We start from the raw sequence: 72,089 nt of genomic DNA, 5'->3' as shown, positions 1-72,089 counted from the left end.
CCTCTCCTTTGGACTCACCACGGACACTAGGACATTACGGTACCACACCTGCCCTGACCTGGATCTGTACCCTCCCTGTAACCTGGACTTGCTCTTCCCCATTTATTGGAAACCTGGACTATTGAACATTATAATAAACCTGTTAAAACTTCTCTGGCTTGGTGTACTTGTCTGCATTTGGGTTCTATCCAGTTAAATCATAACAGTATGATCTGACCAACATGAACCCAGCAGACAGTAGCTCGGATACCACCCCAGAGTGCACTCAAATTTGGACTGCCATAGCCAATCAGGGCATTCTACTTGGCCAACATGATACCCTGTTTAAGACGATTGCTGAGGACAGTCAGGTGCTGCTTAATCAGGTTCAATTACTCACCAATCAAGTGTCTGTCCTTACTACCCCTTCAGCCCAGATCAGAGAGCCTTTTGTTCCCTGCTCCAGAGCGCTATGACGGGAACATGGGAACCTGTGGCGATTTTTTGACTCAATGCTCGTTAGTGTTTGAACAACAGCCCCTCACCTACGCCTCAGAAAGAGCCCGTATTGCCTACCTTATCAACTCTACTAGCGGTTCCGCTCGTGCCTGGGGATCCGCGGTCTGGGAGAGTCAGTCGGACATTGCAACGCTTACGTGGCCTTCACCACGGAGATGAGAATTTTTGACCACCCCGTCACGAGGCAAGGAGGCTGCGAAAGCGGTTGTTTTCTCTTCGGCAGGGGGCTCGTAGTGTGGCGGAGATGGCAGTGGAGTTTCGGACTTTAGCAGCAGTGAGTGGTTGGAATGACGAGGCATTACAAGGAGTGTTCATCAATGCTTTGTCTGAGACTTTAAAAGATGAATTGGTGTCATATGATGAATCGCCTACGCTGGATAATCTTATTTCACTCACTATCAGGTTGGATAATCGGATTCGGGGGCGCCGCCGGGAGAGGAGTGTTAGTTCCAAGCAACCTGTCTGTCATCAACAAACTCCTCCCTGCATCGTCCCTACGGAGAGCCGTGTCTTCCCAGTCGATACGAGGAGCACTGAACCCGAAGCCATGGAGGTGGGTGGTGCACGGTTGTCCTCAGAGGAGCGTGCACGTCGTATTCAGGCTCGGGGTCTGCCTGTATTGTGGAGAAGCTGGTCATTTCGTTCCTTCCTGCCCAGTTCGTCCGGGAAAAGGGCCGGCTCATCATTTATGGGAGAAGTTTTGGTGAGCCGAGCAGCGGATTCTTCCTCTTCTCCCGCATTCTGCTCCAGGCATCCCTCCAGTGGCAGTCCCAGAATTTCTCTGTTAGTGCGCTGATTGACTCTGGTGCCGACGAAAGCTTTTTGGATAGAGAGTGGGCTCAACAAATGGATTTGGAGACTGTTCCTATGGACTGTCCGCTGCAGGCTAAGGGTCTAAATGGACAATTGTTGACCCGCATTACCCATCAGACTGTTCCTGTTTGTCTTAGAGTGTCGGGAAATCATCAGGAGAACATTCAATTCCATATTATCGACTGCCCACAGACTCCCCTGGTCCTTGGTATCCCCCTGGCTCATAAAAACACAATCCACACATTGATTGGGTGACAGGTAGCATTGTTTCATGGAGCACATTTTGTCATGTGAATTGTTTGTGTTCTGCTCAGACTCCTGCCAGTACTGTGCCTCAACCTCCACTGGAGTCCATGGATCTTTCTGCTGTTCTGACGTGTATCATGACCTGGCATCCGTTTTCTGCAAACACAGAGCTACTTCTCTTCCTCCTCACCGGCCTTACGACTCGCCATTGACCTCCAGCCAGGAGCCCCGCTCCCCAGCAGTCGCCTGTACAATCTCTCCCGGCCGGAGACGGAGGCTATGGAGAACTACATTCGGACTCCTTGGCGGCAGGTATTATGCGTCCTTCCTCGTCACCTGTAGGAGCGGGATTCTTTTTTTGTTGCTAAGAAGGATAAGACCCTCAGACCCTGTATTGATTACCGTGGACTTAACAACATCACCATTAAGAACAAGTATTCTCTGCCTTTGATTAATTCTGCTTTTCCCCTCCTTCATGGTGCTACCATCTTTACGAAACTGGATCTCGAAATCGTATCACCTGGTGCGCATTCGTAAGGGTGATGAATGGAAGACTGCCTTCAACACACCCTTGGGACATTTGAGTATCGGGTTATGCCTTTTGGGTTGTCTAATGCCCCTGCTGTTTTTCAGGCACTAGTCAATGATGTCCTTCGGGACATGTTGAATCGGTTTGTTTTTGTCTATCTGGATGATATCTTGATTTTCTCAGAGTCCTCCCAGGAACATGAACTGCATGTCGCCAGGTGTTGCAAAGGTTGTTGGAGAACAAACTGTTTGTGAAGATGGAAAATGTGAATTTCATGTGTCTGAGACCTCTTTTTTGGGTTACATCATAGCTCCGGGGGCTGCGGATGGACCCAGCTAAGATCTCTGCTGTCACGGACTGGCCAGCTCCCTCTACCCGCAAACAACTTCAACGATTCCTGGGGTTTGCGAACTTCTATAGGAGGTTCATCAAGGACTACAGCCGCATTGCGGCGCCACTCACCGCTCTCACCTCCATCTCACGACCGTTCGCTTGGAATGAAGGGGCCGAATCAGCGTTCGAAGAACTGAAACATCGCTTCGCCTCGGCTCCCATTCTGATGCAGCCGGACCCCGACCGCCAGTTTGTCGTGGAGGTGGATGCATCCGACACTGGGGTAGGTGCAGTGTTGTCACAACGTTCTCCTGAAGATAACAAACTGCATCCCTGTGCTTTTCTCTCAAGGAAACTTTCTCAGGCAGAGAGGAATTATGATGTTGAAATCGTGAACTGCTCGCCGTTAAGCTGGCTCTCGAGGAGTGGCGACATTGGTTGGAGGGGGCGGAACAATCCTCCATCGTTTGGACGGATCATAAGAATCTGGCTTACCTCCAGTCGCGAAGCAGCTCAACCCCCGTCCAAGCCAGGTGGGCACTATTTTTTTGGGAGATTCAATTTTTTCTCTGTCTTACCGTCCTGGGTCACGCAACGCTCAAGCCTGACGCCCTGTCTCGTGTTCATTCGGCTGTTGATACTGGTAGTAACCCTGAACCCATTTTGCCTCCTACCTGCAGTATTGCAGTCATCACATGTGACATCGAAGGGATTGTTAGACAGGCTCAACATCATCAAGCTGACCCTGGGAGGGGTCCTCCTAACCGGATGTTTGTCCCTGAGTCTGCTCGCTCCCAGGTACTTCAGTGGGCTCACTCGTCTCCCCTTACCTGTCACCCTGGAGTTTCGCGGACCCTTGACTTTGTGCGGCGGGTTCTGGTGGGCCACGATGGAGGCGGACACTCGAGCCTTCATTGCTGCTTGTACGGTATGTGCATGAAGTAAAAACTCCACCCAGGCCAGCGCTGGTCATCTACGACCTCTACCTATACCCAGCCGGCCCTGGTCGCATATCGCTATGGATTTTGTCACTGGACTTCCCCCCTCATCTGGTAAGACTGTCATTCTTACGGTGATTGATCGTTTTTCTAAGTTCGCTCATTTTTGGCCCTACCTAAACTGCCCACTGCCAGAGAGACGGCTGATATTTTGGTTGAACATGTGTTCCGCTCTCATGGTCTACCCACGGATATTGTCTCTGACAGGGGTCCCCAGTTTGTCTCCCAGGTGTGGAAAGCTTTCTGTAAAGCTTTGGGCATTACATCCAGCCTGTCCTCTGGATATCACCCCCAGACCAACGGGCAAGCCGAGAGCGAACCAGGAGATGGAGACCGCACTTCGCTGTGTCACTGGGTCTAACCCTGGGTCATGGAGCTCCATGCTCCCCTGGGTGGAATATGCTCATAACACCTTGACTAACGCTTCCTCTGGTTTGTCTCCTTTTCTGTGTGCTCTGGGTTATCAACCTCCCTGTTCCCTTCCCAAGAGAGGGAACTTGCGGTACCCTCGGTGCAGTCCCACATGCGCCGCTGCTGCAAGGTCTGGAGGAAGGCCAGGGTAGCTCTGTCCCGAGCTTCGGCGTACATGCAGAGGCAAGCCAACCGTCACCGGTCCCAGGCTCCCGGTTACTCTCCTGGTCAAGAGGTATGGCTGAAGTCACGGGACCTTCCATTGAAGGTGGAGTCGAAGAAGATGGCGCCTCGTTTTATAGGACCGTTCAAGATACTGTCTATTGTTAACCCCTGCGCGGTTAAGCTACAGCTTCCTGCCTCCCTACGGGTTCATTCCACCTTTCATGTTTCCCAGATTAAGCCTGTGTCGGTTAGCCCTTTGTGCCCGCCCTCTCGTCCCCCCTTCTCCGCCCAAGATCGTGGGTGGGGGTCCGGTCTACACTGTCCGGCGACTTCTGGATGTTCGCCGCCGGGTCGTGGTTTCCAGTACCTGGTGGATTGGGAGGGTTATGGTCCTGAGGGAACGTTCCTGGGTGCCCAGGAGCTTCATTGTGGATCCTGCTCTGTTCGTGAGTTTCATAGGTTACATCCTGATAAACCCTGTCGGCCGCCAGGTGGCGTCCGTAGAGGGGGTACTGTTAGGCCTACTGCTGCTAGGTAGCTCTCTCTCTGCTCTCCCCCTCCCCCTCTGTCTGTCCTTGATTGCAGGAGTGAAGTCTGGTGTGCGGGAGTCAGGGTTCCAGCTGCAGCTCATTCACCATAATCACCTCAGCCTTTAAGACCCGGTCAAACTTTCCACTCATCGTCAGATCATAGTCAAGACAACCATGTTAGTCTCGCTGCCGACTCAACCTGTCTGTTTTCGCTCTTGTGTTTTTTGGACTGTTTATTTACTTTTTCTCCTGTGCCACAGATATTTGGAACCCTGACTCCTGCCTCCGCTTCACTCCTGCCACCACCATCCTGCTCTCCACTATCGGGCCTCTCCTTTGGACTCCACCACGGACACTAGGACATTACGGTACCACACCTGCCCTGACCTGGATCTGTACCCTCCCTGTAACCTGGACTTGCTCTTCCCCATTTATTGGAAACCTGGACTATTGAACATTATAATAAACCTGTTAAAACTTCTCTGGCTTGGTGTACTTGTCTGCATTTGGGTTCTATCCAGTTAAATCATAACAGAGTTAGCTTAAAAAGACAACAATGAATGTTCCTCAGTTGCCTAGTTACATTTTTTTTTATTTAAATCGGCATGAAACTCTATGTCAAGATTTGAAAATGGCGGTTCTAGCAATGATCAACAACAAACTTGAAAGAGTTTTGAAGAAATGTTTAAAGAATAATTGACAAATATTGTACAATCCAGGTGTACAAAGCTCCTTAGAGACTTACCAAGAAAGACTCACAGCTGTAATCGCTTCCAAAGGTGATTCTAAAATGTATTGACTCAGGGGGTTGAATACTAATCAAGATATATTAGTGTGTTATTTTCCATAAATGTTTTACAAATGTTAGAATTTTTCTTTCACTTTGACATTACAAAGTACTTTGTGTAGATTGTTGACATAAAATGACAATTAAATCCATTTTAATCGCACTTAGTAACACAACATAATGTGGAAAAAGTCAAGGGGTGTGAATACTTTCTGAAGGTGTACTTTCTGTATACCAGAGAATAAACTGATCGCCTGAAAAGTAAACAACACATGAAAAACAGTCTCACTATATCTCTTCGTAGTGCTAGGCTGTCATCATGTATTCTCAGGGCAGTACATGTAGAACACCCACAGATTCAAAACAACTACGAGTTAAGGCCACCTGTAGCTATGGTTACCACATTACCACACTATATAGATCATGTACGGATAACGAGGATGCGGTCCAGGAAGTAAACAAGGAAAAATACGTTTAACTGTGTTGTAAACACCGCAAACATTAACGACCACTCACACAGGAAGCTCAGAGTGATTGGATTGGCTCAGGACATCCAGGGGGTCGCCACGGCAGCCAGCAGGCTGTAGATTTATAGGAAGTAACGTCCTGGTTGTTTACATCATTCACATTAGTCAACAGCTCGATCAAATATCAGTCAAAAATGAAATGTTGAAAGAGCTAGACACGGACACTGAGAAATTAACAGATGGGTTGATTTTGACTATGTCTCCTTCAGCTCTTTCACTTCTGCTGATCATGCAGAATGGTACCCAGCCTTTCCTAATGGTACCCAGCCTGAGTCAGCCAAACTAGCATCAGCTTTAATCATGTACAGCACCTGATAGACTACCACACCATCACTGCTTAAATCATGAAATAGAGCACACTTTTAATAATGCCAGCACTCTATTAATGGAGCCACAAAAAACACGGGACACCTTGGGATAGGAATCTCCATGATTGGCTGTATAGAGCAGCCATCTTTCAAATTCAGTTCACCAGTCCAATAGACTGAGAGGATAGAGAGCTAATGAAGCCATTGGTCCCAGACCCATCATTTACAGCCACAGCCATCAGCATGGCCCATATGGCAGGTAGCCTAGCACTTCAGAGCATTGTCGAATCCCTGAGCTGACTAGGTGAAAGATCTGTCTATGTGCCCCCTTGAGCAAGGCACTTATTACACTAATTGCTCCTCTAAGTCGCTCTGGATAAGAGCGTCCGCTAATTGACTAAAATGTCAACTGTGATAACCAATCTGAAGTGTTTTAGGGTGTGTGTCAGAATCCTGATTAGCCACCCTGGGTTGAGATTACAGTTGCATAAATTCACAGCAGCGAGAGGAAGAGAGAGAGAGGGACCCAGACTATCTATAATGAATTGAGAGAGAGAGAGAGACACGGACCGTGTCAATAATGAATTGAATGGTGGTAGAAAATAAACTAAGATAGAGACCGTGGGCACCCCCGGGGGATCCTGAAGGCTATAGGCACTTAACTGGTCTCACCAGCCTACTGTACTACAGACCTTTCAAATACTTTCAAATACTTTAAGAATTTGCTTTACTTCATGTTTTGCCTAGAGTGCCAGATGGGTGGGGTTTGCAGTTTTACAACTATTCCATTGGTTCCATTGCTAGCTCAATCAAGCCCAGCTAATGTACTTTAAAATATTTAAAATAGCATTTCAATCCAGTTCCACACCTCATTCTGTAAATACCTCATTCTGTATCTACCTCATTCTGTATCTACCTCATGATGTATCTACCTCATTCTGTATCTGCCTCATTCTGCCTCATTTTGTATCTACCTCATTTTAAATCTGCCTCATTCTCTATCTGCCTCATTCTGTATCTGCCTCATTCTGCCTCATTCTGTATCTACCTCATTTTATATCTGCCTCATTCTGTATCTACCTCATTCTGTATCTACCTCATTCTGTATCTACCTTATTCTGTATCAGCCTCATTCTGTATCTGCCTCATTCTGCCTCATTCTGTATCTGCCTCATTCTGCCTCATTCTGTATCTGCCTCATTCTGTATCTGCCTCATTCTGTATATACCTCATTCTGTATCTACCTCATTCTGTATCTACCTAATTCTGTATCTACCTCATTCTGTATCTGCCTCATTCTGCCTCATTTTGTATCTACCTCATTGTGTATCTACCTCATTATGTATCTACCTCATTCTGTATCTGCCTCATTCTGTATCTACCTTATTCTGTATCTACCTCATTCTGTATCTGCCTCATTCTGCCTCATTCTGTATCTACCTCATTTTAAATCTGCCTCATTCTCTATCTGCCTCATTCTGTATCTACCTCATTCTGTATCTACCTCATTCTGTATCTACCCCATTCTGTATCTACCTAATTCTGTATCTACCTCATTCTGTATCTGCCTCATTCTGCCTCATTTTGTATCTACCTCATTTTAAATCTGCCTCATTCTCTATCTGCCTCATTCTGTATCTGCCTCATTCTGCCTCATTCTGTATCTACCTCATTTTATATCTGCCTCATTCTGTATCTACCTCATTCTGTATCTACCTCTTTCTGTATCTACCTCATTCTGTATCTACCTTATTCTGTATCTACCTCATTCTGTATCTACCTCATTCTGTATCTACCTTATTCTGTATCAGCCTCATTCTGTATCTGCCTCATTCTGCCTCATTCTGTATCTGCCTCATTCTGCCTCATTCTGTATCTGCCTCATTCTGTATCTGCCTCATTCTGTATATACCTCATTCTGTATCTACCTCATTCTGTATCTACCTAATTCTGTATCTACCTCATTCTGTATCTGCCTCATTCTGCCTCATTTTGTATCTACCTCATTTTAAATCTGCCGCATTCTCTATCTGCCTCATTCTGTATCTGCCTCATTCTGCCTCATTCTGTATCTAACTCATTTTATATCTGCCTCATTCTGTATCTACCTCATTCTGTATCTACCTCATTCTGTATCTACCTTATTCTGTATCTACCTCATTCTGTATCTACAGTGGGAAAAAAAGTATTTAGTCAGCCACCAATTGTGCAAGTTCTCCATCTTAAAAAGATGAGAGAGGCCTGTAATTTTCATCATAGGTACACGTCTGTGACACTCTGGCTCCATGGACTTTGATTATTGAGCCAGGGTTGTTCATTTTCTTTTGGGTGTATTTCTATGTTGGTTTCTAGGTGTTCATTTCTATGTTGTGGTGGTTATTATTCATGTGACTCCCAATCGGAGTAGCAGTGACAGCTGTCGGCTCGTTATCTCTGATTGGAAACCATATTTAAACTGTTGTGGTTTCACTGTGTGTTTGTGGGTTTTGTTCCATGTACAGAATTTTGTCACTGTGGACTTCACTATCGTCATTCGTTTATTTGTTTTCGTGGTTGCTTTGATTAAATAAAGTCATCATGTTCACTCAACGCCTGAGTTTGGTCCGCTTCCTCAGACATCGTGACAGAAAAACCCACCATAGAAGGACCAAGCAGCGTGTCCAGAGCAAGACAGCTGGACATGGGAGGAAGCGCCTGGTAAGGAGATCGAGAGGCTGGCGATGGCCCAGGTGGGCAAATCGTGGTCCTGGGAGGACATGCTCGGGGGCAAGGGACCTTGGGGAAGATCAAGGCCCTGGCGAGAGGAGCAACGGCGTCAGCAGGGCCATCATCGTTGGAAGGACGAGAGGCAACCCCAAAAAGTTTTTGGGGGGCACATGGCTTAGGGCGGCTGGGCAGCAGGAGGCTGCTACAGGAAGACGTGGAGAGAAGGCTATCGGATTACGGGGAGCCATTGGCGAGTAGAGGAAGGGAAGTTGTTGCTGCACGGCGTGAGAGACTGATGTGTGTTACCAGTCGTCCGCCCGTTCCTGATCCCCAGTTAAAGCCAGTGGTGTGTTTCCCAGTACGACCGGCCTGTTCCTACTCACGCATCAAGCCCACGGTGTGCGTCGCCAGCCCAGCCCGGCCTGTTCCTGCTCCACGCACAGAACCTACGGTGTGCGTCGCCAGCCCAGCCCGGCCTGTTCCTGCTCCACGCACCAAGGATCCGGTGTGCGTCGACAGCCCTGCCCGGCCTGTTCCTGCTCCACGCACCAAGGATACGGTGTGCGTCGACAGCCCTGCCCGGCCTGTTCCTGCTCCACGCACCAAGCCCACGGTGTGCGTCGCCAGCCCAGCCCGGCCTGTTCCTGCTCCACGCACAGAACCTACGGTGTGCGTCGCCAGCCCAGCCCGGCCTGTTCCTGCTCCACGCACCGATACGGTGTGCGTCGACAGCCCTGCCCGGCCTGTTCCTGCTCCACGCACCAACTGACGGTCGCGTCGCCAGCCGGTCCCGGCCTGTTCCTGCCACCGCACCAAGTCTCGGTGCGCGTCGCCAGCCCGGTCCGGCCTGTTCCTTCTCCCGCACTAGCCCTGAGATCGTGTCCTCAGCCCGTACCTCCAGTTCCGGCACTACGCGCCAGGCCTAGTGCGCCTCACGGCCGAGTCTCCTCTGCGGCGCCTGACTGCCCGTCTGCCACGGCGCCTGGAACTGCCCGTCTGCCCAACGGCGCCTGAACTGCCCGTCTGCCCAACGGCACCTGGACTGCCCCGTCTGCCCAACGGCGCCTGAACTGCCCGTCTGCCCAACGGCGCTCGAACTGCCCCGTCTGCCCAACGGGCGCTAAAGCCGCCCGTCTGTACTGAACCTGCAAAGCCACCCCGTCTGCCATGAGCCTTCGAGCCGTCCGCCAGACCGGAGCCGCTAGAGCCTTCCGCCGACAGGAGCCGCTAGAGCCTTCCGCCAGACAGGATCAGCCAGAGCCTTCCAGCCAGACAGGATCAGCCAGAGCCTTCCGCCAGACAGGATCAGCCAGAGCCTTCCGCCAGACAGGATCAGCCAGAGCCTTCCGCCAGACAGGATCAGCCAGAGCCTTCCCGCCAGACAGGATCAGCCAGATCCGTCAGCCAGCCATGAGCAGCCAGATCCGTCAGCCAAAGCCATGAGCAGCCAGGTCCGTCAGCCAGCCGGCGAGCAGCCAGATCCGTCAGCCAGCCGCGAGCAGCCAGATCCGTCAGCCAGCCATGAGCCGTCCAGCCAGGATCCGCCAGAGCCGTCCGGCCAGGAGTCCGCCAGAGCCGTCCAGCAAGGGATCCGCCAGAGCCGTCCAGCCAGGATCCGCCAGAGCCAGCCAGCCAGGAGATCCGCCATTCCAGTCGGTGCTGCCCCTTGTCGGTGCTACCCCTTAGTCGGTGCTGCCCCTTAGCCGGTGCTTCCCCTGTCGGTGCTGCCCCTGAGTCCGGTGATGCCTCTTAGTCCAGTGCTGCCCCTTAATCCTGTGGGGTTTAGTTGGGGGGTGGTCATTTGGAGGAGGCTACGTGAAGCGGGTAGTGACTATGGTGGGGTGGGACCACGACCAGTGCCAGAGCCGCCACCATGGACAGACGCCCACCCAGACCCTCCCCTAGACTGTATGCTGGTGCGCCGAGTTCGCACCTTTAGGGGTACTATGACACTCTGGCTCCATGGACTTTGATTATTGAGCCGGGGTTGTTCATTTTCTTTTGGGTGTATTTCTATGTTGGTTTCTAGGTGTTCATTTCTATGTTGTGGTGGTTATTATTCATGTGACTCCCAATCGGAGGTAGCAGTGACAGCTGTCGGCTCGTTATCTCTGATTGGGAGCCATATTTAAACTGTTGTGGTTTCACTGTGTGTTTGTGGGTTTTTGTTCCATGTACAGTATTTTGTCACTGTGGACTTCACTATCGTCATTCGTTTATTTGTTTTCGTGGTTGCTTTGATTAAATAAAGTCATCATGTTCACTCAACGCGCTGCGTATTGGTCCGCTTCCTCAGACGATCGTGACAACGTCAACTATGACAGACAAATTGAGAAATAAAATCCAGAAAATCACATTGTAGGATTTTTAATTAATTTATCTGCAAATTATGGTGGAAAATAAGTATTTGGTCAACTACAAACAAGCAAGATTTCTGGCTCTCACAGACCTGTAACTTCTTCTTTAAGAGGCTCCTCTGTCCTCCACTCGTTACCTGTATTAATGGCACCTGTTTGAACTTGTTATCAGTATGAAAGACACCTGTCCACAACCTCAAACAGTCACACTCCAAACTCCACTATGGCCAAGACCAAAGAGCTATCAAAGGACACCAGAAACAAAATTGTAGACCTGCACCAGGCTGGGAAGACCCTGAATCTGCAATAGGTAAGCAGCTTGGTTTGAAAAAATCAACTGTGGGAGCAATTATTAGGAATTGGAAGACATACAAGACCACTGATAATCTCCCTCGATCTGGGGCTCCACGCAAAGATCTCACCTTGTGGGGTCAAAATGATCACAAGAACGGTGAGCAAAAATCCCAGAATCACACGGGGGACCTAGTGAATGACCTGCAGAGAGCTGGGACCAAAAGTAACAAAGCCTACCATCAGTAACACACTACCCGCCAGGGACTCAAATCCTGCAGGTGCCAGACGTGTCCCGCTTAAGCCAGTACATGTCCAGGCCCCGTCTGAAGTTTGCTAGAGTGCATTTGGATGATCCAGAAGAGGATTGGGGAGAATGTCATATGGTCAGATGAAACCAAAATATAACTTTTGGTAAAAAACTCAACTCGTCGTGTTTGGAGGACAAAAGAATGCTGAGTTGCATCCAAAGAACACCATACCTACTGTGAAGCATGGGGGTGGAAACAACATGCTTTGGGGCTGTTTTTCTGCAAAGGGACCAGGACTGACTGATCCGTGTAAAGGAAAGAATGAATGGGGCCATGTATCATGAGATTTTGAGTGAAAACCTCCTTCCATCAGCAAGGGCATTGAAGATGAAACGTGGGTCTTTCAGCATGACAATGATCCCAAACACACCGCCCGGGCAACAGGAGTGGCTTCGTAAGAAGCATTTCAAGGTCCTAGAGTGGCCTAGCCAGTCTCCAGATCTCAACCCCATAGAAAATCTTTGGAGGGAGTTGAAAGTCCGTGTTGCTCAGCGACAGCCCCAAAACATCACTGCTCTAGAGGAGATCTGCATGGAGGAATGGGCCAAAATACCAGCAACAGTGTGTGAAAACCTTGTGAAGACTTACAGAAAACGTTTGACCTGTGTCATTGCCAACTACCTCATTCTGTATCTACCTCATTCTGTATCTACCTCATTCTGTATCTACCTCATTCTGTATCAACCTCATTCTGTATCTGCCTCATTCTGTCTCATTATGTATCTGCCTCATTCAAAACTGTTCGCTGCTCTGGCACCCCAATGGTGGAACAAGCTCCCTCATGACGCCAGGACAGCGGAGTCACTCACCACCTTCCGGAGACATTTGAAACCCCACCTCTTTAAGGAATACCTGGGATAGGATAAAGTAATCCTTCCAAAAAAAAAAAAAAAATTGTAAAGTGGTTATCCCACTGGCTATAGGGTGAATGCACCAATTTGTAAGTCGCTCTGGATAAGAGCGTCTGCTAAATGACGTAAATGTAAATGTAAATGTACCTCATTATGTATATACATCACACTTTATCTGCCTCATTCTACTTAATTCTGTATCTACCTCATTCTACCACATTCTGTATCTGCCTCATTCTATCTAATTCTGTATCTATCTCATTCTGTATCTACCTCATTATGTATCTACCTCATTATGTATCTGCCTCATTCTACCTCCTTCTGTATCTGCCTCATTCTACCTCCTTCTGTATCTGCCTCATTCTACCTCATTCTGTATCTACCTCGTTCTGTATCTGCCTCATTCTACCTCATTCTGTATCTGCCTCATTCTGTATCTACCTCATTCTGTATCTCCCTCATTCTACCTCATTCTGTATCTGCCTCATTCTGTATCTACCTCATTATGTATCTACCTCATTCTGTATCTACCTCATTATGTATCTACCTCATTATGTATCTACTTCATTCTGTATCTACTTCATTCTGTAAATACCTCGTTCTGTATCTTCCTCATTCTACCTCATTCTGTATCTACCTCATTCTGTATCTACCTCATTGTGTATCTGCCTTATTCTACCTCGTTCTGTATCTTCCTCATTCTGCCTCATTCTGTATCTACCTCATTCTGTATCTGCCTCATTCTACCTCATTCTGTATCTGCCTCATTCTGTATCTACCTCATTATGTATCTACCTCATTCTGTATCTACCTCATTATGTATCTACCTCATTATGTATCTACCTCATTATGTATCTACTTCATTATGTATCTACTTCATTCTATATCTGCCTAATTCTGTATCTGCCTCATTCTGTATCTGCCTCATTCTGTATCTGCCTCATTGTTTATCTGCCTCATTGTGTATCTGCCTCATTGTGTATCTACCTCATTCTACCTAATCCTGTATCTATCTCATTCTACCTCAGTCTGTATCTATCTCATTCTACCTCAGTCTGTATCTATCTCATTCTACCTCAGTCTGTATCTACCTCATTCTACCTCAGTCTGTATCTACCTCATTCTACCTAATTCTGTATCTATCTCATTCTACCTCAGTCTGTATCTACCTCATTCTACCTCAGTCTGTATCTACCTCATTCTACCTCAGTCTGTATCTACCTCATTCTACCTCAGTCTGTATCTACCTCATTCTACCTCAGTCTGTATCTACCTCATTCTACCTCAGTCTGTATCTACCTCATTCTACCTCAGTCTGTATCTACCTCATTCTACCTCAGTCTGTTTCAATCTCATTCTACCTCAGTCTGTATCTATCTCATTCTACCTCAGTCTGTATCTATCTCAGTCTGTGTCTGCATGCAGAAATGCAACAACTTCACAAAGAGGCAGAACGGATTAGGATTACCTTGTCTGGAGCTGTTGGTGGGAAATGGTAAGGGTTAGGGGTCAGGGTTAGTGTAAATGTACCTTGGTTGGAGGGTTAGTGATAGGGCTAGGGGAAGGGTTAGTGTGACTGTACCTTGATTGGAGCTGTTGGAAAGGAAGCGGTCAGACTTCTTGAGGGTTCTGAAGTGGACCTTCTTGCTGGCCTGACTCTCTCCATACAGACCAATGGACTGGACCTGGATAATGTAGTCTGTCTCCTCGTCCAGATCCACAGAACACAGGCCCTGCTGGTGGTGTTCACCTCCCTGATGAAGGCGCTGGGTGTGGCCCTGCTGTCTCTGAAAGTATAGGACAGAGATATAGGGTATTCATGTAAATCAAATCCAATTTTAATTGTCACATGATTCGTAAACAACAGTGAAATGCTGACTGACGGGTCATTTTACAACAATGCAGAGTTAAAGATAAAGGAAGAAAATTAACAATAAAAATAGAAATAGTGACACGAGGAATAAATACACTGTGAATAACGAATAACAATAACAAGTAAAAAATAACATGGCTATATACAGGAAGTACCAGGTAATAACATGGCTATATACAGGAAGTACCAGGTAATAACATGGTTATAATCAGGTACCAGGTAATAACATGGTTATATACAGGAAGTACCAGGTAATAACATGGCTATATACAGGAAGTACCAGGTTAACATGGTTATAAACAGGAAGTACCAGGTATATAACATGGTTATATACAGGAAGTACCAGGTAATAACATGGCTATATACAGGAAGTACCAGGTAATAACATGGTTATAAACAGGAAGTACCAGGTAATAACATGGTTATATACAGGAAGTACCAGGTAATAACATGGCTATATACAGGAAGTACCAGGTAATAACATGGTTATAAACAGGAAGTACCAGGTAATAACATGGTTATATACAGGAATACCAGGTAATAACATGGCTATATACAGGAGTACCAGTACTGAGACGTGTGCAGGGTCGCGGTAATTGAGGTAGCTATGTACATATAGGTAGGGGTAAAGTGACTAGGCAACAGGATAGATATTAGACAGTAGCAGCAGTATACTGTAGGTAGGGGTAAAGTGACTAGACAACAGGATAGATAATAGACAGTAGCAGCAGTATACTGTAGGTAGGGGTAAAGTGACTAGGCAACAGGATAGATAATAGACAGTAGCAGCGGTATACTGTAGGTAGGGGGTAAAGTGACTAGCAACAGGATAGATAATAGACAGTAGCAGCAGTATACTGTAGGTAGGGGGTAAAGTGACTAGACAACAGGATAGATAATAGACAGTAGCAGCAGTATACTGTAGGTAGGATAAGTGACTGAGACAACATGATAGATAATAGACAGTAGCAGCAGTATACTGTAGGTAGGGGTAAAGTGACTAGGCAACAGGATAGATAATAGACAGTAGCAGCAGTATACTGTAGGTAGGGGTAAAGTGACTAGTCAACAGGATAGATAATAGACAGTAGCAGCAGTATACCGTAGGTAGGGGTAAAGTGACTAGACAACAGGATAGATAATAGACTGTGCTGTAGCGTGATGTCAAAAGTCCGTCTGTGTTTTTTATTTTTTATTATTTAACCAGCTGTTACAACAAATTCTTATTTACAATCGGCCTACCCCGGCCACGACGCTGGGCCAATTGTGCGCCGCCCTATGGGACTCCCAATCACGGCCGGTTGTGATACAGCCTGGAATCGAACCAGGGAGTCTGTAGTGACGCCTCAAGCACTGAGATGCAGTGCCTTAGACCGCTGCGCCACTCGGTCTGTAGTGACGCCTCAAGCACTGAGATGCAGTGCCTTAGACCGCTGCGCCACTCGGGAGTGTGTGTGTGTGTGAGAGTGTCGTCTGTATTCATGTGTGCGCACGTTATGTGTGTGTGGGCGTATGTAGTGTAGATGTGTGTGTTGGGGTGTCAGTGTAAGTATGTGCCAGCGTGTGTGCATAGAGTCAGTGCAAGAGAGTGAGTTCAAAAAAGGGTAAATGCAGGTAGTCTGGGTGGCCATTTGATTAGCTATTTAGCAGTCTTGTTTAGCTGTTCAGGGTCCTGCTGGTTGGTACACTGGTACCGTTTGCCGTGTGGTAGCAGAGACAACTGTCTATGGCTTGGGTGGCTGGAGTCTTTGACAATTATTTAGCCCTTCCTCTGACACCGCCTGGTATAGTGGTCCTGGATGGCAGGGAGCTTGGCCTTCCTCTGACACTGCCTGGTATAGAGGTCCTGGATGGCAGGGAGCTCGGCCTTCCTCTGACACTGCCTGGTATAGAGGTCCTGGATGGCAGGGAGCTCGGCCTTCCTCTGACACCGCCTGGTATAGAGGTCCTGGATGGCAGGGAGCTCAGCCCCAGTGATGTACTGGGCCGTACTCACCACCCTCTGTAGCACCTTGCGGTCAGATGCCTTGCAGTTGCCGTAACAAGGCGGTGATGCAGCCAGTCAAGATACACTCAGTCAAGCTGTAGAACTTTTTGAGGATCTGAGGGCCCATGTCAAATATTTTCAGCCTCCTGAGGGGGAAGAGGTGCTGTCTTGCCCTCTTCACAACTATGTGGGTGCGTGTGGACCTTGTTAATTCCTTAGTGATGTAGACACAGAGGAACTTGAAGATCTCGACCCGCTCCACTACAGCCCCATCTATGTGGATGGGGGCGTGCTTGCCCCTCCGTTTCCTGTAGTTCAAGATCAGCTCGTTTGTCTTTTTGACGTTGAGGGAGAGGCTGATGTTCTGGCACCACACTGCCAGGTCTCTGACTTCCTCCCTAGAGGCTGACTCATTGTCATCGGTGATCAGTCCTACCACCGTTGTGTATTCAGCAAACTTGATGATGGTGTTGGAGTCGTGCACGGCACCCAGTCTTACAGCCCTGTGGGGCCCTCGAGTTGATGGTCAGCGTGGCAGATGTGTTGTTGCCTACCCTCACCGCCTGGGGGCGGCCCGTCAGGAAGTCCTGGATCCAGTTGCAAAGGGAGGTGTTTAGTCCCAGGGTCCTGAGCTTGGTGATGAGCTTGGAGGGGACTATACTGTTGAATGCTGAGCTGTAGTCAATGAACAGCATTCTTACATAGGTATTCCTTTTGTCCAGGGCAGTGTTAAGTGCGATAGAGATAGTATCATCTGTGGAACTGTTGGGGAGGTATGCAGGGTGGAGTGGGTCCAGGGTGTCTGGGATGATGCTGTTGATGTGAGCCGTGACCAGCCTTTCAAAGGATTTTATGGCTATAGATGTGAGCGCTACGGGGCGATAGTCATTTAAACAAGTTACCTTGGATTTCTTGGGCATGGGGGCTATGGTGGTCTGCTTGAAACAAGTTGGTATTACAGACCGTGTCAGGAATAGTTTGAAAATGGATGTGAAGACACTTGCCAGCTGGTCAGTGCATGCTCTGAGTACGCATCCTGGTTTCCATTTTGCCTGCGACCTTGCGAATGTTAACCTGTTTCAAAGCTCTTACCTCACAATGGCTACGGAGAGCGAGATCACACAACTGGTGCTCTCATGCATGGTTCCAGTGTTGCTTGCCTCGAGCGAGCATAGAAGGCATTTAGCCCGTCTGGTAGGCGCGCGTCGCTGGGCAGCTCGCAGCTGTGTTTCCCTTTGTAATCCGTGATAGTTTGTAAGCCCTGCTACATCCATCGAAAGGCGTCAGAGCCGGCTTAGTATGATTCGATCTTAGTCCTATATTGGCCTTTGCCTGTTTGATGTCTCGTCGGGGTCCTAGCGGGATTTCTTATAAGCGTCGGATTAGCGTCCTGCTCCTTGAAAGCAGCAGCTCTGGCCTTTAGCTCGTGCGGATGCTGCCTGTAATCCATGGCTTCTGGTTGGGTACGTACAGTCACTCTGGGAAGACGTCGTCAATGTACTTATTAATTAAATAGATCACTGATGTGGGAAACTCCTCAATGCTATCGGTGGAATCCCAGAACATATTCCAATCTGTGCTAGCAAAACAGTCCTGTAGTTTGAATCCGCTTCATCGAACCACTTCCGTATTGAGCATGTCACTGGTACTTCCTGTTTGAGTTTCTGCTTCTAAGCAGGAAGCAGGAGGATAGAGTTATGGTCTGATTTGCCAAAGGGAGGGCGAGGGAGAGCTTTGTATGCATTTCTGTGTGTGGAATAAAGGTGATCTAGAGATTTGTCACCTCTAGTGGCACAGGTGACGTGCTGTTAAAAAATGAGGTGAAATAGATTTCAGTTTCCCTGCATTAAAATCACCGGCCACGACCGCCTCAATGTGCATTTTTCTTGTTTCCTTGTGGCCCAATACAGCTCGTTGAGTGCGGTCTTGTGCCAGCATCGGGTTGTTGTGGTAAATAGACAGCTACGAAAAATATAGATGAAAACTGATATTAAGGGGTATTGTATGTAGGCCAGTGACAAAACATCTACATTTAATCCATTTCAAATTCAGGCTGTAACACAGCAAAATGTAGAAAAATCAAGAGGTGTGAATACTTTCTAAAGCACTGTATATGGCTGGATGGAGGGTTGATCCCACAGCACACAGGCCATACTGGTGGTGTTCATCTCCCTGATGAAGGGTTCGGTTTGGCCCTGCTGCTTCTGAGCTATAGAACAGAGTTATAGGATATTTATTATTATATATTATAAAAACAAAGGGCCCTAACCCTACCTCTGAGGTAGGACAGAGCTCAAATCAAATCAACGTTTATCTGTCGCGGACACAGTTTATCAGATGTTATAGCGGGTGCAGCGAAATGCTTGTGTTAGTAGCTCCTAACAGTGTGTCACATATACGCCGGGAGTCAGGAAGCAGGTGCAGAAGGTGAGTTTAATAATGAAGAATGCAGATAAACAAAACATGAGAAGCGTACAGAACGTGAATGAAAACAAACCAATACTGCCTGAAGACTGAGGCTACTGAGGGCTAAATAAAGGGAAGGTCATCAAGGTGATGGTGAAGTCCAGGTGTGGGCAATGATGGAGAGCAGGTGTGTGTAATGATGGAGAGCAGGTGTGTGTAATGATGGTTACCAGGTGTGGGTAATGATGGGGAACAGGTGTGTGTAATGATGGGGACCAGGTGTGGGCAATGATGGAGAGCAGGTGTGTGTAATGATGGTTACCAGGTGTGTGTAATGATGGTTACCAGGTGTGGGTAATGATAGAGAGCAGGTGTGGGTAATGATGGAGAACAGGTGTGTGTAATGATGGAGAGCAGGTGTGTGTAATGATGGAGAGCAGGTGTGTGTAATGATGGAGAACAGGTGTGTGTAATGATGGAGAACAGGTGTGTGTAATGATGGAGAACAGGTGTGTGTAATGATGGAGAGCAGGTGTGTGTAATGATGGAGAACAGGTGTGTGTAATGATGGAGAGCAGGTGTGTGTAATGATGGAGAGCAGGTGTGGGTAATGATGGAGAGCAGGTGTGTGTAATGATGGAGAGCAGGTGTGGGTAATGATGGTTACCAGGTGTGTGTAATGATGGGGAGCAGGTGTGTGTGTAATGATGGAGAACAGGTGTGGGTAATGATGGTTACCAGGTGTGTGTAATGATGGGGAGCAGGTGTGTGTAATGATGGAGAGCAGGTGTGGGTAATGATGGGGAGCAGGTGTGTGTAATGATGGGGAGCAGGTGTGTGTGTAATGATGGAGAACAGGTGTGTGTAATGATGGAGAGCAGGTGTGGGTAATGATGGAGAACAGGTGTGTGTAATGATGGGGAGCAGGTGTGTGTGTAATGATGGAGAGCAGGTGTGGGTAATGATGGTTACCAGGTGTGTGTAATGATGGTTACCAGGTGTGTGTAATGATGGAGAGCAGGTGTGTGTAATGATGGGGAGCAGGTGTGTGTAATGATGGAGAACAGGTGTGTGTAATGATGGGGAGCAGGTGTGTGTGTAATGATGGAGAGCAGGTGTGTGTAATGATGGAGAGCAGGTGTGGGTAATGATGGGGAGCAGGTGTGGGTAATGATGGAGAACAGGTGTGGGTAATGATGGAGAGCAGGTGTGTGTAATGATGGAGAGCAGGTGTGGGTAATGATGGAGAACAGGTGTGGGTAATGATGGGGATTAGGTGTGGGTAATGATGGAGAACAGGTGTGTGTAATGATGGGGAGCAGGTGTGTGTGTAATGATGGAGAACAGGTGTGTGTAATGATGGAGAGCAGGTGTGTGTAATGATGGAGAACAGGTGTGTGTAATGATGGAGAACAGGTGTGTGTAATGATGGAGAGCAGGTGTGGGTAATGATGGAGAACAGGTGTGGGTAATGATGGAGAGCAGGTGTGTGTAATGATGGAGAACAGGTGTGGGTAATGATGGAGAGCAGGTGTGTGTAATGATGGAGAGCAGGTGTGGGTAATGATGGAGAACAGGTGTGGGTAATGATGGGGAGCAGGTGTGGGTGTAATGATGGGGAGCAGGTGTGTGTGTAATGATGGAGAGCAGGTGTGGGTAATGATGGAGAGCAGGTGTGTGTAATGATGGAGAGCAGGTGTGGGTAATGATGGGGAGCAGGTGTGGGTAATGATGGAGAACAGGTGTGTGTAATGATGGGGAGCAGGTGTGGGTAATGATGGAGAGTAGGTGTGGGTAATGATGGAGAACAGGTGTGTGTAATGATGGGGAGCAGGTGTGTGTGTAATGATGGGGAGCAGGTGTGTGTGTAATGATGGAGAGCAGGTGTGTGTAATGATGGAGAGCAGGTGTGGGTAATGATGGAGAACAGGTGTGGGTAATGATGGAGAACAGGTGTGGGTAATGATGGGGAGCAGGTGTGGGTAATGATGGAGAGCAGGTGTGGGTAATGAAGATTGCCAGTGGTTAGTAGAACGGCGACGTCTAGTGCTGGAGCTGGGGACTAGGCGTGACACAGTGCAGTAAAAATGGAAACAAGAAATCAGGTATAAATGAGTATAAAATATATACAAAATATATATTGGGTATAAATGAGTATAAAATATATAAATATATATATCGGGTATAAATGGGTTTAAAATATATCAGTATAAAATATATCAAAATATATATCATGTATAAACTGGTATAAAATATATGAGTATTAAATATACATAAAAATTATATTGGTTATAAAATATATGAGTATAAAATATAAAAAAAATATATATATATTGGGTATAACAAAGATATAGGGTATACATGGATTTATTGGGAATAAAGTTTTGAGTTGAAGAGTTGAGTTGAGTGAAAATGATGCCTCAGACTTTTCTCAGAAACAGCTTGAAATTGGATGGTGTGACCTTGAAAATGTAAATTATACTCCCAGAATCCAAAATGCATGCCCTGTCCAACTCCCTGCTCTCTTTCTGCCCTCCCTGCTCCCTACTCGGCTTTGGACCAGATGTCTTGCGTTCACTGGTTTTATTGCCGAGCCTAACAGAGGACAGAGCAATCTGGCCACCCCTCAGAGCCTGGATCCTCTCTAGGTTTTCTTCCTAGGTTCCTGGCTTTCTAGGGAGTTTTTCCCTAGCCACCGTGCTTCTACATCTGCATTGCTTGCTGTTTGGGGTTTTAGGCTGCGTTTCTGTATAAGCACTTTGTGACATCTGTTGATGTAAAAAGGCCTTTATAAATACGTTTGATTTGAATTCTATTTGATAAAGGAACTCTACATTTACGTTTACATTTAGCAGACGCTCTTATCCAGAGCGACTTACAGGAGCAATTAGGGTTAAGTGCCTTGCTCAAGGGCACATCTCTACAGCTATTTTAAACAATGAATAATGCACACACACCAACCAATTACCAGAGCTGTTCCTGGGATGAGTTCTATAATGAAAAGCCTTAGCTGTTTAGTTGTCACACAGAGCTCACTTGCTTCATAATTCATTGGAATTTTTATAAAACCTAAACAGGCAGGAGGCTGTATACAGTGGGGAAAAAAAGTATTTAGTCAGCCACCAATTGTGCAAGTTCTCCCACTTAAAAAGATGAGAGAGGCCTGTAACTTTCATCATAGGTACACGTCAACTATGACAGACAAAATGAGGAAAAAATATCCAGAAAATCACATTGTAGGATTTTTAATGAATTTATTTGCAAATTATGGTGGAAAATAAGTATTTGGTCAATAACAAAAGTTTCTCAATACTTTGTTATATACCCTTTGTTGGCAATGACACAGGTCAAACGTTTTCTGTAAGTCTTCACAAGGTTTTCACACACTGTTGCTGTTATTTTGGCCCATTTGTCCATGCAGATCTCCTCTAGAGCAGTGATGTTTTGGGGCTGTCGCTGGGCAACACAGACTTTCAACTCCCTCCAAAGATTTTCTATGGGGTTGAGATCTGGAGACTGGCTAGGCCACTCCAGGACCTTGAAATGCTTCTTACGAAGCCACTCCTTCGTTGCCCGGGCGGTGTGTTTGGGATCATTGTCATGCTGAAAGACCCAGCCACGTTTCATCTTCAATGCCCTTGCTGATGGAAGGAGGTTTTCACTCAAAATCTCACGATACATGGCCCCATTCATTATTTCCTTTACAGGGATCAGTCGTCCTGGTCCCTTTGCAGAAAAACAGCCCCAAAGCATGATGTTTCCACCCCCATGCTTCACAGTAGGTATGGTGTTCTTTGGATGCAACTCAGCATTCTTTGTCCTCCAAACACGACGAGTTGAGTTTTTACCAAAAAGTTATATTTTGGTTTCATCTGACCATATGTGTCACAGTTCCCTCAGCCAGAACCCAAAAGCAGACCAGGACAAGGAGAGTTGAACGAAGGTGAGGGTTTATTGGATACGACAAAAAGGTGCAGTATAATCCAGGGACAGAGCGGGCGGCGTGGTTGAGTAGTTGGGGGTGCAGTCTGGGTCCAGTGATGGCTCGGCAGCCGCCGACCATCAGGCAGAGGTGGAGTGAAGGTTCCGGACGTGTGACTGCAGGTGGAACAAAAACGGAGGTAAGAACACAAAACTCAACAAAGTACAAAATAACAAAACTCACGCAAGATACTCTTAAACTGATACACAGTACACCTACTGTTCATGGCTAACGATCCGGCAGGAACTGGATGTTGGGCCAGAGCCCAAGAAAGGTGCTGATTAGGCCCAGGTGTGCAGATTGCTAACAGGAATCAGGTGCGGAAACCAGAGCGCTCCCGGAGCGTTCCCGAACCCTCGGGAAACTGGAGACTACGACCAGACCCCGACTCAGACAGCCGGGATCGTTACAGTACCCCCCTCCGACGAAACGCCACCGGGCGGACTCCCGGAGCGCCAGGATGGAGGCGGTAAAGTCCCTGATGAGATCCGCATCTAGGACCTGTCGCCGCGAATCCAACTCCTCTCCCTCCGGACCATACCCCTCCCAGTCCACGAGATACTGGAAACCCCGGCCCCGCCGTCTGGCATCCATAATGCGACGCACCGTGTAGGCAGGACCACCTCCGATCATCCGAGGAGGAGGAGGAGGAGGCGGAGGAGGCAACAGAGGACTGAGGAAGACAGGCTTGAGGCAGGAGACATGAAAAGTGGGATGGACTCTGAGCGTCCTCGGTAGTTTGAGTCGCACGGCCACTGGATTGATCACCTTCTCCACCACAAACGGACCAATAAACTTCGGTAACAACTTCCTAGACTCAGTCCGTAACGGAAGATCCCGTGTGGCCAACCAAACCCTATCTCCGATGGTATAGGTGGGAGCGGGGATCCGGCGACGATCGCCTGGAGCTGATACCGGTCCGAACCTCTAAGGAGTGCCTTTCTGGCCCGATGCCAGGTCCGGTGGCAACGCCGAATATGGGCCTGAACAGAAGGCACTGAGAGCTCCTTCTCCTGAGAAGGGAACAGGGGAGGTTGGTAGCCATACAGGCACTGGAAGGGGAGACATCCCAGTGGCCGATGTAGGGGAGAGTATTGTGGGCATACTCAACCCAAGGCAACTGAGAGGCCCAGGAGGTGGGGTTGGAAGAGACCAGACAGCGTAGCGTGGATTCCATCTTCTGGTTGGCTCTCTCCGCCTGACCATTGGATTGGGGGTGAAAACCAGATGTGAGACTGACTGTAGCTCCAATGGCCAAACAGAAGGACTTCCAGACAGCAGAGGTAAACTGAGGGCCACGGTCGGAAAACGATATCACTGGGCAACCCGTGGACCCTGAAAACCTCCCTAACCAGGATCTCGGACGTCTCCGAGGCAGAGGGAAGCTTGGCAATAGGCACAAAGTGGGCGAACTTGCTGAATCTGTCCACGATAGTCAGAACGACCGTGTTCCCCTCAGAAGCGGGCAACCCCGTGACGAAGTCCAGGGCCAGATGCGACCATGGACGCGGGGAATAGGAAGGGGATGAAGTAGTCCAGAGCTGGGCCGATTGGTACTCTTATTCTGCGCACACACTGGACAGGCAGCAACAAAACCCCGAGTATCCTCGGCCATGGCAGGCCACCAAAAACGTCTGCGAAGAAACGCCATCGTCCGAGCCACGCCGGGGTGACAAGCCATCTTGCTGGCGTGGGACCATTTGAGGACAGCAGGACGAACCGACTCAGGCACAAACAACCGACCGGGTGGACCGTTACCGGGACCGGGCTGAGTCCGAAGGGCCGCCAGCACCTCCTCCTCAATCTTCCACATCACTGCTCCCACGACGCAGTGCCGGGGAGAATAGTCTCGGTCTTGGACCCACTCTCCTCCGTCTTGGAGAACATCCGGGACAAGGCGTCCGCCTTGCCGTTCTTAGATCCAGGTCGGAACGTCAGGGCAAACTTGAATCGTCCGAAAAACAACGCCCACCTGGCCTGGCCGGGGAGTTGAGACGTTTAGCCGATTGCACGTAAGCAAGATTCTTGTGGTCAGTCCAGACAATAACGGTTGCTCCGCCCCCTCCAACCAGTGGCGCCACTCCTCCAAGGCAAGTTTCACCGCGAGAAGCTCCCGGTTACCCACATCGTAATTCCTCTCCGCAGGCGAAAGGCGCGAGTAGTAGGCGCAGGGATGGAGTTTACTGTCCGTGGAGCATCGCTGCGACAGGATGGCGCCAACTCCCACATCAGACGCGTCCACTTCAACGACGAACTGACGGGCCGTGTCCGGTTGAGAGAGAATCGGTGCGTTGGTGAATCGCCTCTTCAAATCCAGAAACGCTCGATCCGCCTCCGGATTCCACTTGAAGGTCCTGATGCTGGAAGTCAAGGCAGTTAATGGAGCGGCCACACGGCTGTAATCCCGGATGAATCTGCGGTAGAAATTCGCAAACCCCAAAAATCTCTGGAGCTGCAATCTCGTACCGGGCTGGGCCCATTCCAGAACCGCTCTAACCTTCTCCTGGTCCATCCTAATCTCACCCCTGGAGATGATGTACCCGAGAAAGGATGTCGTGTGGCGTAAACTTCGCACTTCTCGGCCTTCACGAACAGGCGATTCTCCAATAATCGCTGCAGAACCTGCCGGACATGCTGGACGTGGTCGGAAGGTTCCTTCGAGAAGATCAGAATGTCATCCAGGTAAACAAACACGAAGAGACCGATCATATCTCTCAGGACGTCGTTCACCATACTCTGGAATACCGCTGGAGCATTGGTCAGTCCAAACGGCATCACCTGATACTCGAAGTGCCCCATCGGTGTATTGAAACCCGTCAACCACTCGTCCCCCTCTCTGATCCGGACCAGGTGATACGCATTGCGTAGGTCTAACTTGGTGAACACCGTAGCACCCTGTAAGGAGTCGAAGGCAGAACTCATCAAGGGCAGGGGATACTTGTTCTTGACCGTGATGTCATTCCAACCCCCGATAATCAATACACGGTCGAAGAGAGCCATCCTTCTTTCCCACAAAGAAGAATCCTGCCCCAGGGGTGATGACGAGGAACGAACGAGACCAGCAGCTAGGGACTCCCTTGATGTAGGTCTCCAACGCCTCACGTTCAGGTCGGGAGATACTGTATAACCTTCCCTTGGGGTAGACAGCTCCAGGAACCAGGTTGATGGCACAATCATATGGTCGGTGGGGAGGAAGTGACAGAGCCCTCTGCTTACTGAAAACTTCCCCAAATCGTGATATGTCTCGGGAACCAGGGACAAATCTGGGGGTTTAGCCTCAATCACCTGACTGGGAACCGAATGGGGGCAGGCAGTCTTGAGACAGTTAGCATGACAATCAAGGCTCCAACTCGTTACCTTGCCCGTCGCCCAATCGAACGTGGGATTGTGTTCCTTCAGCCAGGGGTATCCAAGGACCAGAGGAACATGGGAAGACGGCAGAATGAAAAATGAAATCATCTCCGAATGATTCCCCGACAACCGCATCTTAACCGGTTCAGTCCTCATTCGTGATACGTGCCAGACTACTGCCGTTCAGAGTGGTCGCTTCAATGGCTTCCGGCAATTGCTCCTTGGAAAGCCCCAGCTGTTCCACCAACTCGGCATCAAGAAAGCTTCCATCGGCACCTGAATCGATAAAAGCGTTAAGCGCTAAGCTCTGATTCCTGTTCACAAGGGTAGCCGGAAGCGGGGTCTGACAGAGGTACTGAGAGGTTGGAAACTGGCTCGCTAAAAGTCCTCCCAACTTTAGCGAGCCGGGCAGTTGACGACCGCCGGGAACAAGTGGAGATGTAATGTCCCGAGCGACCACAGTAGAGGCAGCAGTTGGTCTTACGTCTAGGTTGACGCTCCTCCTTGGTTAACCCGTGCCGCCCCACTTGCATGGGTTCAGAATCGGGAGAGAGGTCCTCTCTACTAATCCTTAGTGGTGGAGAATGATCGACGTGTTCTGGTCCACCACCCGATCCGACTGGGAACTGAGAAGCTGATCGATTGGACGGACCCCCATTGCTTCTCCCTCCTTCGCTCTCGGACTCGATTATCCACCCGAATAGACAAGGCTACCAAGCTGTCCAGGTCACTAGGCTCCGGATAGGAGATCAACTCATCCTTGAGCTGCTCCGACAGGCCCTGGTAAAAGGCCGCTTGCAAAGACTCCTCGTTCCACCCACTCTCCACAGCCAACGTCTTGAACTCGATCACGAAGTCGGCCACGCTGCGAGTTCCTTGGTGAAGAGAAAACAGACGCCTAGCTGCGTCCCTCCCTCGGACGGAATGGTCGAAGAGCTTCCTCATCTCGGCCGTGAACCCCTGGTATGAAGCCATGCAGGGATCCTGTCGTTCCCAAACGGCTGAAGCCCACTCCAGCGCTCGACCACGCAGCAACTCAATCAAAAAGGCTATCCTAGCCTTGTCAGTGGCATAAGAGTAGGGCTGTAGATCGAACACTAATCCACACTGCATAAGGAAGGAACGGCATCTTCCCAGCTCCCCCTCATATTTATCCGGTGTCGGCACCTTGGGCTCACGGAGGGACACAACTTCAGAAGCGGCAGGCGAGATGGGTGAAACCGGTAGTGAGTCCTCCACCGGACACTGGCGTTGGTTCTGGACCTCCGTCAGGCCGGTAGAAAGGTTCCGAACTGACAACGCGATCTCCTGTAGTACCATGCTATGATGGCCCAACATCTTCTCCTGCTGGGTAATGGCATGGCGAACAGAGTCCAGGTCCGCTGGGTTCATAATTGGCCGGATCGTTCTGTCACAGTTCCCTCAGCCAGAACCCAAAAGCAGACCAGGACAAGGAGAGTTGAACGAAGGTGAGGGTTTATTGGATACGACAAAAAGGTGCAGTATAATCCAGGGACAGAGCGGGCGGCGTGGTTGAGTAGTTGGGGGTGCAGTCTGGGTCCAGTGATGGCTCGGCAGCCGCCGACCATCAGGCAGAGGTGGAGTGAAGGTTCCGGACGTGTGACTGCAGGTGGAACAAAAACGGAGGTAAGAACACAAAACTCAACAAAGTACAAAATAACAAAACTCACGCAAGATACTCTTAAACTGATACACAGTACACCTACTGTTCATGGCTAACGATCCGGCAGGAACTGGATGTTGGGCCAGAGCCTAAGAAAGGTGCTGATTAGGCCCAGGTGTGCAGATTGCTAACAGGAATCAGGTGCGGAAACCAGAGCGCTCCCCGGAGCGTTCCCGAACCCTCGGGAAACTGGAGACTACGACCAGACCCCGACTCAGACAGCCGGGATCGTTACAATATGACATTCTCCCAATCCTCTTCTGGATAATCCAAATGCACTCTAGCAAACTTCAGACGGGCCTGGACATGTACTGGCTTAAGCAGGGGGACACGTCTGGCACTGCAGGATTTGAGTCCCTGGTGGCGTAGTGTGTTACTGATGGTAGGCTTTGTTACTTTGGTCCCAGCTCTCTGCAGGTCATTCACTAGGTCCCCCCGTGTGGTTCTGGGATTTTTGCTCAGCGTTCTTGTGATCATTTTGACCCCACAGGGTGAGATCTTGCGTGGAGCCCCAGATCAAGGGAGATTATCAGTGGTCTTGTATGTCTTCCATTTCCTAATAATTGCTCCCACAGTTGATTTCTTCAAACCAAGCTGCTTACCTATTGCAGATTCAGTCTTCCCAGCCTGGTGCAGGTCTACAATTTTATTTCTGGTGTCCTTTGACAGCTCTTTGGTCTTGGCCATAGTGGAGTTTGGAGTGTGACTGTGATTGAGGTTGTGGACAGGTGTCTTTTATACTGATAACAAGTTCAAACAGGTGCCATTAATACAGGTAACGAGTGGAGGACAGAGGAGCCTCTTAAAGAATAAGTTACAGGTCTGTGAGAGCCAGAAATCTTGCTTGTTTGTAGGTGACCAAATACTTATTTTCCACCATAATTTGCAAATAAATTCATTACAAATCCTACAATGTGATTTTCTGGATTTTTTTCCCTCATTTTGTCTGTCATAGTTGACATGTACCTATGATGAAAATTACAGGCCTCTCTCATCTTTTTAAGTGGGAGAACTTGCACAATTGGTGGCTGACTAAATACTTATTTTCCCCACTGTATATCCCTTTTTTCAAAATCAGCATGCCTAGGTAGTTTCACTATTCTAACAGAGATGGGAAGTGGCTCTATGACAAAAGCGATTAAAACAGGCGATACAGGACAACCTTGTCTGGTTCCACGCTTTAACGAAAATGACTGTGATTTAATGCCGTTCGTATTAGACTGAAGGTGAGGTGTATAAGGGCCGGTTTTCCGGACACTAATAAATCCTGGACTAAAAAGTGCTGCAATGGAGAATCTCTTAGATCTCTTAGCGTTTTAGTCCAGGACTAGGATTCATCTGTATCTGGGAAACCAGCCCTAAAGGACTCTACACACTATACGCAAACAGAGCGACTGCGCATCGCATATGGTCCGTTCCTAAAAATTCAGCCACACAAAAGTACACAGAACTACGCAAACGGACATCCGTCGCTCCGTTTGCTTAGATTATGTATAGCCCTTAAGAATTTTACTCATGGCATATAGTCGTAACCATCCTCAGCGGGGGAAACAACTAGATGCATTCAGTTTTGAGGGAAATGGAAGAGAACATGTGACTTCCACATTTGGATGTTTACCAGTATTTCTGTGTTAACAAGGCAACACTCTATCTTAACTCCTCCTCCACATTTACTGGACTGGTTGAACAGTGCAGAAGAGAACCTACCCCAACAAATGATTTTTTTCTCGTCAGGAACTGAAAGAAGGAAACGCATCTCAGGCATTTATTTTACGTTAGGTTAGGTTGGAACCAAAAATACATTTATCCAATGTTGCAAACTCACATGCTACATCATTCATTGGAAGTACATCAAGTTAAACAAGTATGAGGGTGTTATTTTCCTAATATGCACAGAGTGTGGATAGAGATCAGTATTCATAGGTAGTTCCACTAATCTAAGCATTCTAAGCATTCTCAAAGCTAATCAACCAGAAAATTGCTCTCTGGCAGCTGAGGATATTAACCCTGGAACCGTATATTTCTTCACAAATCAAACATGGTGAGCTTTATTTTAGATTCTTAGTTTGGGGGGCCTTGGGGGGAGTCAAACTTTCCTTCATGGTAATTTATATTAGCATGTGAACCAAGCCTTTCGGTAATGCTGAGAAAACCAAACAGTGGAAAATTAAAGGCCAGGCTTACAGACATCTTTATTCACCACATCAGACATTTGGAGCCAAGTGTTGGAGCCAAGTGCCTAAACAGGCTATACAATATGTCCAGAACTGTGCTGCACATGTCCTCACCCACACCTCTCCCCCGCGTGCACATCACTCCAGGACTGTTCAACCTCCAATGGCTCCCCATATGCTCACGCATCAGGTACAAAATCCTGGTTCACACCTACCAAGCTATCCACAACTCTGGACCCCAAGTACCTGTCTGACCTCATTCTACCCTCCCCTCCCGCCCCACACGCACACTTCACTCATCCAGGCCCATCTCCCTTCAGCAGCCCCGCAGCTGACTAAAAACTATGGGCGACAGGGCTTTCAGTTGTGCGTCTCCGTGGCTGTGGAACGCACTCCCAGACACTGTTAGGGCTGCAGAGTCTCTGTCCTCCTTTTAAGGCACAGCTGAAGACCTTGCTGTTCAGAAAACCTTTCATGGACCTCTGCAAATTCTGTTCTCATGTCCTCCAGATCTGACGACACCTGTATATAGCTTTGATTGTTGTCTGTGTTCTACAGTGCATTCAGAAGGTATTCAGACCCCTTGACTTCCTCCAAAATTTGTTACGTTACAGCCTCATTCTAAAATGGATTAAATTGTTCCCCCCTCATCAATCTACACACAATAACCCATAATTACAAAGCAAACACAGGGTTTTAGAAATGTTTGCTAATTTATAAAAATTAAAAAAATATCACATTTACAGAAGTATTCAGACCTTTTACTCATTACTTTGTTGAAACACCTTTGGCAGCGATTACAGCCTCGATCATTCTTGGGTATGACGCTACAAGCTTGGCACACCTGTATTTGGGGAGTTTCTCCCAATCTTCTCTGCAGATCATCACAAACTCTGTCAGGTTGGATGGGGAGCGTCGCTGCACAGCTATTTTCAGGTCTCTCCAGAGATGTTTGATCGGGTTCATGTCCGGGCTCTGGCTGGGCCACTCAAGGACATTCAGAGACTTGTCCCGAAGCCACTCCTGTGTTGTCTTGGCTGTGTGCTTAGGATCATTGTCCTGTTGGAAGGTGAACCTTCGCCCCAGTCTGAGGTCCTGAGCGCTCTGGAGCAGGTTTTCATCAAGGATCTTGCTGTACTTCGCTCCGTTCATCTTTCCCTCGATCCTGACTAGTCTCCCAGTCCCCGTCGCTGAAAAACATCCCCACAGCATGATGCTGCAACCACCATGCTTCACCGTAGGGATGGTGCCAGGTTTCCTCCAGATGTGACACTTGGCATTCAGGCCAAAGAGTTCAATCGTGGTTTCATCACACCAGAGAATCTTGTTTCTCATGGTCTGAGAGTCCTTTAGGTGCCTTTTGGCAAACTCCAAGTGGGCTGTCATGTGCCTTTTACTGAGGAGTGGCTTCCGTCTGGCCACTCTACCATAAAGGCCTTATTGGTGGAGTGCTGCAGAGATGGTTGTCCTTCTGGAAGGTTCTACCATTTCCACAGAAGAACTCTGGAGCTCTGTCAGAGTGACCATTGGGTTTTTGGTCACCTCCCTGGCCGGGCAGCCAGCTCTAGGAAGAGTGTTGGTGGTTCCAAACTTCTTCCATTTAAGAAGGATGGAGGCCACTGTGTTCTTGGGGACCTTCAATGCTGTAGAAATTGTTTGGTACCCTTCCCCAGATCCATCCCTCGACACAATCCTGTCTTGGAGCTCTATGTACAATTATTTCGACCTTATGGCTTGTTTTTTGCTCTGACATGCACTGTCAACTGTGGGACCTTATATAGACAGGTGTGTGCCTTTCCAAATCATGTCCAATCAATTGAATTTACCACAGGTGGACTCCAATCAAGTTGCAGAAACATCTCAAGGATGATCAATGGAAACAAGATGCATTTGAGCTAAATTTCGAGTCTCATAGAAAAGGGTCAGAATACTTATGTAAATAAGGTATTTATGTTTTAGTTTTTTTATAAATTAGCAAACATTTCTAAAATTCTGTTTTCGCTTTGTCATTATGGGGTATTGTGTGTAGATAGCTGAGGAAAATAAATATTTAAAGCAATTTTAGAAAAAGGCTTATGACGTAACAAAATGTGGAAAGGGAAAGGGGTCTGAATACTTTCCGAATGCACTGTATGTTCTGTGTTTTAGATTGTTTAAATTATTATTATTATTATTATTATTATTATTATTATTTAGCACAGTATCAGATATTTAACACATCAGATATTTAGCACATTACCAGTATTCACTCAGCAAACAAAACCTCTACAACAATAACATTTACTGAATAAACACATTTACAGTTGGAATTCACTCAGAACACTAACCCTATACCAAGATGTCATACACCCATTACATTTGTATATTTTGTTAACAGGAATGTAATCTCTGGTGGACAGTCTATGTTAACATAAATGGTACTGTTGATCTGTCACAATACAAAGGGATGCGTGAGATAATAAGCAGCATTATTTCTGGTTATTTGGACAAATCACGATTTCAACAGGTGTTAGTATCTTTCGAATTTCGGAAGGGGAGGGCCATAGACTCGCCAATAACTTGCAAAGAGAGGGGGGCGGAGCTCTTCGTTCCGGTTCCAATCCTCATTCTATCTCTTCTCTTAACATGTATGGACCCAGAACTTAATCTAGCATTTTGACCAATTACGCAATACTTTATTTCTGGGTTAACTGAGATGAACAGGAATGAAAGGAGACAATAATTGTAGGTGAGTAATTAGGGTACATAATAACCCTAGAACACGTCACCTGCTGTGATATGGAGAAGCCGATGACGACGTCACCCTCAGGTACCTCCCAGGAGACGGTGGCGGAGTCGGCCCTCAGGTGCATCACAGACACGTTCACGGGAGCAGGAGGGCGGTCTGAGGAGAGAGAGAAACAAGGCCATCTCAGGGGTGAGTAACAAGTCTCTCAAACTGAACGGATTCAATCATTTGTATCGAAGGTGGTGAACCATCGGCCTCCTGTGCACTACAATAATATATTTGGCTGCTTAGCTTCAGAATGTGTTAGGCCGCTTAGCTTCAGAATGTGTTAGACCGCTTAGCTTCAGAATGTGTTAGGCCGCTTAGCTTCAGAATGTGTTAGACCGTTTAGCTTCAGAATGTGTTAGGCCGCTTAGCTTTAGAATGTGTTAGACAGCTTAGCTTCAGAATGTGTTAGACCGTTTAGCTTCAGAATGTGTTAGGCCGCTTAGCTTTAGAATGTGTTAGACAGCTTAGCTTCAGAATGTGTTAGACCGCTTAGCTTCAGAATGTGTTAGGCCACTTAGCTTCAGAATGAGTTAGACCGCTTAGCTTCAGGATGTGTTAGACCGCTTAGCTTCAGAATGTGTTAGGCCACTTAGCTTCAGAATGTGTTAGGCCGCTTAGCTTCAGAATGTTTTAGACCGCTTAGCTTTAGATTGTGTTAGGCCGCTTAGCTTTAGAATGCGTTAGGCCGCTTAGCTTCAGAATGTGTTAGGCCGCTTAGCTTCAGAATGTGTTAGGCCGCTTACCTTCAGAATGTGTTAGGCCGCTTAGCTTCAGAATGTTTTAGACCGCTTAGCTTTAGAATGTGTTAGGCCGCTTAGCTTTAGAATGCGTTAGGCCGCTTAGCTTCAGAATGTGTTAGGCCGCTTAGCTTCAGAATGCGTTAGGCCGCTTAGCTTCAGAATGTGTTAGGCCGCTTAGCTTCAGAATGCGTTAGGCCGCTTAGCTTCAGAATGTGTTAGGCCGCTTAGCTTCAGAATGTGTTAGGCCGCTTAGCTTAAAATGTGTTAGACCGCTTAGAATGTGTTATACCACTTAGCTTCTAAGACTTCAGGTTTACTCATCACATGAAAATTCACCAAACTCTCTAACCCATTCACCCAACTCTGCAACCCATTCACCAAACTCTCTAACCCATTCACCAAACTTTCTAACCCATTCACCAAACTCTCTAACCCATTCACCAAACTCTCTAACCCATTCATCAAACTCTCTAACCCATTCACCAAACTCGCTAACCCATTCACCAAACTCTCTAACCCATTCACCAAACTATCTAACCCATTCACCAAACTCTAACTCATTCACCAAACTCTAACCCATTCACCAAACTCTCTAACCCATTCACCAAACTCTCTAACCCATTCACCAAACTCTCTAACCCATTCACCAAACTCTCTAACCCATTCACCAAACTCTCTAACCACCATTCACCAAACTCTCTAACCCATTCACCAAACTCTCTAACCACCATTCACCAAACTCTCTAACCCATTCACCAAACTCTCTAACCCATTCACCAAACTCTCACCCATTCACTTGGATGTTTTTGTAAGTATTACTGTGCTTGGAACAGGGAGTTTCACTCCCCTTTTACTCTCTTGCTGAAAGTATTCAGACCCCTTTACATTTTTTACGTTACAGCCTTATTCTAAAATGGATTAAATGTAAAAAAAAAATCCTCAGCCTATCTACACACAATACCCCATAACGACAAAGCAAAAACAGGTTAGAAATGTTTGCACATTTATAACAAATAAAAAACAGAAATACCTTATTTATAGAAGTATTCAGACCAATTGCTATGAGACTCGAATTTGAGCTCAGGAGCATCCTGTTTCCATTGATCATCCTTGAGATGTTTATACAACTTGATATGAATCCTCCTGTGGTAAATTAAATTGATTGGACATGATTTCGGAAAGGCACACACCTGTCTATATAAGGTTCCACAGTTGACAGTGCATGTCAGTAAAAAAAACAAGCCATGACATCGAAGGAATTGTCCGCAGAGCTCCGAGACAGGATTGTGTCGAGGCACAGATCTGGGGAACGGTACGAAAACATTTCTGCAGCATTGAAAATCCCCAAGAACACAGTGGCCTCCATCATTCTTAAATAGAAGAAGTGTGGAACCATCAAGAATCTTCCTAAAGCTGGCCGCCCGGCCAAACTGAGCAATCAGGGGAGAAGGGCCTTGGTCAGGGAGGTGACCAAGAACCCGATGGTCACTCTGACAGAGTTCTAGACTTCCTCTGTGGCGATGGGAGAAGCTTCCAGAAGAACAACCATCTCTGCAGCACTCCACCAATCAGGCCTTTATGGTAGAGTGGCCAGACGGAAGCCACTCCTCAGTAAAAGGCACATAACAGCCCACTTGGAGTTTGCCAAAGGCACCTAAAGACTCTCAGACTATGAGAAACAAGATTCTCTGGTCTGATGAAAACACGATTGAACTCTTTGACCTGAATGCCAAGCGTCACGTCTGGAGGAAACCTGGCACCATCCCTATGGTGAAGCATTGCGGTGGCAGCATCATGTGGGGATGTTTTTCAGCGGCAGGGACTGGGAGACTAGTCAGGATCGAGGGACAGATGAACGGAGCAAAGTACAGAGAGATCCTTGATGAAAACCTGCTCCAGAGCGGAACCACACTGAGTTACAGAGGACCACACTGAGTTACAGAGAACCACACTGAGTTACAGAGAACCACACTGAGTTACAGAGGACCACACTGAGTTACAGAGAACCACACTGAGTTACAGAGGACCACACCGAGTTACAAGAGGACCACACTGAGTTACAGAGAACCACCCTGAGCTACAGAGGACCACACTGAGTTACAGAGAACCACACTGAGTTACAAGAGGACCACACTGAGTTACAGAGAACCACCCTGAGCTACAGAGGACCACACTGAGTTACAGAAAACCACACTGAGTTACAGAGAACCACACTGAGCTACAGAGGACCACACTGAGTTACAGAGGACCACACTGAGTTACAGAGGACCACACTGAGCTACAGAGGACCACACTGAGTTACAGAGGAACACACTGAGTTACAGAGAACCATCCTGAGCTACAGAGGACCACACTGAGTTACAGAGAACCACACTGAGTTAGAGAGGACCACTCAGAGTTACAGAGGACCACACTGAGTTACAGAGAACCACACTGAGCTACAGAGGACCACACTGAGTTACAGAGGAACACACTGAGTTACAGAGAACCACCCTGAGCTACAGAGGACCACACTGAGTTACAGAGAACCACACTGAGTTACAGAGGACCACACAGAGTTACAGAGAACCACACTGAGGTACAAGAGGACCACACTGAGTTACAGAGGACCACACTGAGCTACAGAGGACCACACTGAGTTACAGAGGACCACACTGAGTTACAGAGAACCACACTGAGTTACAGAGGACCACACAGATTTACAGAGAACCACACTGAGTTAAAGAGGACCACACAGAGTTACAGAGAACCAAACTGAGTTACAGAGGACCACACTGAGTTACAGAGAACCACACTGAGTTACAGAGGACCACATTGAGTTACAGAGAACCACACTGAGTTACAGAGAACCACACTAAGTTAAAGAGAACCACACTGAGTTAGAAGAAGACCACACTGAGTTACAGAGGACCACACTGAGTTACAGAGAACCACATTGAGTTACAGAGAACCACACTGAGTTACAGAGGACCACACAGAGTTACAGAGAACCACACTGAGTTACAAGAGGACCACACTGAGTTACAGAGGACCACACTGAGTTACAGAGGACCACACTGAGCTACAGAGAACCACACTGAGTTAGAGAGAACCACACTGAGTTACAGAGGACCACACTGAGCTACAGAGAACCACCCTGAGTTAAAGAGGACCACACTGAGTTACAGAGAACCACAATGAGTTACAGAGGACCACACTGAGTTACAGAGGACCAAACTGAGTTACAGAGGACAAAACTGAGTTACAGAGGACCACACTGAGTTACAGAGAACCACACTGAGTTACAGAGACCCACACTGAGTTACAGAGAAGCACACTGAGTTACAGAGGACCACACTGAGTTACAGAGAACCACACTGAGTTACAGAGGACCACACTGAGTTACAGTGGACCACACTGAGTTACAGAGGCCCACACTGAGCTACAGAGGACCACACCGAAGTTACAAGAGGACCACACTGAGTTACAGAGGACCACACCGAGTTACAAGAGGACCACACTGAGTTACAGAGGACCACACTGAGTTACAGAGAACCACCCTGAGCTACAGAGGACCACACTGAGTTAAAGAGGAACACACTGAGTTACAGAGAACCACCCTGAGCTACAGAGGACCACACTGAGTTACGGAGAACCACACTGAGTTACAGAGGTCCACACAGAGTTATAGAGAACCACACTGAGTTACAAGAGGACCACCCTGAGCTACAGAGGACCACACAGAGTTACAGAGAACAACACTGAGTTACAAGAGGAATACACTGAATTACAGAGGACCACACTGAGTTACAGAGAACCACACTTAGTTACAGAGGACCACACTGAGTTACAGAGAACCTCACTGAGTTACAGAGACCCACACTGAGTTACAGAGAAGCACACTGAGTTACAGAGGACCACACTGAGTTACAGAGAACCACACTGAGTTAAAGAGGACCACACTGAGTTACAGTGGACCACACTGAGTTACAGAGGCCCACACTGAGCTACAGAGGACCACACCGAGTTACAAGAGGACCACACTGAGTTACAAGAGGACCACACTGAGTTACAGAGAACCACCCTGAGCTACAGAGGACCACACTGAGTTAAAGAGGAACACACTGAGTTACAGAGAACCACCCTGAGCTACAGAGGACCACACTGAGTTACGGAGAACCACACTGAGTTACAGAGGTCCACACAGAGTTACAGAGAACCACACTGAGTTACAAGAGGACCACCCTGAGCTACAGAGGACCACACAGAGTTACAGAGAACAACACTGAGTTACAAGAGGAATACACTGAATTACAGAGGACCACCCTGAGTTACAGAGAACCACACTTAGTTACAGAGGACCACACTGAGTTACAGAGAACCTCACTGAGTTACAGAGACCCACACTGAGTTACAGAGAAGCACACTGAGTTACAGAGGACCACACTGAGTTACAGAGAACCACACTGAGTTACAGAGGACCACACTGAGTTACAGTGGACCACACTGAGTTACAGAGGCCCACACTGAGCTACAGAGGACCACACCGAGTTACAAGAGGACCACACTGAGTTACAGAGGACCACACCGAGTTACAAGAGGACCACACTGAGTTACAGAGGACCACACTGAGTTACAGAGAACCACCCTGAGCTACAGAGGACCACACTGAGTTAAAGAGGAACACACTGAGTTACAGAGAACCACCCTGAGCTACAGAGGACCACACTGAGTTACGGAGAACCACACTGAGTTACAGAGGTCCACACAGAGTTACAGAGAACCACACTGAGTTAAAAGAGGACCACCCTGAGCTACAGAGGACCACACAGAGTTACAGAGAACCACGCTGAATTACAAGAGGAATACACTGAATTACAGAGGACCACACTGAGTTACAGAGAACCACACGGAGTTACAGAGGAACACACTGAGTTACAGAGGACCACACTGAGTTACAGAGGAACACACTGAGTTACAGAGGACCACACTGAGTTACAGGAGGACCACACTGAGTTACAGAGGACCACACTGAGTTACAGAGAACCACACTGAGCTACAGAGACCCACACTGAGTTACAGAGAAGCACACTGAGTTACAGAGGACCACACTGAGTTACAGAGAACCACACTGAGTTACAGAGGACCACACTGAGTTACAGTGGACCACACTGAGTTACAGAGGCCCACACTGAGCTACAGAGGACCACACCGAGTTACAAGAGGACCACACTGAGTTACAGAGGACCACACCGAGTTACAAGAGGACCACACTGAGTTACAGAGGACCACACTGAGTTACAGAGGACCACACTGAGTTACAGAGAACCACCCTGAGCTACAGAGGACCACACTGAGTTAAAGAGGAACACACTGAGTTACAGAGAACCACCCTGAGCTACAGAGGACCACACTGAGTTACGGAGAACCACACTGAGTTACAGAGGTCCACACAGAGTTACAGAGAACCACACTGAGTTAAAAGAGGACCACCCTGAGCTACAGAGGACCACACAGAGTTACAGAGAACCACACTGAGTTACAAGAGGAATACACTGAATTACAGAGGACCACACTGAGTTACAGAGAACCACACTGAGTTACAGAGGACCACACTGAGTTACAGAGGACCACACTGAGTTACAGAGGAACACACTGAGTTACAGAGGACCACACTGAGTTACAGAGGAACACACTGAGTTACAGAGGACCACACTGAGTTACAGAGGAACACACTGAGTTACAGAGGAACACACTGAGTTACAGAGGAACACACTGAGTTACAGAGGACCACACTGAGTTACAGGAGGACCTCACTGAGTTACAGAGGACCACCCTGAGTTACAGAGAACCACACTGAGTTACAGAGGACCACACTGAGTTACAGAGAACCACCCTGAGCTACAGAGGACCACACTGAGTTAAAGAGGAACACACTGAGTTACAGAGAACCACCCTGAGCTACAGAGGACCACACTGAGTTACGGAGAACCACACTGAGTTACAGAGGTCCACACAGAGTTACAGAGAACCACACTGAGTTAAAAGAGGACCACCCTGAGCTACAGAGGACCACACAGAGTTACAGAGAACCACACTGAGTTACAAGAGGGAATACACTGAATTACAGAGGACCACACTGAGTTACAGAGAACCACACTGAGTTACAGAGGAACACACTGAGTTACAGAGGACCACACTGAGTTACAGAGGAACACACTGAGTTACAGAGGACCACACTGAGTTACAGAGGAACACACTGAGTTACAGAGGACCACACTGAGTTACAGAGGAACACACTGAGTTACAGAGGACAACACTGAGTTACAGAGGAACACACTGAGTTACAGAGGACCACACTGAGTTACAGGAGGACCACACTGAGTTACAGAGGACCACACTGAGTTACAGAGAACCACACTGAGCTACAGAGACCCACACTGAGTTACAGAGAACCACACTGAGTTACAGAGGCACACACTGAGTTACAGAGGACCACACTGAGTTACAGGAGGACCACACTGAGTTACAGAGGACCACACAGAGTTACAGAGAACCACACTGAGTTACAAGAGGAATACACTGAATTACAGAGGACCACACTGAGTTACAGAGAACCACACTGAGTTACAGAGGAACACACTGAGTTACAGAGGACCACACTGAGTTACAGAGGAACACACTGAGTTACAGAGGACCACACTGAGTTACAGAGGAACACACTGAGTTACAGAGGACCACACTGAGTTACAGAGGAACACTGAGTTACAGAGGACCACACTGAGTTACAGAGGAACACACTGAGTTACAGAGGACCACACTGAGTTACAGGAGGACCACACTGAGTTACAGAGGACCACACTGAGTTACAGAGAACCACACTGAGCTACAGAGATCCACACTGAGTTACAGAGAACCACACTGAGTTACAGAGGCACACACTGAGTTACAGAGAACCACACTGAATTACAAGAGGAATACACTGAATTACAGAGGACCACACTGAGTTACAGAGAACCACACGGAGTTACAGAGGAACACACTGAGTTACAGAGGACCACACTGAGTTACAGAGGAACACACTGAGTTACAGAGGACAACACTGAGTTACAGAGGAACACACTGAGTTACAGAGGACCACACTGAGTTACAGAGGAACACACTGAGATACAGAGGACCACACTGAGTTACAGAGGAACACACTGAGTTACAGAGGACCACACTGAGTTACAGGAGGACCACACTGAGTTACAGAGGACCACACTGAGTTACAGAGAACCACACTGAGCTACAGAGACCCACACTGAGTTACAGAGAAGCACACTGAGTTACAGAGGACCACACTGAGTTACAGAGAACCACACTGAGTTACAGAGGACCACACTGAGTTACAGTGGACCACACTGAGTTACAGAGGCCCACACTGAGCTACAGAGGACCACACCGAGTTACAAGAGGACCACACTGAGTTACAGAGGACCACACCGAGTTACAAGAGGACCACACTGAGTTACAGAGGACCACACTGAGTTACAGAGAACCACCCTGAGCTACAGAGGACCACACTGAGTTAAAGAGGAACACACTGAGTTACAGAGAACCACCCTGAGCTACAGAGGACCACACTGAGTTACGGAGAACCACACTGAGTTACAGAGGTCCACACAGAGTTACAGAGAACCACACTGGAGTTAAAAGAGGACCACCCTGAGCTACAGAGGACCACACAGAGTTACAGAGAACCACACTGAGTTACAAGAGGAATACACTGAATTACAGAGGACCACACTGAGTTACAGAGAACCACACTGAGTTACAGAGGAACACACTGAGTTACAGAGGACCACACTGAGTTACAGAGGAACACACTGAGTTACAGAGGACCACACTGAGTTACAGAGGAACACACTGAGTTACAGAGGACCACACTGAGTTACAGAGGAACACTGAGTTACAGAGGACCACACTGAGTTACAGAGGAACACACTGAGTTACAGAGGACCACACTGAGTTACAGGAGGACCACACTGAGTTACAGAGGACCACACTGCGTTACAGAGAACCACACTGAGCTACAGAGACCCACACTGAGTTACAGAGAACCACACTGAGTTACAGAGGCACACACTGAGTTACAGAGGACCACACTGAGTTACAGGAGGACCACACTGAGTTACAGAGGACCACACTGAGTTACAAGAGGACCACACTGAGTTACAAGAGGACCACACTGAGTTAGAGAGGACCACACTGAGTTACAGAGGACCACACTGAGTTACAGAGAACCACACTGAGTTACAGAGAACCACACTGAGTTACAGAGGACCACACTGAGTTACAGAGGACCACACTGAGTTACAGAGAACGACACTGAGTTACAGAGGACCACACTGAGTTACAGAGAACCACACTGAGTTACAGAGACCCACACTGAGTTACAGAGAACCACACTGAGTTACAGAGGACCACACTGAGTTACAGAGGACCACACTGAGTTACAGAGGACCACACTGAGTTACAGAGAACGACACTGAGTTACAGAGGACCACACTGAGTTACAGAGAACCACACTGAGTTACAGAGACCCACACTGAGTTACAAGAGGACCACACTGAGTTACAGAGGACCACACCGAGTTACAAGAGGACCACACTGAGTTACAGAGGACCACACTGAGTTACAGAGAACCACCCTGAGCTACAGAGGACCACACTGAGTTACAGAGGAACACACTGAGTTACAGAGAACCACCCTGAGCTACAGAGGACCACACTGAGTTACAGAGAACCACTTTGAGGTACAGAGGACCACACAGAGTTACAGAGGACCACACTGAGTTACAGAGAACCACTTTGAAGTACAGAGGACCACACAGAGTTACAGAGAACCACACTGAGTTACAAGAGGACCACGCTGAGCTACAGAGGACCACACAGAGTTACAGAGAACCACACTGAGTTACAAGAGGACCACGCTGAGCTACAGAGGACCACACCGAGTTACAGAGAACCACACTGAGTTACAAAGGACCACACTGAGTTACAGAGGACCACACTGAGTTACAGAGGAACACACTGAGTTACAGAGGACCACACTGAGTTACAGAGGAACACACTGAGTTACAGAGGACCACACTGAGTTACAGGAGGACCACACTGAGTTACAGAGGACCACACTGAGTTACAGAGAACCACACTGAGCTACAGAGACCCACACTGAGTTACAGAGAAGCACACTGAGTTACAGAGGACCACACTGAGTTACAGAGAACCACACTGAGTTACAGAGGACCACACTGAGTTACAGTGGACCACACTGAGTTACAGAGGCCCACACTGAGCTACAGAGGACCACACCGAGTTACAAGAGGACCACACTGAGTTACAGAGGACCACACTGAGTTACAGAGAACCACCCTGAGCTACAGAGGACCACACTGAGTTAAAGAGGAACACACTGAGTTACAGAGAACCACCCTGAGCTACAGAGGACCACACTGAGTTACGGAGAACCACACTGAGTTACAGAGGTCCACACAGAGTTACAGAGAACCACACTGAGTTAAAAGAGGACCACCCTGAGCTACAGAGGACCACACAGAGTTACAGAGAACCACACTGAGTTACAAGAGGAATACACTGAATTACAGAGGACCACACTGAGTTACAGAGAACCACACTGAGTTACAGAGGAACACACTGAGTTACAGAAGACCACACTGAGTTACAGAGGAACACACTGAGTTACAGAGGACCACACTGAGTTACAGAGGAACACACTGAGTTACAGAGGACCACACTGAGTTACAGAGGAACACACTGAGTTACAGAGGACCACACTGAGTTACAGAGGAACACACTGAGTTACAGAGGACCACACTGAGTTACAGGAGGACCACACTGAGTTACAGAGGACCACACTGAGTTACAGAGAACCACACTGAGCTACAGAGACCCACACTGAGTTACAGAGAACCACACTGAGTTACAGAGGCACACACTGAGTTACAGAGGACCACACTGAGTTACAGGAGGACCACACTGAGTTACAGAGGACCACACTGAGTTACAAGAGGACCACACTGAGTTACAAGAGGACCACACTGAGTTAGAGAGGACCACACTGTGTTACAGAGGACCACACTGGAGTTACAGAGAACCACACTGAGTTACAGAGAACCACACTGAGTTACAGAGGACCACACTGAGTTACAGAGGACCACACTGAGTTACAGAGAACGACACTGAGTTACAGAGGACCACACTGAGTTACAGAGAACCACACTGAGTTACAGAGACCCACACTGAGTTACAGAGAACCACACTGAGTTACAGAGGACCACACTGAGTTACAGAGGACCACACTGGAGTTACAGAGGACCACACTGAGTTACAGAGAACGACACTGAGTTACAGAGGACCACACTGAGTTACAGAGAACCACACTGAGTTACAGAGACCACACACTGAGTTACAAGAGGACCACACTGAGTTACAGAGGACCACACCGAGTTACAAGAGGACCACACTGAGTTACAGAGGACCACACTGAGTTACAGAGAACCACCCTGAGCTACAGAGGACCAAGCTGAGTTACAGAGGAACACACTGAGGTACAGAGAACCACCCTGAGCTACAGAGGACCACACTGAGTTACAGAGAACCACTTTGAGGTACAGAGGACCACACAGAGTTACAGAGGACCACACTGAGTTACAGAGAACCACTTTGAGGTACAGAGGACCACACAGAGTTACAGAGAACCACACTGAGTTACAAGAGGACCACGCTGAGCTACAGAGGACCACACAGAGTTACAGAGAACCAAACTGAGTTACAAGAGGACCACACTGAATTACAGAGGACCACACTGAGTTACAGAGAACCACACTGAGTTACAGAGGACCACACTGAGTTACAGAGAACCACACTGAGTTACAAGAGGACCACACTGAATTACAAGAGGACCACACTGAGGTACAGAGAACCACACTGAATTACAGAGGACCACACTGAATTACAGAGAACCACACTGAGTTACAGAGGACCACACTGAGTTACAGAGGAACACACTGAGTTACAGAGGACCACACTGAGTTACAGAGGAACACACTGAGTTACAGAGGACCACACTGAGTTACAGGAGGACCACACTGAGTTACAGAGGACCACACTGAGTTACAGAGAACCACACTGAGCTACAGAGACCCACACTGAGTTACAGAGAACCACACTGAGTTACAGAGGCACACACTGAGTTACAGAGGACCACACTGAGTTACAGGAGGACCACACTGAGTTACAGAGGACCACACTGAGTTACAAGAGGACCACACTGAGTTACAAGAGGACCACACTGAGTTAGAGAGGACCACACTGAGTTACAGAGGACCACACTGAGTTACAGAGAACCACACTGAGTTACAGAGAACCACACTGAGTTACAGAGGACCACACTGAGTTACAGAGGACCACACTGAGTTACAGAGAACGACACTGAGTTACAGAGGACCACACTGAGTTACAGAGAACCACACTGAGTTACAGAGACCCACACTGAGTTACAGAGAACCACACTGAGTTACAGAGGACCACACTGAGTTACAGAGGACCACACTGAGTTACAGAGGACCACACTGAGTTACAGAGAACGACACTGAGTTACAGAGGACCACACTGAGTTACAGAGAACCACACTGAGTTACAGAGACCCACACTGAGTTACAAGAGGACCACACTGAGTTACAGAGGACCACACCGAGTTACAAGAGGACCACACTGAGTTACAGAGGACCACACTGAGTTACAGAGAACCACCCTGAGCTACAGAGGACCAAGCTGAGTTACAGAGGAACACACTGAGTTACAGAGAACCACCCTGAGCTACAGAGGACCACACTGAGTTACAGAGAACCACTTTGAGGTACAGAGGACCACACAGAGTTACAGAGGACCACACTGAGTTACAGAGAACCACTTTGAGGTACAGAGGACCACACAGAGTTACAGAGAACCACACTGAGTTACAAGAGGACCACGCTGAGCTACAGAGGACCACACAGAGTTACAGAGAACCAAACTGAGTTACAAGAGGACCACACTGAATTACAGAGGACCACACTGAGTTACAGAGAACCACACTGAGTTACAGAGGACCACACTGAGTTACAGAGAACCACACTGAGTTACAAGAGGACCACACTGAATTACAAGAGGACCACACTGAGGTACAGAGAACCACACTGAATTACAGAGGACCACACTGAATTACAGAGAACCACACTGAGTTACAGAGGACCACACTGAGTTACAGAGGAACACACTGAGTTACAGAGGACCACACTGAGTTACAGAGGAACACACTGAGTTACAGAGGACCACACTGGAGTTACAGGAGGACCACACTGAGTTACAGAGGACCACACTGAGTTACAGAGAACCACACTGAGCTACAGAGACCCACACTGAGTTACAGAGAACCACACTGAGTTACAGAGGCACACACTGAGTTACAGAGGACCACACTGAGTTACAGGAGGACCACACTGAGTTACAGAGGACCACACTGAGTTACAAGAGGACCACACTGAGTTACAAGAGGACCACACTGAGTTAGAGAGGACCACACTGAGTTACAGAGGACCACACTGAGTTACAGAGGACCACACTGAGTTACAGAGAACCACACTGAGTTACAGAGAACCACACTGAGTTACAGAGGACCACACTGAGTTACAGAGGACCACACTGAGTTACAGAGGACCACACTGAGTTACAGAGAACGACACTGAGTTACAGAGGACCACACTGAGTTACAGAGAACCACACTGAGTTACAGAGACCCACACTGAGTTACAGAGAACCACACTGAGTTACAGAGGACCACACTGAGTTACAGAGGACCACACCGAGTTACAAGAGGACCACACTGAGTTACAGAGGACCACACTGAGTTACAGAGAACAACCCTGAGCTACAGAGGACCACACTGAGTTACAGAGGAACACACTGAGTTACAGAGAACCACCCTGAGCTACAGAGGACCACACTGAGTTACAGAGAACCACTTTGAGGTACAGAGGACCACACAGAGTTACAGAGGACCACACTGAGTTACAGAGAACCACTTTGAGGTACAGAGGACCACACAGAGTTACAGAGAACCAAACTGAGTTACAAGAGGACCACACTGAATTACAGAGGACCACACTGAGTTACAGAGAACCACACTGAGTTACAGAGGACCACACTGAGTTACAGAGGACCACACTGAGTTACAGAGGAACACACTGAGTTACAGAGGACCACACTGAGTTACAGAGGAACACACTGAGTTACAGAGGACCACACTGAGTTACAGGAGGACCACACTGAGTTACAGAGGACCACACTGAGTTACAGAGAACCACACTGAGCTACAGAGACCCACACTGAGTTACAGAGAAGCACACTGAGTTACAGAGGACCACACTGAGTTACAGAGAACCACACTGAGTTACAGAGGACCACACTGAGTTACAGTGGACCACACTGAGTTACAGAGGCCCACACTGAGCTACAGAGGACCACACCGAGTTACAAGAGGACCACACTGAGTTACAGAGGACCACACCGAGTTACAAGAGGACCACACTGAGTTACAGAGGACCACACTGAGTTACAGAGAACCACCCTGAGCTACAGAGGACCACACTGAGTTAAAGAGGAACACACTGAGTTACAGAGAACCACCCTGAGCTACAGAGGACCACACTGAGTTACGGAGAACCACACTGAGTTACAGAGGTCCACACAGAGTTACAGAGAACCACACTGAGTTAAAAGAGGACCACCCTGAGCTACAGAGGACCACACAGAGTTACAGAGAACCACACTGAGTTACAAGAGGAATACACTGAATTACAGAGGACCACACTGAGTTACAGAGAACCACACTGAGTTACAGAGGAACACACTGAGTTACAGAGGACCACACTGAGTTACAGAGGAACACACTGAGTTACAGAGGACCACACTGAGTTACAGAGGAACACACTGAGTTACAGAGGACCACACTGAGTTACAGAGGAACACACTGAGTTACAGAGGACCACACTGAGTTACAGAGGAACACACTGAGTTACAGAGGACCACACTGAGTTACAGGAGGACCACACTGAGTTACAGAGGACCACACTGAGTTACAGAGAACCACACTGAGCTACAGAGACCCACACTGAGTTACAGAGAACCACACTGAGTTACAGAGGCACACACTGAGTTACAGAGGACCACACTGAGTTACAGGAGGACCACACTGAGTTACAGAGGACCACACTGAGTTACAAGAGGACCACACTGAGTTACAAGAGGACCACACTGAGTTAGAGAGGACCACACTGAGTTACAGAGGACCACACTGAGTTACAGAGAACCACACTGAGTTACAGAGAACCACACTGAGTTACAGAGGACCACACTGAGTTACAGAGGACCACACTGAGTTACAGAGAACGACACTGAGTTACAGAGGACCACACTGAGTTACAGAGAACCACACTGAGTTACAGAGACCCACACTGAGTTACAGAGAACCACACTGAGTTACAGAGGACCACACTGAGTTACAGAGGACCACACTGAGTTACAGAGGACCACACTGAGTTACAGAGAACGACACTGAGTTACAGAGGACCACACTGAGTTAGAGAGAACCACACTGAGTTACAGAGGAACACACTGAGTTACAGAGGACCACACTGAGTTACAGAGGAACACACTGAGTTACAGAGGACCACACTGAGTTACAGGAGGACCACACTGAGTTACAGAGGACCACACTGAGTTACAGAGAACCACACTGAGCTACAGAGACCCACACTGAGTTACAGAGAACCACACTGAGTTACAGAGGCACACACTGAGTTACAGAGGACCACACTGAGTTACAGGAGGACCACACTGAGTTACAGAGGACCACACTGAGTTACAAGAGGACCACACTGAGTTACAAGAGGACCACACTGAGTTAGAGAGGACCACACTGAGTTACAGAGGACCACACTGAGTTACAGAGAACCACACTGAGTTACAGAGAACCACACTGAGTTACAGAGGACCACACTGAGTTACAGAGGACCACACTGAGTTACAGAGAACGACACTGAGTTACAGAGGACCACACTGAGTTACAGAGAACCACACTGAGTTACAGAGACCCACACTGAGTTACAGAGAACCACACTGAGTTACAGAGGACCACACTGAGTTACAGAGGACCACACTGAGTTACAGAGGACCACACTGAGTTACAGAGAACGACACTGAGTTACAGAGGAACACACTGAGTTACAGAGGACCACACTGAGTTACAGAGACCCACACTGAGTTACAAGAGGACCACACTGAGTTACAGAGGACCACACCGAGTTACAAGAGGACCACACTGAGTTACAGAGGACCACACTGAGTTACAGAGAACCACCCTGAGCTACAGAGGACCAAGCTGAGTTACAGAGGAACACACTGAGTTACAGAGAACCACCCTGAGCTACAGAGGACCACACTGAGTTACAGAGAACCACTTTGAGGTACAGAGGACCACACAGAGTTACAGAGGACCACACTGAGTTACAGAGAACCACTTTGAGGTACAGAGGACCACACAGAGTTACAGAGAACCACACTGAGTTACAAGAGGACCACGCTGAGCTACAGAGGACCACACAGAGTTACAGAGAACCAAACTGAGTTACAAGAGGGACCACACTGAATTACAGAGGACCACACTGAGTTACAGAGAACCACACTGAGTTACAGAGGACCACACTGAGTTACAGAGAACCACACTGAGTTACAAGAGGACCACACTGAATTACAAGAGGACCACACTGAGGTACAGAGAACCACACTGAATTACAGAGGACCACACTGAATTACAGAGAACCACACTGAGTTACAGAGGACCACACTGAGTTACAGAGGAACACACTGAGTTACAGAGGACCACACTGAGTTACAGAGGAACACACTGAGTTACAGAGGACCACACTGAGTTACAGGAGGACCACACTGAGTTACAGAGGACCACACTGAGTTACAGAGAACCACACTGAGCTACAGAGACCCACACTGAGTTACAGAGAACCACACTGAGTTACAGAGGCACACACTGAGTTACAGAGGACCACACTGAGTTACAGGAGGACCACACTGAGTTACAGAGGACCACACTGAGTTACAAGAGGACCACACTGAGTTACAAGAGGACCACACTGAGTTAGAGAGGACCACACTGAGTTACAGAGGACCACACTGAGTTACAGAGGACCACACTGAGTTACAGAGAACCACACTGAGTTACAGAGAACCACACTGAGTTACAGAGGACCACACTGAGTTACAGAGGACCACACTGAGTTACAGAGGACCACACTGAGTTACAGAGAACGACACTGAGTTACAGAGGACCACACTGAGTTACAGAGAACCACACTGAGTTACAGAGACCCACACTGAGTTACAGAGAACCACACTGAGTTACAGAGGACCACACTGAGTTACAGAGGACCACACTGAGTTACAGAGGACCACACTGAGTTACAGAGAACAACACTGAGTTACAGAGGACCACACTGAGTTACAGAGAACCACACTGAGTTACAGAGACCCACACTGAGTTACAAGAGGACCAAACTGAGTTACAGAGGACCACACCGAGTTACAAAGAGGACCACACTGAGTTACAGAGGACCACACTGAGTTACAGAGAACAACCCTGAGCTACAGAGGACCACACTGAGTTACAGAGGAACACACTGAGTTACAGAGAACCACCCTGAGCTACAGAGGACCACACTGAGTTACAGAGAACCACTTTGAGGTACAGAGGACCACACAGAGTTACAGAGGACCACACTGAGTTACAGAGAACCACTTTGAGGTACAGAGGACCACACAGAGTTACAGAGAACCAAACTGAGTTACAAGAGGACCACACTGAATTACAGAGGACCACACTGAGTTACAGAGAACCACACTGAGTTACAGAGGACCACACTGAGTTACAGAGGACCACACTGAGTTACAGAGGAACACACTGAGTTACAGAGGACCACACTGAGTTACAGAGGAACACACTGAGTTACAGAGGACCACACTGAGTTACAGGAGGACCACACTGAGTTACAGAGGACCACACTGAGTTACAGAGAACCACACTGAGCTACAGAGACCCACACTGAGTTACAGAGAAGCACACTGAGTTACAGAGGACCACACTGAGTTACAGAGAACCACACTGAGTTACAGAGGACCACACTGAGTTACAGTGGACCACACTGAGTTACAGAGGCCCACACTGAGCTACAGAGGACCACACCGAGTTACAAGAGGACCACACTGAGTTACAGAGGACCACACCGAGTTACAAGAGGACCACACTGAGTTACAGAGAACCACACTGAGTTACAGAGAACCACCCTGAGCTACAGAGGACCACACTGAGTTACGGAGAACCACACTGAGTTACAGAGGTCCACACAGAGTTACAGAGAACCACACTGAGTTAAAAGAGGACCACCCTGAGCTACAGAGGACCACACAGAGTTACAGAGAACCACACTGAGTTACAAGAGGAATACACTGAATTACAGAGGACCACACTGAGTTACAGAGAACCACACTGAGTTACAGAGGAACACACTGAGTTACAGAGGACCACACTGAGTTACAGAGGAACACACTGAGTTACAGAGGACCACACTGAGTTACAGAGGAACACACTGAGTTACAGAGGACCACACTGAGTTACAGAGGAACACACTGAGTTACAGAGGACCACACTGAGTTACAGAGGAACACACTGAGTTACAGAGGACCACACTGAGTTACAGGAGGACCACACTGAGTTACAGAGGACCACACTGAGTTACAGAGAACCACACTGAGCTACAGAGACCCACACTGAGTTACAGAGAACCACACTGAGTTACAGAGGCACACACTGAGTTACAGAGGACCACACTGGAGTTACAGGAGGACCACACTGAGTTACAGAGGACCACACTGAGTTACAAGAGGACCACACTGAGTTACAAGAGGACCACACTGAGTTAGAGAGGACCACACTGAGTTACAGAGGACCACACTGAGTTACAGAGAACCACACTGAGTTACAGAGAACCACACTGAGTTACAGAGGACCACACTGAGTTACAGAGGACCACACTGAGTTACAGAGAACGACACTGAGTTACAGAGGACCACACTGAGTTACAGAGAACCACACTGAGTTACAGAGACCCACACTGAGTTACAGAGAACCACACTGAGTTACAGAGGACCACACTGAGTTACAGAGGACCACACTGAGTTACAGAGGACCACACTGAGTTACAGAGAACGACACTGAGTTACAGAGGACCACACTGAGTTACAGAGAACCACACTGAGTTACAGAGACCCACACTGAGTTACAAGAGGACCACACTGAGTTACAGAGGACCACACCGAGTTACAAGAGGACCACACTGAGTTACAGAGGACCACACTGAGTTACAGAGAACCACCCTGAGCTACAGAGGACCACACTGAGTTACAGAGGAACACACTGAGTTACAGAGAACCACCCTGAGCTACAGAGGACCACACTGAGTTACAGAGAACCACTTTGAGGTACAGAGGACCACACAGAGTTACAGAGGACCACACTGAGTTACAGAGAACCACTTTGAGGTACAGAGGACCACAAAGAGTTACAGAGAACCACACTGAGTTACAAGAGGACCACGCTGAGCTACAGAGGACCACACAGAGTTACAGAGAACCAAACTGAGTTACAAGAGGACCACACTGAATTACAGAGGACCACACTGAGTTACAGAGAACCACACTGAGTTACAGAGGGACCACACTGAGTTACAGAGAACCACACTGAGTTACAAGAGGACCACACTGAATTACAAGAGGACCACACTGAGGTACAGAGAACCACACTGAATTACAGAGGACCACACTGAATTACAGAGAACCACACTGAGTTACAGAGGACCACACTGAGTTACAGAGGACCACACTGAGTTACAGAGGACCACACTGAGTTACAGAGGAACACACTGAGTTACAGAGGACCACACTGAGTTACAGGAGGACCACACTGAGTTACAGAGGACCACACTGAGTTACAGAGAACCACACTGAGCTACAGAGACCCACACTGAGTTACAGAGAACCACACTGAGTTACAGAGGCACACACTGAGTTACAGAGGACCACACTGAGTTACAGGAGGACCACACTGAGTTACAGAGGACCACACTGAGTTACAAGAGGACCACACTGAGTTACAAGAGGACCACACTGAGTTAGAGAGGACCACACTGAGTTACAGAGGACCACACTGAGTTACAGAGGACCACACTGAGTTACAGAGAACCACACTGAGTTACAGAGAACCACACTGAGTTACAGAGGACCACACTGAGTTACAGAGGACCACACTGAGTTACAGAGGACCACACTGAGTTACAGAGAACGACACTGAGTTACAGAGGACCACACTGAGTTACAGAGAACCACACTGAGTTACAGAGACCCACACTGAGTTACAGAGAACCACACTGAGTTACAGAGGACCACACTGAGTTACAGAGGACCACACTGAGTTACAGAGGACCACACTGAGTTACAGAGAACAACACTGAGTTACAGAGGACCACACTGAGTTACAGAGAACCACACTGAGTTACAGAGACCCACACTGAGTTACAAGAGGACCACACTGAGTTACAGAGGACCACACCGAGTTACAAGAGGACCACACTGAGTTACAGAGGACCACACTGAGTTACAGAGAACAACCCTGAGCTACAGAGGACCACACTGAGTTACAGAGGAACACACTGAGTTACAGAGAACCACCCTGAGCTACAGAGGACCACACTGAGTTACAGAGAACCACTTTGAGGTACAGAGGACCACACAGAGTTACAGAGGACCACACTGAGTTACAGAGAACCACTTTGAGGTACAGAGGACCACACAGAGTTACAGAGAACCAAACTGAGTTACAAGAGGACCACACTGAGTTACAGAGAACCACACTGAGTTACAGAGGACCACACTGAGTTACAGAGAACCACACTGAGTTACAAGAGGACCACACTAAGTTACAGAGGACCACCCTGAGTAACAAGAGGACCACACTGAGCTACAGAGGACCACACTGAATTACAGAGGACCACACTGAGTTACAGAGAACCACACTGAATTACAGAGAACCACACTGAATTACAGAGGACCACACTGAGTTACAAGAGGACCACACTGAGTTACAAGAGGACCACACTGAATTACAGAGAACCACACTGAGTTACAAGAGGACCACACTGAGTTACAGAGAACCACCCTGAGTTACAAGAGGACCACACTGAGTTACAGAGAACCACACTGAGTTACAAGAGGACCACACTGAGTTACAGAGAACCACACTGAGTTACAAGAGGGCCACACTGAATTACAGAGAACCACACTGAGTTACAGAGGACCACACTGAATTACAGAGGACCACACTGAGTTACAGAGAACCACACTGAATTACAGAGGACCACACTGAGTTACAGAGAACCACCCTGAGCTAGAGAGGACCACACTGAGCTACAGAGGACCACACTGAATTACAGAGGACCACACTGAGTTACAGAGAACCACACTGAGTTACAAGAGGACCACACTGAGTTACAGAGGACCACACTGAGTTACAGAGGACCACACTGAGTTACAGAGAACCACACTGAGTTACAAGAGGACCACACTGAATTACAGAGAACCACCCTGAGCTACAGAGGACCACACTGAGTTACAGTGGACCACACTGAGTTACAAGAGGACCACACTGAAATACAGAGAACCACACTGAGTTACATGAGGACCACACTGAGTTACAGAGGACCACACTGAGCTACAGAGAACCACACTGAATTACAGAGGACCACACTGAATTACAGAGAACCACCCTGAGTTACAGAGGACCACACAGTTACAGAGGACCACACTGATTACAGAGGACCACACAGAGTTACAGAGAACCACACTGAGTTACAAGAGGACCACACTGAATTACAGAGAACCACCCTGAGCTACAGAGGACCACACTGAGTTACAGAGAACCACACTGAGTTACAGAGAACCACACTGAGTTACAAGAGGACCACCCTGAGCTACAGAGGACCACACTGAGTTACAGAGAACCACACTGAGTTACAGAGAACCACACTGAGTTACAAGAGGACCACACTGAGTTACAAGAGGACCACACTGAATTACAGAGGACCACACTGAATTACAGAGAACCACACTGAGTCACAAGAGGACCACACTGAGTTACAGAGAACCACACTGAGTTACAAGAGAGGACCACACTGAGTTACAAGAGGACCACACTGAATTACAGAGAACCACACTGAATTACAGAGGACCACACTGAGTTACAGAGAAACACCCTGAGCTACAGAGGACCACACTGAGCTACAGAGGACCACACTGAATTACAGAGGACCACACTGAGTTACAGAGAACCACACTGAATTACAGAGAACCACACTGAATTACAGAGGACCACACTGAGTTACAGAGGACCACACTGAGTTACAAGAGGTCCACACTGAATTACAGAGAACCACACTGAGTTACAAGAGGACCACACTTTGTTACAGAGAACCACACTGAGTTACAGAGAACAACACTGAGTTACAAGAGGACCACACTGAATTACAGAGAACCACCCTGAGCTACAGAGGACCACACTGAGTTACAGAGAACCACACTGAGTTACAGAGAACCACACTGAGTTACAGAGGAACACACTGAGCTACAGAGGACCACACTGAGTTACAGAGAACCACACTGAGTTACAGAGAACCACACTGAATTACAGAGAACCACACTGAGTTACAGAGAACCACACTGAGTTACAGAGAACCACACTGAATTACAGAGGACCACACTGAGTTACAGAGGACCACACTGAGTTACAGAGAACCACACTGAGTTACAAGAGGACCACACTGAGTTACAGAGAACCACACTGAATTACAGAGAACCACCCTGAGCTACAGAGGACCACACTGAGTTACAGAGGACCACACTGAGTTACAGAGGACCACACTGAGTTTTCAGAGGACCACACTGAGTTTTCAGAGGACCACATTATACGCTGTAACTGTACTCTAACAAATGGCCTTGTAGAACAGAATACATGACAAGCTTGTCAGCAGCCATTTCTACTTAATCAACTCATTACTCATCTAGCCACTTACGCACTGCTTGGCAAGCACCAGACATGCCAGAGAGTGCTACTACAGCAGGGTTTCCCAACCCTCTCCCCAGAGCCCCGCCAGACATTTCACATGTTAGTTTTAATCCTAAACTGGCAGTACCTGGTTCCATCAGTCAACTAATCATCAAGCCTTTGACTGATGGAATCAGGTGTGTCAGTTTATGGTTATCAAGGGAAATAAAGTATTATTTCTAACAAAGATATCTATATATATTTTCAGGATGCGATGCAGTGCCTTAGACCGCTGCGGTACTCGGGAGGCCAACCACTATCTTTTTTAAACCATGTCTATCTTTATTTCCCAAACACAATTCAAACACGATCACAATTGCTTTTTTGTCTTTTAATAATTTTAAGCATATTTTAACACAGGCTTAAAGTGGAACTGACAGCATTTTAGCAACATTAAATCTTAAAATCTGTTCATATCAGTGGAGTCTCCTCAGAGGAGGAAGGAGAGGACCATCCTCCTCAGTGAATTTCATAAAATAAAATAAAAAGTAAAACATTGAAAAAGTTATCCTTTTTAGATAAAACTATGCTAAATATAGTCACATGTCACCAAATAATTGATTAAAACATCCTGTTTTGCAATGAAGGAGAACAGTAGCCTCAACAGCACTCTGTAGGGTAGCACCATGGTGTAGACGGAGGACAGCTAGCTTCCGTTCCTCCTCTTCAATACAAAACCTAGGAGGCTTTTAATTCTCACCCCTTCCATAGACTTACACAGTAATTATGACAACTTCCGGAGGACGTCCTCCAACCTATCAGAGCTCTTGCAGCATGAACTGGACATGTTGTCCACCCAATCAAAGGATCAGAGAATGAATATAGTACTGAAAGCATAAGCTACAGCTAGCTAGCACTGCAGTGGAGAAGGAGAATCGAGAGAGAGAGATTGTCATTTTTTTTCAGTTTCACTTACTTAGCTAGCAAATGCAGCTGGCTAGCTTAGTTACTCAAACACCCGGCTCAAACAGAGAGATGCTATGTTAGCTAGCTGGCTATGACTATCCAACACAACTCTGGAACTCTTCCAAGTCAAGGTAAGCTTTTGGTTTTATTAATTTATTTCCACTGGGGCCCGCCGGTGTAACTGCTTACTGACTGTAACGTTACTGCATGATTGTAGCGGGTTTACTAACGCATTAGTTCTATTAGCTATGTTGACTAGGACGTTACTTTAGCTAATATGGTGACAAGGATGTAGGCTGTGTGTAGCGGTTATGAAATAGTTTGGAAAGGTTTTTTTGCCAGGTCACATACAACTGATGTGTTGTTCATTGAAGTCAACAAACGAAGGGAAAAGGTGAGAGGAGGAGAGTGCATAGAGGCGAGAAGGAATACAACGTGGCTGCTATGAAAGTGAACTGTGTATGCGTGATCAGGGGTGTATTCCTTCCTCCGATTCTGTTGAAAAACATTTCACTTTCACAAACTAAACGGGAATAAAAAAAACTGCATTTGTCCAATAGAAACTCTTGTTTGCAACTGTTGGACTAATGATTACGCCGTAGATAAGCTAGATGCAGGCAAGAGTGTGCAAGGCGGTACTGAATGTGTCACTGTCTGTCCATATGTCACTGTCTGTCACCTCAAATTTTTCTCTCGAACCTGTGTGCACCTACGTTGTAAACTTTCATTCATAGGCTAGGTTGTAGCAACCTCATGATGGGTATAGAGAAAATGTGAGTATCATGTAGTAGCCTAAACCTATCGACGTTACGTTGAACTGGGTGAATGGAATATGAATGACAGTCGTCCAACATGCTGTAATAGAAATAAGTCCATGATCATGAGAAAAAAAATTGTCCTCCCTCATCATAAACGGCACTGACCGCCACTGGTTCATATACACCACCACAACTGAGTTACAGTTCATATAAGGAAATCAGTCAATTGAAATTAATTCATTAGGCCCTAATCTATGGATTTCACAAGACCGGGCAGGGGTGCAGCCATGGGTGGGCCTGGGAGGGCATAGGCCCACCCACTGGGGAGCCAGGCCCAGCCAATCGGATTAGTTTTTTCCCTGCACATAAAGGCTTTATTACAGACAGAAATACTCCTGTTTCATCAGCTGTCCGGGTGGCTGGTCTCAGACGATGCCGCAGGTGAGGAAGCCGGATGTGTGGGTCCTGGGCTGGCGTGGTTACACGTGGTCTGAGGTTTTGAGGCCGGTTGGACATTCCTCCAAATTCTCTAAAACAACATTTGAGGCGGCTTATGGTAGAGAAATGAACATTAAATTCTCTGGCAACAACTCTGGTGGACATTCCTGCAGTCAGCATTCCAATTGCATGCTCCCTCAAAACTTGAGACATCCCGTGGCATTGTGTTGTGTGACAAAACTGCACATTTTAGAGTGGCATTTTATTGTCCACAGCACAAGGTGCACCTGTGTAATGATCATGATGTTTGATCAGCTTCTTGATATGCCACACCTGGTCAGGTGGATGGAGAAATGCTCACTAACAGGGACGTAAACAATCCTCACTAGCATCATGCTGGTATAATTCAAAGCGTAAATGATTGTTTGTCTCAACACTTGGTAAATTTCCACCTGAGACAATGGTTAACAGTGAACATGGCTTAACACCTTTCTGTGGTTAGGCTAACGCCTTGTCACAAAGCCACTGTCTTGATGATACAGAGGTTGTTGATTCTGCTCACCCCAAGTCTTTAGTGTCACACAATAACACTAGAGCTAACATTAACATAAATACCGGTGACACAATGGTGTGGGGGGTAAGGAACAGGTGGAAACGCCCCATAACAACCCTATTTCTCTTCTCAGTTTCGCACCATTCGGACGGAGAAGATCAACCCAAGGTTATTTAGCCTATTATAACCCCTGCTGATGCCTCCTGTTCGTGTGTGTGTGTGTGTGTGTGTGTGTGTGTGTGTGTGTGTGTGTGTGTGTGTGTGTGTGTGTGTCAGTTTTGTATTCTGCACAGGGACTCTACCGTGGGGCAAGTGACCATGGTGACATTGCAGATGTCGGTGAGTCGGGTGACACAGTCGGTGAAATGACCTTGTTTCTGACACCATTTTGGACCACGTCTTGTCGTATTCCTTCCTGTCTTGTCGTATTCCTTCCTGTCTACATTTCTACAGTAGCCTGATAGACGGGTTAGCTGACAACGTCACGAAAAATATGATGCTCACGCTTCAATGGTGCAGAAGTCTGTGTGTTGTGACTCTGGATGGCCAGACTGCTACAATGACAAGGAGCTTGTTTCAGTTCGTTTTTATCTTGTTCTTGATACTGTGTCTTGTTTTGAGGTGTTTTGACTGATATGGCTCAAATTAGCCAGGTAGCTAAACCAACAACTGTAACAATGTGTTGTGCAAATGTGTGCAAATGTATTTATGTTTTCAGTAAACATTGGAGATGAAATATAGTTTAAATGTTGTCAACAATCTAAGCCAACCCCGTCTGTTCTGCCTCCATAGTTGCACACGCGTTGGTTTTGTTGTTAAACAACCAACCCGTCTATGAGCAGACCTCACTTTATTCAGAGACCAAATTCCACTTTTCTCTATGGTGGCACAGTCTGGCTGGATGTGAAATGTCGGACATGATTTGACCTGTTAGCTAGCTGCAACACTGATAGGTGGGCCTAGAGCGAACCATTCATTTATACATTATTTTCCCACTGTAACAGATATTTCACACATTAAATTCTTCATCTATTCATTGCTGTCATGCAATTTAATCTTTCAAATAAAACTCAATGGGGAACTATAAAACTTAACACAAGTCATTTATTTTCTGTTTGCTGTTCAAATTAATATGGGACTGACTGTAAATCCCAACGGTCTCGTTTCTGCTTTGATGACAATAGGCAACATTCCTGCCACAGCTATTTCATCATCCAGGCCTATTTGCAACGACCCATTCATGAGAGTCCTAATTGTTATTTTAATGGTATTCTGGATTTTAATGGCTCTGAGAATTTCCTTTTCCCGCGGAGATTAAACATCAATGCGCGTTTTCAGGTTCCAAAAATCCTTCCATTTAAGAATGATGGAGGCCACTGTGTTCTTGGGGAACTTCAATGCTGCAGAAATGTTTTTATTTTTTTGTACCCTTCCCCAGGTCTGTGCCTCAACACAACCCGATCGAACATCTCTGGAGAGACCTGAAAATAGCTGTGCAGCGACGCTGCCCATCCAACCTGACAGAGTTACTTTACAGCTACTCTGTAGGCTATCCTATCTAGGTTAGCCTACTTGCTTGCTCTCCATAGGATACCTTTTAGTGGCCACACTTTTCACGCAGAGGGGGGGGCGCCTTTATTTAACCAGGTAAGCCAGTTAAGAACAAGTTCTCATTTACAACTGCGACCTGGCCAAGATAAAGCAAAGCGGTGCGATGAAAAACAACAACAACACAGAGTTACATATGGGGGTACAAAACAAAACATGAAGTCAAAAATAAAGTCAAGAATACAACAGCAAGGGAGCGTGAACAGGGCGGGACCAAAGTTGGGGAAAACGGAACATTTGCTGCATTCTTATTACCACTCATCCACGCCAGGCATGTGCTTCTTCATCTGTTCGCGGCAGTGCATGATAGGCTACTGGACTGGTCAAGAATCGCCCAAAGACGCTGTTTCTAGGGACCATTTGTAATAGGCTATAGGCCATGCGGTAAGCTATTGAAGAATTTGATGGACTATTTCGACTCTGTCAACCACCGCATTCTTATTGGCAGACTAAATAGCCTTGGTTTCTCAAATGACTGCCTCGCCTGGTTCACCAACTACTTCTCAGATAGAGTTCAGTGTGTCAAATCGGAGGGCCTGTTGTCTGGACCTATGGCAGTCTCTATGGGGGTGCCACAGGGTTCAATTCTTGGGCCGACACTTTTCTCCGTGTATATCAATGATGTCGCTCTTGCTGCTGGTGACTCTCAGATCCACCTCTACGCAGACGACACCATTTTGTATACATCTGGCCCTTCATTGGACACTGTGTTAACAAACCTCCAAACGAGCTTCAATGCCATACAACAATCCTTCAGTAGCCTTCAACTGCTCTTAAACACTAGTAAAACTAAATGCATGCTTTTCAATCGAACGCTGCTAGCACCCGCCCACCCGACTAGAATCACCACTCTCGACGGGTCTGACCTAGAGTATGTGGACAACTACAAATATCTAGGTGTCTGGTTAGACTGTAAACTCAACTTCCAGACTCACATAAAGAATCTCCAATCCAAAGTTAAATCTAGAATCGGCTTCCTATTTCGCGAACAAAGCCTCCTTCACTCATGCTGCCAAACATGCCCTCGTAAAACTGACTATCCTACCGATCCTTGACTTCGCGATGTCATTTACAAAATAGCCTCCAACACTCTACTCAGCAAATTGGATGTAGTCTATCACAGTGCCATCCGTTTTGTCTCCAAAGCCCCATACACTACCCACCACTGTGACCTGTACGCTCTTGTTGGCTGGTCCTCACTACATGTTCGTCGTCAAACCCACTGGCTCCAGGCCATCTATAAATCACTGCTAGGCAAATCGCCGCCTTATCTTAGCTCATTGGTCACCATAGCAGCACCCACCCGCAGTCTGCGCTCCAGCAGGTATATCTCACTGGTCATTCCCAAAGCCAACACCTCCTTTGGCCGCCATTCCTTCCAGTTCTCTGCCGCCAATGACTGGAACAATTGCAAAAATCTCTGAAGCTGGAGACTCTTATCTCCCCCAATAACTTTAAGCATCAGTTGTCAGAGCACCTTACCGATCACTGCACCTGTACACAGCCCATCTGAAATTAGCCCACCCAACTACCTCATCCCTATATTGTTATTTAATTTGCTCTTTTTGCACCCCAGTATCTCTATTTGCACATAATCTCTTGCACATCTAGCATTCCAGTGTTAATACTATTGTAATTATTCTGCACTATAGCCTATTTATTGCCTTACCTCCATAACTTGCTACATTTGCACACACTGTATATATATTTTCTGTTGTATTTCTGACTTTATGTTTTTTTTTTACCCCATATGTAACTCTGTGTTGTTTTTATTGCACTACTTTGCTTTATCTTGGCCAGGTCGCAGTTGTAAATGAGAACCTGTTCTCAACTGGCTTACCTGGTTAAATAAAGGTGAAATAAAAAAATTAAAAATTATAGGACTATTTCCGTGCCCTAGACAGTGGACTGTGACGAAGCGGGAATCGCGGTCTTGTCATAAACGCGCATTATTTATAAATTGTTTAGGGTGTTCATGTTTCTCATGAAGGTGTAGGCCCTAGTAAATCAGTTCTACAACATGTATATATTGCTGTTCATTTTTGCGTTCGCCAGTAGGCCTATCATCAGAATTTACTGTGTCTAAAAAAGCCTCATCATGTGTAGATGAAATGTTTGTTTGGAAAGGTATTTCCTGCCAGAATATGCGGCCATTTGGCCTACCGTTCTGTCTAGCCTCAGAGTGCACAGATTCATCGCAACACTCACAAAATATAATCTCTATTTATTTAATTCAATTTAAGGTTTCCTTGCTTCACATTTCCCGCATTGTGTCGGAGGTCGGTGTGTCTGTGTCAGTCAATCTGCTATGGTTGACCATTCCTATATCCTAGGCCCGAGACTATCACTTTGTTTTATGAGAAAATACTTCTGTTACACATATACAGTGCCTTCAAAGAGTATTTACACAGCTTGACTTTCTCCACATTTTGTTGTGTTAGAGGCTGATTTTAAAATGGATTACATTTTGATTTTGTGTCACTGGTCTACAAACAATACCCCATAATGTCAAAGTGGATTTAAAAAATATATTTTATTTGACAAATTAATTAAAAATGAAATGGCTGAAATGTCTTGCGTCAATAAGTATTAAACCCCTTCTTTGTTATGGCAAGCCTGAATACTTTTTAAAGATGACTGGCAAAAGTATCAAACAACATAACACTTAATAATAATAATAATAATGCTCATTTAGGCTTCATTAAATTTTGTGAAGATGTCATTTTCTGGCCACAGAATGCAAGGATGACATCACTTCAGGGCGTAAAAGAACAATGACTTACTACAAGGAACACAAGCTACAGACATGACTTACTGCAAGGAACACAAGCTACAGACATGACTTACTGCAAGGAACACAAGCTACAGACATGACTTACTGCAAGGAACACAAGCTACAGACATGACTTACTGCAAGGAACACAAGCTACTGCCATGACTTACTGCAAGGAACACAAGCTACAGACATGACTTACTGCAAGGAACACAAGCTACTGCCATGACTTACTGCAAGGAACACAAGCTACAGACATGACTTACTGCAAGGAACACAAGCTACAGACATGACTTACTGCAAGGAACACAAGCTACTGCCATGACTTACTGCAAGGAACACAAGCTACAGACATGACTTACTGCAAGGAACACAAGCTACTGCCATGACTTACTGCAAGGAACACAAGCTACAGACATGACTTACTGCAAGGAACACAAGCTACAGACATGACTCACTGCAAGTAACACAAGCTACAGACATGACTTACTGCAAGGAACACAAGCTACAGACATGACTTACTGCAAGGAACACAAGCTACTGCCATGACTTACTGCAAGGAACACAAGCTACAGACATGACTTACTGCAAGGAACACAAGCTACTGCCATGACTTACTGCAAGGAACACAAGCTACAGACATGACTTACTGCAAGGAACACAAGCTACAGACATGACTCACTGCAAGTAACACAAGCTACAGACATGACTTACTGCAAGGAACACAAGCTACAGACATGACTCACTGCAAGTAACACAAGCTACAGACATGACTTACTGCAAGGAACACAAGCTACAGACATGACTTACTGCAAGGAACACAAGCTACAGACATGACTTACTGCAAGGAACACAAGCTACAGACATGACTTACTGCAAGGAACACAAGCTACAGACATGACTTACTGCAAGGAACACAAGCTACTGCCATGACTTACTGCAAGGAACACAAGCTACAGACATGACTTACTGCAAGGAACACAAGCTACAGACATGACTTACTGCAAGGAACACAAGCTACACACATTAGATCAGAAATTAAACAAATGACACTGGCATGATTTGAGAAGACACTTGTAAATCTGGGCAATAAACACATATGTCAATAATGATTACTCGTACGCCGATGATGAGATATGGTCTAGCTTGCTAACTAACATACTGTATCAAGGATACTAAATCTACCTGGACCAAAATATTACTGTAGATCATTTTATTATGTATTATTTAGCAGTTGAATAAAGAAAGGTTTGGAAAAACAGGGAAACCTTTGCCTGTCACCTTTAATGACAGTCTCTTCATAAGGAGATCGTATAGGGAGCTTCCTCACATCAATGCCTGGTTAGTAAGATATATTAAGGTGAGTAATTCAGTAACCATGTGTTAATAATCACTGGCTAATTAGGAACAGGTTATAGGTTACTTATAAAAGTTGAAGTAAACAATCAGGTCATTAAAATATGCCAGATATGAGTCTGAATCATTTGTGATTACTTGATAACAATTCAGCACAACATGGTGCAGCAAATACAGCTGCACCCACAGCATTAACCCCCATCCTACCCACAGAATTAACCCACCAACCTACCCACAGCATTAACCCACCAACCTACCCACAGCATTAACCCACCACCTACCCACAGCCTTAACCCACCACCTACCCACAGCCTTAACCCACCAACCTACCCACAGCATTAACCCACCAACCTACCCACAGCATTAACCCACCACCTACCCACAGCCTTAACCCACCACCTACCCACAGCCTTAACCCACCAACCTACCCACAGCATTAACCCACCAACCTACCCACAGCATTAACCCACCACCTACCCACAGCCTTAACCCACCAACCTACCCACAGCATTAACCCACCAACCTATCCACAGCATTAACCCACCAACCTACCCACAGCATTAACCCACCAACCTACCCACAGCATTAACCCACCACCTACCCACAGCCTTAATCCACCAACCTACCCACAGCATTAACCCACCAACCTATCCACAGCATTAACCCACCAACCTACCCACAGCATTAACCCACCAACCTACCCACAGCATTAACCTACCAACCTATCCACAGCATTAACCCACCAACCTACCCACAGCCTTTAACCCACCAACCTACCCACAGCATTAACCCACCAACCTATGCACAGCATTAAACCACCAACCTACCCACAGCATTAACCCACCAACCTACTCACAGCATTAAACCACCAACCTATCCACAACATTAACCCACAAACCTATCCACAGCATTAACCCACCAACCTACCCACAGCATTAAACCACCAACCTATCCACAACATTAACCCACCAACCTACCCACAGCATTTACCCACCAACCTACCCACAGCCTTTAACCCACCAACCTACCCACAGCATTAACCCACCAACCTATCAACAGCATTAACCCACTAACCTACCCACAGCTACAGCGCATATGTCTGCACCCACAGCATTTACCCACCAACCTACCCACAGCCTTTAACCCACCAACCTACCCACAGCATTAACCCACCAACCTATCCACAGCATTTACCCACCAACCTATCCTCCACGGGGACTGCGCATACAATGTCCCCATGTGCAGTTGGATATTATATTTTGACACAGTGATTGAGAGAGGATTGCTAGAAACAGTTAATTAGAGACTATAACCAAACATATTCTATATTCACTTACTTGCTCTGACCAAGAACATGTCGCTGGCGAAGAGCAACAGGATCACACAGTTCACAAACACCAGCACACAAGACATGGCTTGGTGTTTTAGTCTTCTCAGATCTATAGATCAAAATGTATAGATGTCCGATATTCAAGCACCCACTTGTAGGCTACTTAATGAGTTCAATTCATAGCATATTGCATTTTTTTAAAACTATTAATTTCCCGAATCATCCCTTATTATCCAAGCGACCATCGAAACCGTTGAGTCCAAGTATTCAGAGTAGATCAATTAACTTCAGGTATGTGACAAAAGAGATCATATTGACGAACATTTTGTCAACACTTCCCGGTACATTCATGTCCACAATAATCCCATATGTATTCCTTAACCATCACACCGACTTCTCTCCTTTCTCAAACCGCGGTACCCAAATGGAATCTCACGGCGTTCTGATGCCTCCGATCTTACTCCAAGGCTTTTAAAGGAGGCTTCTTAGAAATCGAAAGTTTATGCCTGTGATTCTCAATCTCCTATTATGTGAGTTCGTCGTGCCTCTCGTGGTCAGTGCATATAGGCTACAGGTAACCTGTGACTGAACACGAGGTCCCCTGAGGGGACGCGTTGAGAAGGTTCCGCGCTCTGAAACTATAGAACAGACAGCGCCTTGGGCAGCAGGCAGCGCGCCTCTCTCTGGTGGCCAGCACTGCTTTCTGATTATTTATTCATGTTGATCTGTCATTCTGCAGTGCCTCTCTCTCTCTCTCTCTCTCTCTCTCTCTCTCTGTCTCTGTCTCTCTCTCTCTCCCTGCTTCAATGGAATTCTAAAGACCACAGCCTTTTTTATAGCAGCCTTTTTTTTTTATAGCACTTGGCACAACCATGTACAATTGGAGCATGTGTTTAATTCGAGATTATAGTAAATTGACGCTCTATATCGGATGATGACCAGTGAGTGATTGTATTTGTTCTTGCTGTGTAATGGGCTCTCGCTCACAGCGAGCTCTTTTTTTTTTCTAGGGAGATGTCAAATGAAACCGTGTTCACCGCAATATGATTTAGCGAGACGCTTGTAGGATAGCGAAAGCCTAATAATCACAGTGTTTAGAACTACAGTGCGAACATTTTTTGCTGTCACGTCTGAACGTAACAACCTGTTTCTGTTTCTCTCCCTCGAGACATAGTTTTTATTTATTTACGCAAAATCCTCCTCCATGCATGGAATTAAATCGTTCGTGTGAAATTCGGTGTATAGTCCTCAATACAAACTATTTTTTTTTTTTTTTACTCCACCTGTCATATCATTATTGAAATTATTGGCAATGATTCCTTTCAAGAATCATACCTATTATGTAGTCTCAGACAGATCCACAGCCATGTATTTAGATATATGCCTCTGGCCAGACACAAATTGCGTTTTTGGATTGTCTGTGGGCGTGGTGGTTATAGCGGCTGCATGGGTGGGTGCGTGTCTCTCTCAGCTCACGTTGCACACACGCACACCATTCATTACATTAGGAGTTAGTAGCCTAACCCTCTGATGCATGTTTAATGGGAAACGTGCGGTTCCTCCGAAGTTGTAGGCTAACGTGGAGGCAGGATTTAGCCTAAGGATGAAGAAGAAAAAAAAAGTTGCTCATTTTCTTCCACAGCCTGAGGCTACATGCTATCCTATCCCAGTCTCAGCAAATGTGTGATGAAAGCCGACACAGTGCATGGTCACGATAACTCGTATTAATAATTGGCTGTATCCATTCATCGTAGGCCTAGGACTGATTTGAGGTCCATATCTAATGCCTCTGTAGCTAGCCTGTTGGGTGTTGCGAGCAGCACATCATGCAGTAAATTCCCTTTTGAAAACTGTCTCTCCAAAAGCTGAAAAGTGCGGTAATGCACACAAAATGTACAGTAACCTATGAATGTACCTCATGTTTTAGGCCTACCTCATTTGCCTATTAATCAGTTTGAATATCGACATTTGAATGTTTTTATTCTATCAGCATAGATGGGGTTAAATTGAACTCAGAATTCCGTTGACCAGATTGGCACATTCAACAAATCTCTGATCTAACAAAGTGGATATTCATCAAATCCGTCATGATTTATGGACAGTGAGGGGAAAAAAAGTATTTGATCCCCTGCTGATTTTGTACGTTTGCCCACTGACAAAGAAATGATCTGACCTCCTCCCTATAGGCTGTCTCACCATTGTCGGTGATCAGGCCTACCACTGTTGTGTCATCAACAGTGGTAGGCGGCGGCAGGTAGCTTAGTGGTTAAGAGCGTTGTGCCAGTAACTGAAAGGTCGCTGGTTCTAATCCCGAGCCGACTAGGTGAAAAATCTGTCGATGTGCCCTTGAGCAAGGCACTTAACCCTAATTGCTCATGTAAGTCGCTCTGGATAAGAGCGTCTGCTAAATGACGTAAATGTAAATCAGCAAACTTAATGATGGTGCTGGAGTCGTGTTTGGCCATGCAGTCGTGGGTGAACAGGGGAGTACAGGAGGGGACTAAGCACGCACCCCTGAGGTGCCCCCAGTGTTGAGGATCAGTGTGGCAGATGTGTTGTTGCCTACCCTTACCACCTGGGGGCAGCCTGTCAGGAAGTTTAAGATCCAGTTGCAGAGGGAGGTGTTTAGTCCCAGGGTCCTTAGCTTAGTGATGAGCTTTGAGGGCACTATGGTGTTGAATGCTGAACTGTAGTCAATGAACAGCATTCTCACATAGGTGTTCCTTTTGTCCAGGTGGGAGAGGGCAGTGTGGAGTGCGATTGAGATTACGTCTCAATCGATGGTGCTGTCATGCATGCTTCAGTGTTGCTTGCCTCGAAGCGAGCATAAAATGCATTTAGCTCGTCTGGTAGGCTCGTGTCACTGGGCAGCTCGCGGCTGGGTCTCCCTTTGTAGTCCGTAATAGTTTGCAAGCCCTGCCTCATCCGACGAGAGTCAGAGCCGGTGTAGTAGGATTCAATCTCAGTCCTGTATTGACGCTTTGCCTGTTTGATGGTTCATCTGAGGGCATAGCGGGATTTCTTATAAGCGTCCGGATTAGAGTCCCGCTCCTTGAAAGCTGCAGCTCTAGCCTTTAGCTCGCTGCGGATGTTGCCTGTAATCCATGGCTTCTGGTTGGGATATGTACGTACGGTCACTGTGGGGACGACGTCGTCGATGCACTTATTGATGAAGCCGGTGACTGAGGTGGTATACTCCTCAATGCCATTGGATGAATCTCGGAACATATTCCAGTCTGTGCTAGCAAAACAGTCCTGTAGCGTAGCATCTGCGTCATCTGATCACTTCCGTATTGAGCGAGTCACTGGCACAAAGCAAGGTCCATACAGAATTGGTTTGTCGAGATCGTTTTAAATTGTCATGCTACTTTACACGGTTGCTAAAGTAATCGTCCCAATCCCTTCTCAAAGTCAAGGTATGAGTCGAAAATCTGCCTACTTTCCTCGAATGTATGTAATGTCATGATTCCAAAGCTATACGATACTACAGATGGCAAGTTAATTATCTCACATCTCGGAAAATATTTGTAATGTTTTACCCATCTCCTCAAAAGTATCTCTACCTAAGATAGGCCAAAGCCTGTCATTTCCAATGGGAGCAAATGAATCATAGTGGGCAGAACAAGCAAGGAGGTGGTCAGAGCCAAGCACGAGCTAGTGAGATCCTATTGGAGCGTTCTAGCACTTATTTGCATATTTCCGTTATGGAACGCCTACCCTGTAAAGTGCGCGTGACTCAATAACTCAATTCACCCTTGCACTCCTTCTAAACACCATTAAAAAAACTTTGACAAAGTGTAAAGTCTACAAAACGCAGTCCACTCTGTTTGTTACAGATTACAGTTTTGGAAACAGAAAACTGTATGGAGATCAAATGTTTAATTGACAATAAAATTAGCAGAATGTCTGCCAAAATCCATCTAGCTCCATCATCTCCCACTGCCGCCACTGGGCTTCCTCTCATCACCATATTTGGTAGTGAATGGAAACGCCAACCGGACGCTTCACATTTATACATCCAGTGAAATATCTGGCTCATCGTTCTATCTCTGGTTCCCGGTATTTCCATGGTAGCTCTTGGTGATGCCATGTTTCAAAACAACTTTTATGTGTGGCTGTATACACGTATTCATCGTTTGTTGGGGTATTGATCTGTGGAAAGTTTCTACCATCAATATCAGCCAGCAGGATGCTAATAGAGCTTTTCTTATATATGGATGTTGTCATGGTTTCTATGCGCTCAACATCATCAACCTTCTGGGCACCTGCCGTTCAGTGGAGACGCAAAAACTAAAGCAGGAAGCACCAGTGACTCGGTCAATAAAAAAGTGGTCAGATGAAGCAGATACTAAGCTACAGGACTGTTTCGCTAGCACAGACTGGAATATGTTCCTGGATTATTCCAGATGGCATTGAGGAGTACACCACATCAGTCACTGGCTTCATCAATAAGTGCATCGATGACGTCGTCCCAACAGTGACTGTACGTACATACCTCAACCAGAAGCCATGGATTACAGGCAACATCCGCACTGAGCTTTCAAGGAGCGGGAATCTAACCCGAAGCTTATAAGAAATCCCGCTATGCCTTCCGACGAACCATCAAACAGGCAAAGCGTCAATACAGGACTAAGATTAAATCGTACTACACCGGCTCCGACGCTCGTCGGATGTGGCAGGGCTTGCAAACTATTACAGACTACAAAGGGAAACACAGCCGCGAGCTGCCCAGTGACACAAGCCTACCAGATGAGCTAAATTACCTCTATGCTCGCTTCGAGGCAAGTAACACTGATACATGCGTGAGAGCATCAGCTGTTCCGGATGACTGTGTGATCACGCTCTCCTTGGCCGATGTGAGTAAGACCATTAAACAGGTCAACATTGACAAGGCCGCAGGGCCAGACAGATTACCAGGACGTGTAGTCCGAGCATGCACTGACCAATTGGCAAGTGTCTTCACTGACATTTTCAACATGTCCCTGACTGAGTCTGTAATACCAACATGTTTCAAGCAGACCACCATAGTCCCTGTGCCCAAGAACACTAAGGTAACCTGCCTAAATGACTACAGAACCGTAGCACTGACATCTGTAGCCATGAAGTCCTTTGAAAGGCTGGTCATGGCTCACATCAACAACATTATCCAAGAAACCCTAGACCCACTCCAATTTGCATATCGCTCCAACAGATCCACAGATGATGCAATCTCTATTGAACTCCACACTGCCTTTCACACCTGGATCCTCAACACTGGGGCCCCTCAGGGTGCGTGCTCAGTCCCATCCTGTACTCCCTGTTCACTCATGACTGCATGGCCAGGCACGACTCCAACACCATCATTAAGTTTGCCGACGACACAACGGTGGTAGGCCTGATCACCGACAACGACGAGACAGCCTATAGGGAGGAGGTCAGAGACCTGGCCATGTGGTGCCAGGATAACAATCCCTCAACGTGATCAAGACAAAGGAGATGATTGTGGACTACAGGAAAAAGAAGAGGACCGAGCACGCCCCCATTCTCATCGACGGGGCTGTAGTGGAGCAGGTTGAGAGCTTCAAGTTCCTTGGTGTCCACATCACCAACAAACTAACATGGTCCAAGCACACCAAGACAGTCGCGAAGAGGCCACGACAAAGCCTATTCCCCCTCAGGAGACTGAAAAGATTTGGCATGGGTCCTCAGATCCTCAAAGGTTTCTTCAGCTGCACCATTTAGAGCATCCTGACTGGTTGCATCACCGCCTGGTATGGCAACTGCTCGGCCTCCGACCGTAAGGCACTACAGAGGGTAGTGCGTACGGCCCACTACATCACTGGGGCCAAGCTTCCTGCCATCCAGGACCTCTATACCAGGCGATGTCAGAGGAAGCCCCTAAAAATGGTCAAAGACTCCAGCCACCCTGGTCATAGACCGTTCTCTCTGCTACCGCACGGCAATCGGTACCGGAGCGCCAAGTCTAGGTCCAAGAGGCTTCTAAACAGCTTCTACCCCCAAGCCATAAGACTCCTGAACATCTAATCAAATGGCTACCCAGACTATTTACATTGCCCCCCCTCTTTTATTCTGCTGCTACTCTCTGTTTATTATCTATGCATAGTCACTTTAATAACTCTACCAACATGTACATATTACCTCAATTACCTCGACTAACCGGTGCCCCCGCACATTGACTCGGTACCGGTACCCCCTGTATATAGCCTCGCTATTGATATTTTTACTGCTGCTCTTTAATTATTTGTTACTTTTATTTCGTTTTATTTTATATAGTATTTTTCAGTGATTTTTTTTTTGGTATTCTTTCTTAAAACTGCATTGTTGGTTAATGGCTTGTAAGTAAGCATTTCACTGTAAGGTCTACACATGTTGTATTCGGCGCATGTGACAAATAAAATGTGATTTGATTTGATTTGATATAGATGTGT

The 72,089-nt window shown here is 47.0% G+C and overlaps 1 protein-coding gene across 1 annotated transcript; it reads right to left on the bottom strand.

The window, feature by feature from the left end:
* Nucleotides 1-14,243: 14,243 nt before the first annotated feature.
* LOC123487986 (fibronectin type III domain-containing protein 4-like) lies at nucleotides 14,244-65,900 on the bottom strand (the record flags this gene model as incomplete). The annotated part of the gene is made up of 4 exons (XM_045218993.1): nucleotides 65,669-65,900; nucleotides 32,887-33,002; nucleotides 18,658-18,725; nucleotides 14,244-14,380 (listed from the first exon to the last, which is right to left on the bottom strand). Coding segments are annotated over exons 1-4 (397 nt in total), but the record flags the coding sequence as incomplete, so codon positions are not given.
* Between the last annotated feature and the right edge of the window lie 6,189 nt (nucleotides 65,901-72,089).

Source organism: Coregonus clupeaformis, unplaced genomic scaffold (assembly GCF_020615455.1).
Source record: "Coregonus clupeaformis isolate EN_2021a unplaced genomic scaffold, ASM2061545v1 scaf1961, whole genome shotgun sequence".
Taxonomy (NCBI): Eukaryota; Metazoa; Chordata; class Actinopteri; order Salmoniformes; family Salmonidae; genus Coregonus; species Coregonus clupeaformis.
Note: the sequence above shows the minus strand (reverse complement) of the source record. Positions and strands in the feature narration are given on the sequence as shown.